The sequence below is a fragment of the Lissotriton vulgaris genome, chromosome 7 (assembly GCF_964263255.1).
Source record: "Lissotriton vulgaris chromosome 7, aLisVul1.2, whole genome shotgun sequence".
NCBI lineage: Eukaryota > Metazoa > Chordata > Amphibia > Caudata > Salamandridae > Lissotriton > Lissotriton vulgaris.
In genome coordinates, this window is record NC_141695.1 from 1,516,483,294 (window position 1) to 1,516,555,382 (window position 72,089).

A 72,089-nucleotide genomic window follows, 5' to 3' on the forward strand; every position below is an offset into this window, starting at 1 on the left:
TTTTTTGTTAGGGTTCCCCCTTGAAAGTTCCATGTTACAGATTAGGCAAGTCACCTTTGGCGCATTCACCTTTTTTTGGCCACTTGGGATGGAAAAAAAGTCCCATACAATGTGTGGCTTTGGCCTATATGGGGTATTGTCTCTGGAAGGAATGTCCTCCTCCCCTCCTCTTCCTCCTCCTCCTCTTCCTCTTCTTCATCTCCACCAGTGTGGTGTTATGGTGGTCCTCTTAGTGGTGGTGGTGGTGGCTGACATGCTGCTGCTGCTGCTGCTACTGAAGACATTTTTCTGTCCAAAAAGTACAGAGAGGTCTTTCAACAGGTCTTCTTCACTCAAAGTACAAAGTGAGAATGAGGAAAAAAGGTGGGGGCTTTCATCATTAGGAAAAAAAACTGTCCTGAACCAATGAAAAGTGTTAATTTCAGGTCACATGACCAGGGCTTTCATCATTTGGAAACCAAAACTGTCCTGCACCAATAACAAGTGTTATTTTTAGGACACATGACCCGACGCGCTTATGCTAAGCTCCCCCGGGCGCGCCCCGGGGCGCTCCCAGGGGCGCTCCCAGGGGCGCGTCCCGTAAGCGCGTCGGATGCTTACATTGCGCGATTGTATGCCCTCGAGTTCTTCCGGGTGCGTTTACGCTGTGCGTATCACACGGACGCGGCTACGCGATACGTCACGATGATGTTTTCGTTCGCAGAAAAACCGCTAACGGGACTCTCATTGGTACGCACCCTAGGGCGCGCCGCAAGACTGCGCTTTCCGGTGCGCTCACCGGGAAAAGCATCGGGAGCGCTCCAGGGCAAAAAAAAAAAAACATGAACAATATACATAAAAAAATAGTATTACATAAATATACATTATAACAGGATAACAGGATGTATAGGTGTTTCACTACATATGATGAGTGAATATATGTATGAGTGACTATATAGAACTGTTGGTGAATGATTGGATATTTCTTTGAAAATTTTTGTTTCTATTTTTGAATATGTGTTTCAAGGTTTACATTACACTGAAAGGAGGTCTGTCACTCTGTCACAAGGATGGTGTCATCAGTGATGTCATGAGTGATGTCACTGACCATGTCATGAGTGATGTAATATGTGACGTCATCAGCAGTGCATTGCAGGCCCGCAAGTTATAGTGAGTCCAACTAACTATAACGTGGGAATTTCAATGGTTTTATGTCAGTAAAATTTCCAGCTAACTATAACTGGTGTGAAACCTATGGTTTTTTCAGTGAATTTAATAGGATTTTTAAATGCTAATTCCTAACTATAACTGGTGTGAAACCTATGTTTTTTTCAGTGAATATATATATATATATGTTACCTACTGGCGGTCGCCAGTAGGTAGTTATAGTTAGGACCTAGTTTCCATAGGAAATCCTCAACATTCTATTTGGAATAAATTTGGCCCTGGTTGAAGAATCTTTGCGAATTTCTCAAAGAAGATGGCTCGGTCCGCTGCGCTCCTTCCCTGAAATTTTGGGGGGATTGGTCAAGTGGGGGCTGAGATAAAAGGGGGGTCCCAAAACGTGTTTTCTCCATGTTGTTTTCCATAGGACGTTTAGACTCGGCTACAGGTCGAACGGCTGAATGGATTTATAAGAAATTTGGCAAAACTGTAGAGTCCGGTTCGCAGATTACGCTTTTTTTGGAATGGTGTAAATCCGTTCAGTAGTTGCTGAGAAAATTAAAGTTAAAGTCAATTATATATCTATACGCGCGCATGGGTGCGCGCACCCAAGCGGCTGCGCGTGAGCGGAATTTTTTTGTGCTGCGTGACGTCTGTTATCGTTCAATTCGAAGGAAATCAGGAAGTGTTGACCGCCATTTTGTCACTGCGAGTAAATATATTGTTCATTTCAAAGGGTTGAAACATGAAAAGGGGAGAAGGTAGAGATTGTCTTGCTGCGTAGGTTTTCTCGGGGTGTGCAGTAAGGCTCTTAAACGCGAAAAGATATATATATTTTTTTTTTAAAGTTGCGGGGTGCGCGCACCCGGTCGCGCACACCTATTTACAAGAGTGTGAAAATGGAGATAAATCAGAAGTTTGAGTGCTTAGATATAAGGTGGCTCTGAAAAGAGCCTTTGTGTTAATTGAGTTTTTTCGCCATCTATAAGTAAGTACCGATGCAGAGCCTGATGTTGCAGAGGAAGATTCTGTTTCACTCATCCGTGAAATGAACACCTTCTCTCCTATAGACGTCTTGCATGTGGTAACGCAAGTTGTTGTGGTAAATAGAACCCATGCTATAATCTCTGAGGAAAGCAGAAACAGATTTATTTACATGTCTCCTTGCTTTTTCAATTTGTGCACAATGTTGATTGGACCAATTCCATTTCTGTCTTTGGCATATATTGGAATATACCAAGGCAGTTAGAGGAAAAAGTGTCATCAATTGTCGAAAGGTGTCTTTTAGAAGCATTTCCAGACCTACCCCAGTGATTGTGCCTAGATCGTTCCCACCACAGTGCACAATTATAAGGTCTGGTTCTGGGAGATGCATAAAAGTTTTCACCAATGGAATCAATTGATGACATTTCAATCCTCTTTGGCCAATCCACGTTATGTGTACATTTGCTAAACCAAGGTTGCAAATTCGTCTGCTTGCTGCATATTTTCCACTCCAGTGAATAGAACTGTGTCCTATAAGCCAGACCTTCATTTTCAAGGGATATGTAGTCGTCCTCCGATCGGTTCTGGAAGTGGAATGGTAGTTAGAAGCTGAAAGTCAGGATAAAAAAAAAGGATGAGGCTGGGTGTGGTTAAAAAAATAAAAATGATTGGTTGATTGTAATAACTGGAGATTGAAGACTACGTTGCATGTTAATGTTTTTGTTAAACGAAAAGTACTATTGGGTGTGAAAAAAATGACATGTAACAGAGCTGTGGATTGGCAGTTGTTTCTGGAGGGAAAACAGTCTTCTTAGTTTGCTGTAGAACGTTGAGACATTAACTTTTGACCTGTGCCTTCAGCCAGGTGCAGAATGAGGTGTTACCATGGAAACAGCCAGAGATGGCAGTTGGTGATGGGTTACTTTCACGTGAGATTGAAAATATTGTGAAGGACAACCAATTGAAATGTAAATTTGATTTTACAATTTTGCGTGACGAAATGTGATTGGCTGAAGAGAGTTATATGAGTGTGTATTGACTGGATATCTGTGCCATTGAATTTTGGTTGCAGTGATAGAAGCTTAATAGACAGTTCCGTCAAATGAATATCTGTTTTGTGTCTGTCACTGTTGTACATCGTACAAAGCATTGGTAAAGGTAAGTCTGTAACAGTTTGTTTTGTCATGTACCGTAAAATATAGTTTAGTCACAAACATTGATTGATTTTCCTCGTAGCCTGAAAGAAAACTAATTTTTGGCTGTCATAATGTGTTGTATTTCTAAAAGTAATTTTTTCATTTAAATGTTGAATACGCAGTATAAAATATTTTTAATATAGAGAGTAATTATTTTTGAGATTTTGAAGCGTTTATATATAATGAGAGAAGTTGTTCAGGAAGTGAAAAAATGATATTAGCAGAGAGACAGATAATGCAGAAAGAGAGAGAAATGGTAAATTACTAGTGATACCGTCGTCAAAAAATGCTAATGGTTAATGAATTCGTAAACTTTTTGTCAGTCGACAAAATTTCAGGCTGGTTGGTGGCCATGGCCTGCACTGGTGGGGGTGGGGCGAGAGGGAACGTAGAGGGCTAAAGTGGTAATGATTAAGGTATTCACAAAGTTTCTGTTAGACGACAAAATTATAGTGCGGTTTCTGGTCGCGGTTTGCACTGGTGGGGTGAGAAAGGGAGGTGGTCGAGTGAAATAAAATGAAAAGTTTTGACCATGAGGTTGTACACGGATTTGTGCAGTAAATGTGTTCGTACATTGAGGTAGCAAACTGAGTATAAAAATATCTCTCTCAGACCTGCTGTTTGACTGCATCTTCATGTCCCTTCTGTTTTCCGTCTCCGTTGCCCTGTGTTATGTTATTGTGTGTGTGTGTCTGTCTGTGTCTGCCTTCAGTCCGAGCTGAGGAAGTTTGCTGTGGAGGCACACACAGATAGTCCTATCAAAGTAATTGGAACGTTTTCAAAAAAATAATTATATAATTGCATTGCTATTTTTAAAGCGCTACTGAATGTTTTCTTTCACAATTACCGCTTGGTTGCTTTCACAGAGCAGAGGGTATGTCGTATTTCACTTGTTGGTGCCTCTGCATCTGTAGTCTGTTCTCTGGTGGCTGGCAGAGAACTGTTTGTTTTTGTGGAGATGAAAGCGTGATAAGGAGTGAAATACGACATAGCATCTGGCCTGTAGAAGCGTGGGAGCAGTGATTAACTCTGAGTCAAGCGGAACTGTGGCGGTGCTTGGTAACAGTAATAATTTTTTTTTTAACAGAGGTACATCTGTCTGTACGGTGCGTGACCTACTAAGAAAGAGTTCATGGGCTGTTATAGGCTTGCGGGTTGTAGTATCATAAGTGAGGTCGACAAAAGAAAACATTCAGTTAGTACAGCTGAGGTTACGTGGAACACATGAATAGTCTTTCAATATATAATCATTTCAGTTGAGATTATGGATTAAAAGAGAGAACGTGAATATTTGAAATGTTTATTCAGAAATGCACTGTTTTGAAGGCAAATCATTATGTAATATGAGTACAGACATTGCAAAAAACACAGTAATCGGTATTGTCAGTAGTACATGGAATACAAACGCTATAGTTGAAGAAAAATGAATATAGTTTCGCAAAATTAATTGTACACTCTTATAAGGAAGTATATTACATTTTAATAAATGGAAGAAGGTCTCTGGCCTTTCAGTTTAGGAACGATATATGAAAATGCTAGTGGTTATACATCATCACTTTATCAATCAGCTGTCTACATGCGAAGCACTATCAAGTTTGTGTTATGTTACTGTGTGAGGGGAAAAAAAGGCGCCAAAAGCGACAAAATGGCGAGAGGTACATGTATGTAATCTGTTGGATGGTGCGCAAATCACTTTCGAGAAGAACTACTGTATTGAGATATCTTTTGAAGGTTGCAGTATTGCATTTGAAATACAGCACAAGAAACAATGGAAATATTATTGAAAGAACATATTTTTCTCTTATGTATTTAAAAAAAATATTTTTATGGACAATTAAAGGAGCAAAGGCGTATGAGGCAGAAATAAGCAGTTGAGAGGCGAAATGGCGTTTACAGTTATAAAAAACTCGTTTTATATTTACACATTAATTAGGGCACATGTAGCATATATTAGCGAGTTTTGCATCGAGCAGGTTTGAAATAACATAAGATAAGATATGCAATAGAATTGTTGAGATTAGAGTTTAAAAAAAAATAAAGTTGAAAATCGAGTAGCTGAAGAAAAAAATTTAGTCCACATAAAAGACCAAAATTTAACGAGCACGAAATCATAATGTCCATTGTTAGTAAAGCCAATAGGTCTGTTCTTCATAAGAAAATATCCAAAAGAACGTGAAGAATATAGGGAGGCAAAAGGAAATGAGAACGTCAATGGCTTGCATAAGAGTTATCGAAGCATTGTGTAGGCAAAGTAGGTAGCTTCTGCTTCTAACAGGAAATCACTGTTAACATTTGAAAGTATGTCAGCTATCCAATGGAAAAGAGGAAAGCAGCATTCATGATCTGTTATTATCGGAGCCTGGTTTAGCATCAGAGGACAGCTCGGTGGGTTTTCGATGTAGCTCTCTGTTAGGAAAGAGTTATCCGTCCATTGTGTAGGCAAAGTAGGCAGCAAGTGCTTCTAACAGGAAATCACTGTTATCATCTGAAAACATGTCAGCCATCCAATTGAGAAGAGGAAAGCAGCATTCATGATCTGTTATTATCGGAGCCTCTTTTACCATCAGAGGACAGCTCGGTGGGTTTTCGATGTAGCTCTCTGTTAGGAAATCTTGCGCCACTGCGAATATATTCCAATGACCCAGAACTCCTTGTATCGCTGCAAAGGCCATAAACCCTCCGTTGTAACAAAGCTGTTCATGATCAATTAACGGATTCATGAGGGGATTGTAATTCGCTTCAGGAGGTACCAAGTTGCAGAGACATAAGTTCAGGGCCCACATGAAATCACAGCTCAGGCAATGAAATACAGGCTGCACACAGGTGAAATACGAATATCGAAATGATAATCGATATGAAGTATTCAAAGTCGAGAGTGCTAAGGTGCCGTAGTAGAGAAGCATTCTCTGTCGAAATAGTTCTAAGTAGTCCGGCTCGTTTGCCAAGATAGGAGGGACATCCATTTTGAATTTACCAAGATGGTAAAGGAAATGACGCAGCACTGCCGGTTCAATAGGAACTCCACAGAAATTGGTCGCCGGCTATGCAGTGAAGAGGAGCAGAATGACTTGATAAATTTTCTAGCAGACTAGTCACTTAAATATTGCTTAGTAGTTATCAAAAAAATAGCCTGTCTTGAAGTGGAGGATGCGTTAAAAAATAAGGGAGTCATTTGAGCAAATTGTAAAGGAAGGTCAATTTTTTTTACACGAATGCTGTTCTCTGTGAATATTAGCTAAGTGAAAGATATGTGTGTGAGCAGATGCTACGTTAAGTTTTAAATGTGACAATGGAGCTCTTGTTCATGTCTTCCGATTCAAGGTCGGTATTCGCTGCCAAATGCAAATATCAAGGATCACATGCGTGGGGTAGATAATCTACATTCTTAAAGGAAAGCAAATGGAGAGTTATTTTTACCGCGTTAGCTTTGTCGCTTGAAAAGTTACAGTGATTTTCATTATATGTTAAGAAAGTATCAATGATGAAGAATGAAAAAAATCCTTATAATAACAGGGACTGGTGTATTTTAGAAAAGGTGTGTAACATTACAGGAATTGTAATTAAATAAAAAATGTAATTGAAAGTGTATGGTTTAAAAATGAAATGTAAAGGTTTAAAGCAGGAGTTTTGAAAGCGGTTCTGGAGGGCCAGTTGCATGATAGATTTAAAAAAAATACTACCTGTTTTTCAATGGGATTATGTAAAAAATATGTGTCTTTATGTACTATTTAGTTTGTCTGCCTGTTGCCTATTCTTTGAGTTTTAGTAATGCTGTGTCTTATAACTTTACCAGGGGCAGTTCTAGGCTCATGGTGGCCTTGGGCAGGGAGGGTAGGTAGGGGGTTTGTAATAGGGGGTCCGGGTGGGGTGGAGTGCGGAGTTCAGTGAAGAGGGGGGGGGTCAGGGTGTTTGGTAGTGGATCAGAGTCAGAGGACGCCAAATTTCTGGTATGGGCTGGCACGCAAATATGTATCCATTAACAGAGGTTTATTATAATAAGGATATATATTAACATGGTGGCCCTTGGGGTTTGGTGGTTCTGTGCAAGTGTACTGCTTGCATGTGTATAATGCTGGCCCTGTATTTTTTGTCTATGGACTTGGGGCCTTATTTATGAAGGCCTTGCGCCACCGGTGCGTCACTTTTCCCATGCTAAAAGTTAAGCACTGGCAGCGCAAGGTCTTCATAAATAAGGCTTTTGTTTTTTTGTGACTTGGCCTTTTAGTTATGAAGGCCTACTGTTGCAGGTGCATGAATTTTAACATGGGGAAAAGTGACATATCTGTGGCGCAATGCTTTTATAAATGAGAAATTTTGTATTTGGTTTTAATGCAGAGGATTTTGGGGAACTTATTAGTTGTGCTTGTTCAATGCTATAATGACTGTATATTGTGTAGGAAATAAGTTTGTAATAAGTTAATAACATTTTATTATTTCCTTTTTTAGAGTATTTGGTGCCTGAAAGCAACAACCTGCCTTTTGAATTATATAATTTGAGAGAATATATTCTTTTTTTCAGGTGAGTTACTTTTTTTGCTTTGGCAATTTCTGTGGGTGGTAATGAAAATAATAAAGAATATTTTTTGAAATGTTTTGAACATGATTTTATCTTAAATTTTTCACATGTGGTTCTATCTGCTTATACTACATATGTATTTTGAGATGTTCTCCATTGACAGTTCAAATTATCTTTTAATGAGCTTGGTGCATGTGTTCTTTTGGAAGGAGTTGAGATTCACAAATCATTGGAGTATAATTCTTTCAGGTTTCTTTTAATTAATACTTGTGAAGTGCTCATTATTTTTGAAATCTTGTTGTATTATGTTTGGCAGTGTTTCACCTTTATTTACAGAGAGGTATTATGATATGGATCTAAATGTGATGCTCATGTTTCCTGCATATCTGTGATTATAATATGTATAGGCACTTTTTTACATATTAATGTAGAGCTTTATTATGAGGTGGTTCTTCATGGTTAGTATGACATTTTGCATATGCTAAGACATTTACATGGTGAGTATGCTGTTGTAACATAAATGGAACTGTCTCTGTGGGAAGTAGTAATATGGTAAGTGAATGATATGGTTTGTATAGTGTGATCCTTTTCTTCAGAGTGCATACATTTATATTGCACTTTGTAGTGATGAACTAAAAAAATGGGTCTCTAAAAATTATTGTACAGGTAATAAATATTTCAGATATCTAGAAAATCTAAAAATAAATTTTACAGTGAAATGTCTTTTAACAACAGTAATTATTTAATGGAAAAAAAGCTCAGTGTAAATGTTTAGAGTTATATTGCCAATTTCTTTTTCAAAACAAGAGGAATGTGGTATCTTACAATATATAGAGTTAATAAGTTAGAGATTATAAAAATATATGTAGTTTACAAATTAGTAAAGGTACTTTTCAGTTATACACTTATGGAAAAAGATATAATTTAGTCTCTATATGTTTTTAAAAGGATACAGAAGAATAAAAACAAACTAATTATGGAGAATTGTTCAGAAGATAATCAAATTCATTTTGACATCATTAACGAACTGATGGAGGAAATTTTAGACGCAGTGTTTCAAGAGGAAACAGATGAAAATAATGATTTCATGGACATATCTTTAGATTCAGCTTATTTAGAGATGGTAGAAGAAGATGAGGACAATGGACTTGAAGAAGTCCCTGATGAACTAATGTTGGAAGTTCTTCTAAATTATGAACTTATGAATAAATAAAAAAAAAATTGATAGCAAAGCATTCGTGACGACAGTTTTCTTGATATATTCGTCGATGATGTGCTTTATGAGAGTGATAAGATATGTTCTCATGAAGTGTAAAAGAGATTGTAGTAAAAAAGATTAAAACACCTATGATGACCGATAGTTCTTGAAAAAAGTGTACTGTTTGTATGCTTTAAAAAATTTTTTTAAAAATTGTCTATAATGTTAAAACAGATATGGAGTGTGATAAATTTACAACAAACATTCACTACAGGATTTTCTACTTTGTTCAGAGATTTTCTGTTATTATCTGTATTTCATTAGAAAATGAATCTGTGGTTTTAATTTGTACGGTATATGCTAGTAGTGAACTATAATATTTGTTATTTTTGTATTTTACAGATTGACAATTTCATCAAAATTTTAAATTAAGATGCCGACCAGAATTGAAAAAAAGAAACTCTACAAACGGACTTACAGTTTGAAGAAGAAAGGAATTGAAGTATTTTCTAAGAAAGAGAGGACGGATACAAAGAAGAGTGCTCCTGGTAAGCAAACTAAAAAGTTTTTGAAAGGAATTTTGGGAAGGAAAAATGTTAATATTGAAGTCCAGAAGGAGAAAACGATATCAGCATCTAAAAGGAGATATGGAATCAAAGATAAAAATGTTTCTGGAATTAGGAGAGATGAAAGAGTGTACAGTAAAACCCGGACTAATCAATTCAGCCAAATCAGGCAGCGTATGTTTTACAACAGAGTAGTTTCGAATTTATTACAAAAGGAGAAAGTTTCTAAAAGAAGATCTGCTTTTTTTAAGAAGAAACAATATATAGAGGGTATCGTTGAGCGCGCATTTGAGACAGAAAGAAAATTATTTATTTTAATACTTAATAGAATAAATATTTTAAATAAGGCGATTCGAGTTTTAAAAGGTAAAAGTAAATGGAAGAGACACATAAATAGGAGTAATTTTTGTAACGTGTTTTCTGGGAAGTGGATGCATACTTCAACTTCTGAGCCATTTTTCAATGAAGAGAGTTACTTTCAAAGTAACGATCTGTTGCATGCAGTTGAAACCAGTGGTCGAGCGTATGAGGTGAAGGATGGTTGTGTTATTGAGAAAGAGAAAATTTTGGTTAGAAATGCAGAAGATGTTATGGCTAGAGAAGCTTTAGAGGGACGTCCTAATGCTCCTGTTTACAGTTGGAATTGTAGTAGCATTTGTAGTGTACGACAGGATTCAATTGATTTCTTTCGCAATTTCTTACGTAAGTACACTAAAGAAAGTCTAAAAAAAAATTTAAATGTTGCAAGAATTAGATCAATGCAGAGTGCGAGAAAAAATAGGTCTGCAAGGCCATTCTCTGGCTTGTCTTTCTAAAAAAATATGCCAGAGTGTCTTTCATCACTTCCGGATGTTAGCAGTGCATCATACTAAAATGAGAAAATTAGTTAGAAAGTTGTATTATGCGAAAAGTCCAGCACTTAAACTTAAACAGTTAAATAGTGCTCTTTTGAATGGATGTGAATTAGATGTTAAGAAGATTTGTGCAGAAATTGAGGTAAGTTATTTTGGTCCAGAGGAAGATAATGCAGAAACTGATATAATTATTGAAGGAAATGTGTTAGAAAATGTTGGAAATGTTAATATTGAAAATTTTGAACAGGAAATAATAAAGTTTAAGGTAATTGTAAGTGAGAAACCAAATTTTTCTTGTGTCTGTTGTCGACGCATTCATTACAAAAGTCAAACTAGGTTAGTTGATTTATATTTAAAAAGTGAAGATGAAAGTAATGGTCAATGGAAAGATTTTGCAACTGATTTGTTGGTGGAAAACTATTTTGATTTGGGTTTTGAGCAACGTGTTTGTAAATATTGTTATAATAAATTAAATGAAAATAAAATGCCTGCTAGAGCTATTCATAATAATCTAGAGTTGGTAAATATTCCATCAGAATTGATGGATTTAAATACTTATGAGACTATTCTGATTCAATGTGTACATCCTTTTCAGGCTATTGTTCGTATGGAGCCTAAGACTGGTAAATTAAATCCTTCAGATTTACAAAGAGGATTAAAGGGTAGAGTTGTGTATTTGCCACTTGATTAAAAAAAATATGGAAACAATTGGTGTTGAAAATGTAGAAGAGGAACCTCTAGTTATTCTAGTTAATGGTGTACCTACAAGGAGTAAGAAAATCTGGCAAGATTTAGTGGATGTTAGGAAAGTGAAAAAGGCAATGTTGTATTTAGTGCAAAATAATAAGTATTACAAAGATGTATACGTAGAACAAGAAGATGTAAGTGAAGAAGAGGATAGTGATTTGTCTACTGGACAAATTGAAAAAGTTGATGTATCCAGATCTGAAGAAATTTATGAACATTACAGTGTTCATCCACTGCATTCCAAAGAAGCAATAGGGAATGCTATTGAATTATTTCAGATGAAAAAGGCGAAAGGAAATCCTATTAGTGTGTGGGAAGAAAGTTTGGAAGGTCGTTGTTTTCCACAGTTATTTCCTACAGGTGAAGGTACACGATATGATGATCAACCTATGCAGATTCCTGCATCTGAGTACCGGACAACAAGATTATATGCAGAAGATCCAAGGTTTCGCCAATGCATTCCATATTTGTTTCATCTTCTGTTTGAGAGTGACTTTTCTGGTCTGTCTTATGCAGTAAATCATATCTTAAAAAGTGGTGTACATCTGCAAAATATTTCAGCAAAGGAATTTATGGATAAAGTGCAACAGAAAGATAGTGTTTTGGATTCACATCTAATTAATTTAATGGCTTGTCAGCGGGGTACTAATGAGTATTGGTACCGTCGTCATGGAGATTTGAAGTGCATGCTTAAAAACTTAGGAGCACCAACATGGTTTTTAACTCTAAGCTGTGCAGAGTATGCTTGGGAAGATTTACTTGCATTTCTTCGGGAGGTGAATGCAAACATAGAAAACATAAACTACAAGACACCTGGAGAACTGTGTTCATTAGATCCAGTTAATGTTTGCAGATATTTTAATCATAGATTTGAAGCTATGATGTCTTTCATTACAAACAAGAAAAATCCGCCTCTTGGTGAAGTACTGGATTTCTTTTGGAGAAAAGAATATCAAGCATGAGGTGCTCCTCATATTCATATGCTGTTATGGATCAAGGATGCTCCTAAATTTGGAACAGACTCAGATGAGACTGTACTGTCTTTTATTGAACAGTATGCCACTTGTGACATACCTAATAGTACAACTGATAAGGACTTAAGAGGAAAAGTGTTACGTTTTCAAAGTCATTGTTGTGGAAAATATTGTCGGCGAAAATTCAAATCAAAGAGCAAATTCTACACCAAATGTCGCTTTGGATTTGCATGACCGGTACTTTCAAAAGGAAGAGTCAACAATTTGATGTCATGTTTGTGACATATTATCAGAAGGAGGTCACCTAAAAATACGTACAATTTAAGAAGAGGTGAAGAATCCAAATATATAAATGACTATAACCCAGTCATTTTGTCCATGTGGAATGCTAACATGGACCTACAATATGTTGCAGACAACTCTATTGCTGTGGCTCAATATGTAACGTCTTACATCACGAAATCTGCAAAGACGGAACTGAAGGAGATGTGGGAAGACATTTCTCATGAAAAGAGCCTAAGCAAGAAATTGTATTTGTACAGTTTGAAGATGCTGTCTCATCGAGAAATTGGAGCATATGAATGTTGTGACAGATTATCATCAGCAAGTCTTTATGCAAAATCAAGGACTATTCTCTGGGTGAGTTTGGGCCTAGCAGAAACACGAAACCGTGTTCTGATACCTGTGCAAGAAATTGAATATTTAGCCCAGAAAGAACCAAACAGTACAGACATTTTGAAAACAAATATGTTGGATGCATACTATCCAAATAGAAGTACTCTGCTTGAAAACATTTGTCTGTATGAAATACTTCAAAATTATACTTTTAAAAGGAATGTTACGGAGAACATTGATAAAGGTGTACATGCTGTAATTGGACATGAAGGATGTCTGGTAAAACAAAGAAAAGGACACTTGATAAATCATCGGAAACTGAGTTGCGAAACACCTGATAAAAGCGAATTTTACTATTTTGCTCTTTTGCAACTCTTTAAACCATGGCGTAGAGAAGAGGAACTACTTGGAGACTTTGATAGTTATGAAGATTCATTCGAAGCATCTAAAAGTGATATTGAATGTCCTGTTTTTAGTAATTATCTCCAAATGTTGAATGATGAAATAGAGCAAGAAGCGACAATTGCAGCGGAGATTGCTAGAGATAGTTCACAAGGTAGTCAAAGTTCGGCTTCATTAAGTCAAGATCCACTGGGACAACCAGTTATCCAAAATGAAGCAGCCATGGATGAGGTGGAAAGAGCAATGGAGCAAGGTCAAGAGGAGGTAAATGACTTAGAAGAATTAAAAAAGCAGTTTAATGTTGAGCAAAGACAGATATATGATGAAGTGACAGAGCACATTGAGCATGGCTTTCGTCATGAGAGAAGAGATTGCTCATGTATGTCATTTGAACCTATTCGATTATATGTAAGTGGAGAAGCTGGGACTGGTAAAAGTTTCCTAATTAAAGGAATTACTACATATTTACAGCAAACAACTCAGTCAACACTGTCGTGTGTTGTTACTGCTCCAACTGGATTGGCAGCACATAATATTAAAGGTGTTACTTTATATCGTTTACTGATGCTGCCAGTTGAACATGAAAATAAATTACAATATCAGAAGCTATCTGGAGAAGCTTGTTTTGAAGTTTCTAGAGTCCTTAAAAAAATTAAACTTCTTATTATTGATGAAGTAAGCATGGTATCCAATTTAGTGCTTGCTTTTGTGCATTTAAGAATGCAACAGATACTTAAGACAAAGTATGATGTGTTATTTGAAGGTAAACATGTCATAGTTTTTGGAGATCTACTGCAGCTAACTCCTGTGAAAGGACAACCTGTATTTGAAACTGTTACACATGAGGAGACCAGAAAGTGCCTGGGCAGTATTGGAAATGTAAATATATGGTCACATTTCAAATATACTGAACTGATTCAAAATATGCGACAGGCAAAGGATACTAAATATGGAAGTATTCTTCAAGATATTAGGATTGGAAAACTAACTGAAGATGCGAAACACACTCTACAAACCCGATTACTTTCCAAGCTGTTTCCAAATGAAGATAATGTACCTGAGAAAATATATAGTAAGGAGGTAGCAGATAAGTCAGTGATATGCTTGATGCCAACTCTGAAAGAATGTTCAGTTTTTAATGAGAAAATGTTGAATTTAGAAAATCAAGAATTTAAGAAACTGGAAGCTAAAGATAGAATAGAGCATGAAGGTAGTACTATTGTTTTGTCTGAAAAGTTGAAGTTAAAATTGGATTCTCTTCAAAAAACTATATCTAAAACTGCTGGTTTAGAGAAAAATCTGTACGTATGTTTAAATTGTCGGATAATTTTAAGGAGAAATTTACATGTAGAAAGAGGATTGGTAAATGGAGCAATGGGTAATGTTGTTGGTTTTGTCAATTATACAAATAGAGATGAGATTGAATTTTTGAGGTTAAAATTTGATGGAATTCAGGAAGTTCAACAAATTAGTCGATCTTCAACTCGATTTTTGCTTGTGAAAGACTTATATGTCCGTCGTAAGCAATTTCCAATTTGTTTGGCATATGCAGTGACTATACATAAATCTCAAGGTTTAAGTGTAGATTGTGCTTTGGTAAATATTGGAAGCACTGTATTCAAAGAGGGTATGGCGTATGTTGCTTTATCGCGAGTTAGAACTTTATGTGGACTTTATCTAATTGATTATGATGAGACAAAGATTAGTGCAGATTTAAATTGTGTGAAGGAGTATAATAGGTTAAGAAGAGAATATGCTACAAGTTTACCTCAATATCCTTTAATTGAAAGGCGTATAGTTGGTCAGAAAAGGAAATATGAGGACAAATGTGCTGAAGTAGTCGAGAAACGACGAAAAAAAGATGTAGCTGTTGTTGGTAGCCGTAGCAAAACTGTTAGTATTGAAGAGATTGTTGGATTTAAGTTTGAAAAGAGGTCTGGTGTCAACTGCTATGCAAATGTGGTAGTTAATGTTGTTTTCTTTCTGAAAAATGTTAAGGAACAGATTATAGAAAATCAGGAGCAAACATTTTGCTATTCTTTAAATTCTATATTTTAAATATGTAGTAGTGGTGATAGTGAAGTAGCAAGTGTTTCAGAACTAAGGAATGTTTTAGACATATGTGCAGGAGTAAATCAATTTTCTCAGAATATTCAGCAAGATTGTCAGGAATTTATCATGTATATGTTTACAGTTTTGGAAGATGAAGGTGTAGATATTGATAGTCTTTTTGGCCTTTCTTATAAATGGGAAAATAAGTGTGAAATTTGCTCATTTTTAAGTAGTACTGAGATACACAGTGAAAGATTTTTATATTTGACATTACCAGACTGCAAAGAAGTGCCTTTTAATAAACTAGTTAAAGATGCGCATCAAAACATGGTCTGTTCTCAATGCAAGTCTGAAATGTTATCAACTTTATTTATTCATAGATACGGACAATATGTCATTTTAATGTTTCAACGATGCAGAGCTGATGGAAGTAAATTGTCAACTTTAATAAAAAATGTTGTGGCTTCTCAAGTTTCTATTTCTAGAAGAACATTTGTAACTTAGCCATTATTTTTCATAAAGGGCCTTCTACATCATCAGGACATTATACAGCTTATTTGAAGTGTGCTAGTGGCTGGACGCTTTGCAATGATAGCCAATTGACTTTTAAAAAACGTTTGCCTTTTGCCTTAACTAACTCTTATTTGTTATTTTTGGAACCCAAATTTCAGTAGAATGACTTGCTGTAGGAAGATGTATACTGTAAAGATCTGAAACTTACTAGTTTACAAATATCATGTAAATGAGGGTGTACAAATCTATAAATGAAATTTGTGTTTGGCATAGTGATAACATCAGGTACAAATGTACTTAATGTTTGATGGTATAAAACATGTTACAAATTTTAATTGTAAAGGTTCAGAAAACAATAGATAAGACTAATATTAAATAATTTCGGAAAAAAACTACTTAACTCATAGTATTTGGCCACGTGGAAAAATATGGGAGAAGAAAAAGAGTACTTTTGAAAATTATTTTAAAACTTATATGGACGCAAGTTTTTGGGAGAGGTATTTAAAAGATAATGAGTTAGCTTATACAATTTGGCCACGAGGAAAGGTATGAGAGAAGATCTGTGTCTTTCAAATAGATTTTTTATAGGAGATACCTGCACGGGGCTTTGTTGAGATATCTTGAAAAATAAGTGGTATACTTTAATTAGTTTGTAACTGTGGAAGATGTAGTGTGCTTACTCAAGAAATTGCGAATTTGAGGAAAACATTTAAGACATGTTTTTTTCAGGTATTTATAATATGTATGCAGATTTTGTATGGGTTTTTTAAACACAATCATATGGATTGTGTTTTTTTTTTCCCCGCTGTTATATGATGATTAATATTGAAATCACTCTTGACAGTGAAAATCAATGTATTCTGAGGACAGCAAAAATAAACCATTTAATATGTTGTTTGACTTATTTTGTTATATTGCATTCAGAAATATGTATTATAACAGATTTTTTTTACTCTCCTCCACAGATATTATATTTATAAGGTAAGTTCAATTAATAATATCTGAGAGTTTTCTCTGCATCTCTCTTATTGTCTCCTATTGTTTTTTCTTTAATAAAATGTACTTTATAATCTTATTTTTAATTTTCTTCCACAGGTACTACGTTTTAAAAAGAAATTTACTTTCTTTTTTTCTTTTTTTTTAGGTAAGTGTATAAAATAAAGAAATTTTTACATCATTGTGTTATTTCTTTGATTATCCTCGTTAAAGCAATGTCATGTTTTATATTAAACACTTCCACATAGGATTGGGTGCATTGTTATAAGGCATGCTTTAAAAGTGATTTAATAAAATGAGCGACATTTCACTGAGTGAGTTTAGCAATACTGATATATGAAAACAATGGTGGAAAATGATATTAAATGTTACATGGTGTTCTTTGCAGGACTTTAAATCCTCTGTTGCAGTGCCAATTCTGCCTCAAGATTAGGGGGCTGGGGGGGCTTAGTGGTACTTGTATGGTCATGATAGAGCTACTCCTTTCTGAGCCATGGTTGAGGTGTGTTCATGATAGAGTGGTTCCGTCATGGTTCTGCTTAGTGAATAGAACGTGTCAAGGAAGCGCAATGTTAGTGTTGCGCAAGCACAGCGGCAAGTTCATCACAAATGTCGTCCGTCCTGAGGACAGCTGAGGCAATGCTCGTGATGGAGCGGCTCTGTGATGAGTATGGAAGGATTTGACAGCTGTTAAAAAAACCTGAGGGGTCTTTATAAAGAGAGTGTTGGTGTAATTTAAAGGGTACTTTAAAACAGATTGTGGCAGCTTTATGTTGACGTTGTGTCTCTTTGCGCTAGAATTTCGTCACTTTATTTTTTTATAATGACAGTGGAAATAATGTATCATATATACAACATTAATGAATCTAGGAGATATGTGACATTCTAAAGCCCTGTATCATAAAGAAGTGTTCCTCTGAAGTAATGCGTCTTGAAAGTGGCTGACTGTAATCCATGAGATTTTACTCAGTGACTTTCAGGCCCATGCTGTTTCAAAACTGTGCATGTGCTTGAAGCAGGCGTAGGTCTTGACGCCGCAATTTGAATATAGGGGTATATTATCAAGGGGGTTTATCTCTGTTTTTTGGCTTTAAAAGCCAAGAAAGCAGAGATAAAATGATCTCTCTATTACCTAGCTGCCCCTAACACCAGTTAGCGCCAGCTAGTAGGAGATAGTGACCATTTTGGGTCCCACTTTGCATGTCAGTTATATTTATCACTAATGAGATGCAAAGTGGGCGTGCCAAGATGTTAGCGACTGAAAATAGTCTCTAACATCGCTATCTCCTATTACTAGCTTTTGGAGATATTTGCGCTAAGCGGGAATATCTCTAAAAGCTAACACCTGCCCTGAGCAGTTCTTAGCCTTGTTATCCAATGGGAGGTGGATAACATGGCTAATAGCATTAGGTCGGTATTGCATGAATAATGCTGACTTTTCGGCGATATTCATGCTTTGCAACGATTTTTACCGCATTTGCGTTAAACCTTGTCAATACCAAGGTTTATTTGCGGTAAAAATCGCTGCAGCGCTGCGGTAAATTTTTAGTCTATAACCAAGCAATAGCGATATTTATCGCTATTGCTTGATAATATGCCCCAAAGTGCACTGGTGAGCCTTGCTGTAGCTGCATTACATTTGCCATACAACTCTAGTAATGTATTATTTTTTCTGCACAGATATGTTACGCATGTATGCTGTCTTTCTGCCATGGTGCGCCTCATTTTAAATGTGGCACACCATGGGTTACGGAGCAACAGCATACTGTGGTGTACATTAACTGGTGGATATCTGGGTATGAAGTAGTTAACATAAATGTGCCCTTTATGTTACAAATCTGCATTCAGTAGAGTTTTCGGCCTTTGCAGTGTTATGTTTTTTTTCTGTTATTCTATGTAGATATATAATGTTGCAAGATTTTTCTCACGAAAAAGAAGGCATGAGTATTGGATTTGTGAATGATTGCAAGATTCTACAAATAAAAAAGCAAGAACCATGGCATTGTTTAATATAGTATTATAAATACTTATCTTTAACAATGATGAGAAAGTGAAAAAAGGTTAACCTTTTTTTTAAAGTTAATCACAGGCTTCTTTACAGGAAGTTTTCTGTATGATTGTGGCGCGGGTGTTTGCCTTCTTTATATCTAACAGAATGCATTCTGTATGCTGTAGCAGGAGGACTACTACATACTTGAATATTCTACAGTGCATATTTTCATTGAGACCGTCACAGAAGTTCAAGGGATCCGAGACGCTGTTCTTGTGGATCTTGGCGACTGCCAAGCCGTTGTAGCAGTGGGAGTGAGGCATCTCCAAGGGGCGCAGCGTAGCTCCTTTTGATGTTTACAATTGCAGATAGCAGGGTAGAGATGTCCGTGGAATTTATTGATGCTTAGTCACAGTAGAGTGTGCGCGGCGCTCTTAGCACCTCATTACGACACACAGGGGAGCCGCGTTGCACAGTTGGAGATCAGAGACTTAGGAGATAAACCTTTATAATAGCAAGGGCTCTAAGCGATAAAAATCGCCCGTTCTCGGCGTTAAAAAATATCACCGCTATCGGTGGTAATTTTTTACGGTGTTAGTGCTTGAAGAAGAATGGTAGCATATATGTGAAAGAAAATCCTGTAACAGGCTCAGTATTTCACATTATCGCGTGAAAACAAAAGTTGTTTTCACACAGCAATATGTCCCTTGTAATTAAGGGACGGAGTGGATCTAGTTTTATTTACTACACTGTTATGTGAACGATGTCGAATGTTTGATAAGAGGAGGGTTTAAAAGTTTTCCGATAAACTTTTTCTCCAGGGAAGTGGGTGGAGTGTTCCGTGTAAATTGGAGAATAGAAACTACTAAGAACCAATTGGAAGTGTTGTTTTCAAGTCACATGACTTCACATGCGCGTCTCAGGTCCTGTACGCGATAGGTGGGTGCGCGCACCCGGTCGCGCACTAAAAGAAAGCGGCGATAAACCTTCCTTTATAATATGCTCTTGGAGCTCGTTTTGGTACAAAGAGTTAGTTCTGAAAAGAACATTTTTTTTTTTTTTGGGGAAACAAGTGTTATGTTGCTTTTGATTTCTTAAAGTTACAACGAAATTTTTTAGTATGTCATACCATCAAAATGAAATGAAGAAATTTATCTTTTCTCGGAGCATTTATGACTCTCAATTTTGAGTTTAATTAGAATAAGGCTCTGCTCTCCGTATATTAGAATTTCTCCACAGTCGTTGCATTTCATGTGCACCTTCGCAAGATATGGTCTCAAGTCCATCTCAGCACTCGATGGAGATACAGGTCGTCCTGCAGAAGATGTGCTGGCCACTTCTGATGGTAATAGCGTGGCCAGAGCTCTTGTCGATGCCTTTGCAAACTCTATAGGGTGCCTTTGTTTGACATGCCGCTTCATGGTATGTATGGAAAAGGAACATTTTTTCCTTGGATTTCCTCTTAAGAGCTCCGATTTGCATATCGTGCAGGTTACTTTTGGCGCATTTACTTTCTTTTGATCTTCAGGATAAGTGAAAAATTGCCAAATGAAAGATTCCTTTTTTCTTCTTAAATGTGGTCGCTCATTTCCTTCAGATTCGGAAGATGAATGGGGAACAGCAGCCATTTCAGCAAAGTCTTCTGGAAGATGTTCGACGTTGTTCTCTCTTGAGAGTAGAAAAGAAAGTGAGGGAAGTGGGTGGAGTGCTTCGTGTAAATTTCAGAATAGAAACTACTAAGAACCAATTGGATGTGTTGTTTTCAAGTCACATGACTTCACATGCGAGTCTCAGGTTCTGTACGCAATAGGTGGGTGCGCGCACCCGGTCGCGCACTAAAAGAAAGCGGCGATAAACTTTTCTTTATAATATGCTCTTGGAGCTCGTTTTAGTACAAAGAGTTAGTTCTGAAAATAACTTTTTTTTTTTTTTTTGGAAACAAGTGTTATGTTGCTTTTGATTTCTTAAACATGCAACGACATTTTTAAGTATGTTATACCATCAAAAAGAAATGAAGAAATTTATCTTTTCTTGGGGCATTTATGACTCTCAATTTTGAGTTTAATAAGAATGAGGCTCTGCTCTCCGTACAAAAGAATTTCTCCACACGCATTGCATTTCATGTGCACCTTTGCAAGATATGGTCTCAAGTCCATCTCAGCACTCAATAGAGATACAGGTCGTCCACCAGAAGATGTGCTGGCTACCTCTGATGGTAATAGCGTGGCCAGGGCTCTTGTCGATGCTTTTGCATAATGCTCAGGGTGCCTTTGTTTAACATGCCGCTGCATGGTATGTATGGAAAAGGAATATTTTCTATTTGGCGCTTCCCCTACCTCCGTTATCACCCGTCTTGGCTCTGCACATGGTCTCAGGATGCGAGGATTGCCCACACCCCCCACAGTCGTGCCTAAACTTGCATGACCCCTGGGGCCTCGTACACTTTCCTCTGTTAAAATTCCAGCAGATGCCCCTTTTGCCTGTATTGCCACTTGATCTCGAGTGATGCTCATTACTTGAACCTGCCCGAAAGGGCGCCCCAGATGAATGGCGGGAAAACTCTCCCCCGCTTCCCCCACCAATGGTGCCTTTAACATGCCTGTTTTCTCCATCTTTTGCCAAGAAATGGAGTCGTAACAATCCCACGTCAGAGATGTGTCGAACTCCTTGGCCTTCCTAAAAATATTATCATAACAAAACCACTGATTGCCCTCATATGACTGAGAGTACTCCATAATACGTGTCTGGTACACGGGTAACTCGGCCAACATTTCCGGCCTTCGTTCCCCCATAATTGAAGTGAAAATGCCAAATGCTCTGCCCCAATTACCTATGTTCTCATCGACCTTAAAAGCGGCCATCTTGGCGCGCCAAACACTTGGATGCAAAAACTCTTTTTGACCCTTCACATGCTCGATCTCAAAATGATCAGTTAGCAAAGAAAACATGTTCACATATTTCTCACCCCATATCCTCTCCTTGATTTCAATCGGGATATGCTGAGCCACTTTCTCCCTTCTCGAGGGTACAGACCCCTCCCCCGCAATCGGCAGTCGCTGCTTACCTGAACTAGAGGCTGTCACCGTAGTCGCTGCCGAACTCGTGCCCGATGCGGTTTCACCCACTGGAGCCTGCGGGGGAACAAAAGGACATGGTGCATTCGCGGCCTCTCTTGACTGCCTCAACTGCCTCATTACTGCCCTGGCGTCATCCGCGGTGGTGCCTTTGCTATCTTTTCCCAACCACGCTGCCAGCTGTGCAGCCAACTCGGGAGGCATATCCTCCCCATTCACAGGGGTGACTACAACCGGGATTGGTTGCCCCTCCTTCGGGACCGGGATCGGGGCTTCCGTCGGTGTATCGGGGAGCGCAGGCGGCGCCTCAGGAACAGGGGTCTCTCCCCCAGTTGCCCCCCTCTTGGACCTTCTACCTCTCCCGCTAGGGACTACTCCCGGCAATGCTGGTCCGACAACTCGCTTCGGGCCTCCTACACCATTCATTGCCGCCATCTGCTTCTTCATCTCAGCCATGTCTTTCACGAGCATGCGGAGCATCTGATCGGTACCGACCCGCTTTCCGACCTTCTTGCCCGGCATTCTCGAACGATGATCTCTGAAAGAAAAAAGACAAAATTACAACGCTCAAAATTGGCTCTTCGTTCCGTCTCGAGCTCACGTGCAGCGGGGAGGTGCAGCTTCAGAGCACAGGAACAAGAGGATGCTACTTTGGCTTGTCGCTCCTTTTATCCTTCTTCGGGCGGGCGTAAACCCGCCTCCGTCCGCCTCCGGGGGCGTGGCTGGCGGCTTCGGTGTCTAGGACAACCCACTCTAGGGCGGGAAAAGGCGCGCCCCGGCTACGCCGCTTCGGGCATACCAGCCGGAACTCGCCTCCCGCCCAAGATGGCTTCCCGGGGGGATCGGGGCACTCCACCATACGTTCGGGGGGACCGATTGGTCGCCCCTTTCCAGAAGATGTGCTGGCTACCTCTGATGGTAATAGCGTGGCCAGGGCTCTTGTCGATGCTTTTGCATAATGCTCAGGGTGCCTTTGTTTAACATGCCGCTGCATGGTATGTGTGGAAAAGGAATATTTTCTATTTGGATTTCCCCTTGAGAGCTCTGATTTGCATATCGTGCAGGTTACTTTTGGCGCATTCACTTTCTTTTGATCTTCAGGATAAGTGAAAAATTGCCAAATGAAAGATTCCTTTTTTCTTCTTAAAGGTGGTTGCTCATTTCCTTCAGATTCGGAAGATGAATGCGGAACGGCAGCCATTTCAGCAAAGTCTTCCTGAAGATGTTCGATGTTGTTGTCTCTTGAGAGTAGAAAAGATAATGAGGGGAGTGGGTGGAGTGCTGCGTGTAAATTCCAGAATAGAAACTACTAAGAACCAATTGGAAGTGTTCTTTTCAAGTCACATGACTTCACATGCGCTTCTCAGGACGTGTACCCGGTGACAGTATCTAGTTACGTACGTGATTTGGAAGTAGCGATCTTCAGCGAAGTTTGAAAACGTGAAAAGGAGTGAATTCAAACACATACGGATTTTACATATCTTTAGAGCTCGATTTAAGTATACAATTGTTAAACTATAAAACCTTTTATATTTTTAAAAAAAATATTAAGGTGTGTACATCCAGTCACGCACGAAAGATTAAAAAGAAATTCGGCACCATTTAATTAAAAGGTTTATATGAAAAAAGAAGCCTAGGTTCAGTCTCTTTAACGTACTATAAGTTCTTTCATTGGTCTATGAAGAAATTCATTAGGTTCAAATTGCAAAGCTTTCACGAAATATATAGGTGGGTGCGCGCACTCGGTCGCGCATGTAAGATTGGTATGGCGATATTTATTTTAGGTATATCCTTTATAGTTAGGAACTAGCATTCAAAAAACCTATGAAATTCACTGAAAAAACCATAGGTTTTACACATGTTATAGTTAGGAAGTAGCATTTGAAAAACCTATGAAATTCACTGAAAAACCATAGGTTTTACACACGTTATAGTTAGGAAGTAGCATTTAAAAAACCTATGAAATTCACTGAAAAAACCATAGGTTTGACACATGTTATAGTTAGCTGGACATTTCACTCATATAAAACCAATGAAATTCCCCCGTTATAGTTACTTCAACTAACTATAACTCGCGCGGCCGCAATGCACTGCTGATGATGTTACATATTACATCACTCATCACATGGTTAGTGACATTACTCTTGATATCACTGATAATATCTAGTATCTGACATATGCTGCCTACAACATATAGGAATAGTATGTCACTGATTCTTGTATGTATGGAATATGTAAAATCTTCTAATGTAGCATATTAACACTTAGACACTGAGACACTTTTGGTAATAATAAAGAAACAATAACCTATATAGATATAATGTATCAGTGATAAAGCTACTCATCAACACATTTAGCCACTAAAATAGAAACTGATAGACAGACACAGATAGGTATATATTTAAATATTACTCAGTAACACATGTACTCATTAAGATATATTTAATCAGTCAGTTATAGAATCTATTTGTCACCAAAAAAGCAACCGTTTATACACTTATATACTACAATTTTTCTTCAAACAACTTTCTGATCTACATATATAAAATATATGTAATTTTCAAAACTAACCCATTTAATACATGATGTCATGAGTGATGTGATTTGTGACATCATCAGCAGTGCATTGCGGGCGCACGAGTTATAGTTAGCTGAAGTAACTATAACGGGGGAATTTCATTGGTTTTATATGAGTGAAAATATCCAGCTAACTATAACATGTGTCAAACCTATGGTTTTTTCAGTGAATATATATATATATATTACCTACTGGCGGTCGCCAGTAGGTATATATAGTTAGGATTTTTTCTCTATGGAACTTTTGAAAATTCTATGTCTAATAACTTTGGCGTTTGTGGAAGGAATCGGCTGAAATTTTCAGGAAAGTGTCACATTTTGTTTCTGATCAGCCCCTGAAAATCTGGAGGGGTTTCGTCAAGGGGGGGCCGAGAAAAAAGGGGGGTCCCAAAACGCGTTTTTCCTATTCATTTTTCCATAGGGCGTTTGGCCTCACTTTTAGCTCGAACGGCTGAATGGATTTACACGAAACTTGGAAAAATTATAGGGACTGTTAGCCCAATGTGCCTTTGCTGGGTCTCAATATATGTGCTCCAGTGGATTTTGAGAAATTAACGTTTTAAAAAACAGATATATCTGTGACGGCGTCCCGGATAGCGCACCAGTTCGCGTACTTTTCGCGTAACGGAGCTTTGCAAAGCGAAGCTGATTGGCTCTCCAGTGTCTGTCAACATTCTAAACAGTCCGTAGCGGCCGCCATCTTGTCTCTCGGTAGGATCGAGAGACAAGAGGAGGCCAAAACGAAGGGGCAAATGACCATAAGGGGGCATAGTAGATCCGCCCTGACCCCCTAGGTTTGATGTGGAGACTTTTAAAGGGCCCCGCAGGGTTAAAAAAAAAATGTTTTTTTTTACATATGGTGCGCCCGGTACGCGCACCCGAAAGCGGTCCAGGGAGCGTACTATAAGGAAACAAGAATGAAAGACTTTTTAAATATTGTATGTTTATTGATTGTTCGTTTTGTTGGTTTTTTTTTGTTTATTTTTATTTACGTAGCAACATGTAGGTACCAATGCAGAGTGTAAAAATAAATAAACGCTGTCTCCTTTGTAGATATCTTGCAGGTTGTTTCAGAAGTTATTGTGGTATATGGAATTCATACCATAGTCTGTCTGGAAAGCCGAAACACTATGGAGGCAGGAGATGATAAAGAGATGTTAAGTACACATTGGAGATAATATAGTTGGAGAAAGGAAGTAACTATGAGGAAATTTACTACGTAACATAAACAAGTTGCACAGTATACTATAAGTCTGACTTTACATTATAATCAATTTGGTACTAGTTTATGAATTACATATAAAAAAGATTAAAGACTCGAAAGAAGTTCTTGGTCTTGTGATTCGTCCATGAATTTCAAGTCAATGCGTTCAATGATTTTCTCATTGTTCATCTCTAGGGCTATTTCAAAGGAAACGTTCTGTTATCCTTCCATTTTTGTGCTGAAATTTGCATAAAAAATAAATATATCAGTAGAGATAAGGAAAATAATTATGCATTTTCGTAAAAGTTTGTTGACGTCACGCAACGTAAGCGCCCTCGGAAGCGCCTACGTTCGCGCCACGTTTGCGCCCCGGAAGCGCCTACGTTCGCGCCGCATAAACGCACCCGGAATCGCTCCTGAGCGGGCAGCGTAAGCGCGTCGGGCCATGTGACCTTAAAATAACACTTTTCATTGGTTGCTAACAGTTTTTTTTTACAAAGAATGAAATCCCCACCCATTTCCTTCACTTCTTTCACTTTTGTGACTGAAAGACCTGCCTTTTTGCTCCAGGATATTTCTTGGTTTTTCAATGGCTGCCAGACAATCCAGCAGTGAGGATGACTCCAATGAATTCATCAATGAACAGCCTCCTCAACGAAAAGTTAAGGAGCATTTCATTTGGAAATTTTTTATAATCCCACCTGGACTAAAAAAGGTTAATGCTCCAAAAGTACAGTGCAGGATCTGCAAAGAAGAGCTGTCTCGAGGTAGACCTTTGAAAAAGTACTCTTTTGGGAACTTTACAATGATCCGGCATGTGGAGAGGAAGCACCCCCAGAATTTTGCCAGGGAAAGTGTCAGGGCTCTGGCATAAGAGGTTCCCAGAGATGGGGCCTCTACATTACCGGAGGAGCAACTTCTTCTGGGAGGGAGCAATCACAGGAGCAGGTGCCATACATTCAACCTGCATTTAACCATAGGGTCGTCAGATGCAGATACTGCAATCAACTCCTCACCTATGGGAAGCAAAGTGTCTAGCTCATGGTTCGAGCATTGGAGAACCATCGCTGCCCTTCCCACCCCTAATTTTTTTGTTTTTTTTTGCTCCTGTTGAGCAGTTTCCATTCCCTGTTTTTGTTCCTGATTTGAAAAAGAAGAAAACCAAAAGTTCTTTTCAGAACTACCTCCAATTCTCATCAAAGAGCTATATTTTTAAAAAAATGAAAAAGAGTAAGTGAAATAGAGTGCATTGATCATTGAAAGGAGAATGAGTAAGAAAGAACAGAAAGGTATGAGAGGCGAAAGTAACTCCTTGCGACATGATTCGTCATACATTAAATATAACACATCTGGAATGTCATAAGGAGTGCGCACAGAAAAGTGATGCATCGCACCAGCGGTGTAAAAAAATGCACCTCGTTGCGCTATATTTAAAAAGTGACACATCTAGGTAAATGGGTCACTTTTTAAAACCCTGCACCACATTATACCTGCGTCAGGTATAATGTATGCAAGGGGGGCCGAAAAGAAGAATACATTTTACAGCTTTTGATATTTGCTATTAAAAAACCATTGAAATTCACTGAAGAAACCATAGGTTATAGACCATATATAGTTAGGAATTAGCATTTACAAAACCTTAATTTACTCGCACAAAACCATTGGTCGGGAACTAACCTGGTCGGGCTAATACTCAGGGGGGATCTTCGAATCATTTTTAGCGAATGGGTTTCCAGGCTGAGGCAACGGTAGGTGTCAGTCGGGAGAACAATGGGGCAGCTTTGAGTTTCATGTCTATGAGGGTGCGAGAAGGAGGTGGTAAATCTTAAACATTGGCAACATTCCTAGTCCTCCAGATGGAGGGTACTTGGGTAAACCTCACCTCGGAATATTCCTTCAACTTTCCCTATTTAGTTAAACGTAGGAATTTATTCATTGGTGCACGTCATTCTTGGTTGTATTAATCGGGGTGCCAAGCGAAGTCATATTTTGTCATCCTGTAATAACCCGTCAAGTTTCTGCTTCAGGCTGCCCTCCCAAGCGCTGGGTTCAGAGAGAGACATAGTCATTGTTTGCTCGTTGTGTATAGGCACCATATTCAAACCCTTTTTCCCATCCCATCGGCCGTTAAGTCACCATTTTTCCGTACTTTAATCGTCGTTCCGAAGTGACCTGCAGAAAAGAGGGAAAAAGAAGGGGCGGGGGCAGCGTTTAAAATACATCAGCGCGCATAAACCCGAAAAGGCTTTTACTTACTACATACTCGGCCTATCTCCACGGGATGCAGTCCCTACCATCTCGGCGTTTAAGCCCAGGGGGGACCGGTAATGTGGGAGAGATAATTATCGGAGGCCTGTGGATAGCATAGGTCGCCCAAGTGTGGCATTACGGATCGAGTGCAGGGGAGGGTCAAAACAAAGGGCAGTCGGTGTAAAGTGGGGGCGAGCTCTTGCTCTCTTTTGAGGAAGAGAGATAACCTACAGTGGTACGGGGTCGTTTTCGTTCGTACTAGGGGGGCCAGGTGACATTCCTTCGGGGTGGCTTAGGGGCATTTAAAACAACTTCCCTGATACAGGTAGCATATAAAGTAGAGGCTAAATACCAGGATCTTTATCGATTGCTTTATGCTGTACAAAAATGAAAAACACATACAACAAACCTGGACCATTCATATTTGCAATGTTTCTGCGTACTATACTTTTTAACCCTTAACTAATCGAGCTGCTTCATTTCACCTGCTTTTTTTTTTTTTTATATCGGAAACAGTGGCCATTTATTCGAAACTTACCAATCTACGCGTTACAACTACGTTTGCTTTTTCAAAAACCTTTAATAAAAATGTTGGTGCACAAATACGGGCCTACAACCCCGTGGGCCGGCCACGGAGCAGGCTAGAACTGTAAATGGGGGGTATTTATTTGTGGAAAACATAACAGAGTCAGTGGTCGTTGATTTCATAGTAAAAAGTGCGACAAGTGCAACAAAATCATATTGATAATTCATTGTGAGCAAGTATCAAAAGTGTCGACAATTCGAACCTTCAATAAATACAGTAATCAATGATGCATTAGAACTTAATATCAATTCATTGTCCTAACGTGTAACAGTACCCGTCCCATGTCAATTCATTGTTCGAACGTATAATCAATACCCATCCCGGATCAATTCATTGTCCGAACATATAATCAGTCTTATCCGATATCAATTCATGTGCTAAAAACTGCATACATATCTCATGATATCAAGGCTGAGCAATCGGGGCACAACAAGGAGTTGAGAGTTTCATTTGTACCGGCGCCATTTTGGGTGAGGTCAGGAAGGTCCAAGTATAGTCAAAATGTCTCCACCAACTCGTGGTTGGACCGGGACCTCTTTCGGCAGTCCAAAAGTTTTCGTTGAAGGGTAGCAGAGGGGACTGGCGACATGAACCATCAGTCAAAGTGGGGTGGGAGGCACAATCTCTCCTACCGGGTCATACTGGTGTCCCACCGGAATTGATCAAGTTGGTAGTCTTGCAGGATTTTGGTCATTTCAAGACTGAGGCCGGCGCTGGCATGAGCGCGCCGATGTCCCGCGGCTACGTCGTGGTCATTCCGTGGGAGTCATGGCAGTCATTCCCCATCGGGGGTGTCTGCGGGGGTCGGGGGCCCCCGTGGCTCCTATAGAATCTTCAAAGTCGAGGAGAACGTTTCTGGACGCAGGACTCATTTTCTAGCTGAACTCAGAAGCGCCGTTGCACCGCAACAGTGGACGAGACCCCCGCTGGGTGAGCGGAGCATCATTGCCCCGCAATAGTGGACAAGACCTTTTGTTGGGTGAGTGGAGCGTTGGGGGTGCAGCTGAGGGGCCTCCACCTGGGGGGGTGGGAGAGGCTCGTTCGCGCCGCCTCTCCTTCCCAACGCACCCCACGCTGACACCTGGTGTTGATATCCGTGATGTCCGGACCAGGCGATAAGAGGGGGGGTCGGAGGCAGAGGCAAGACATCCCCCCGTGGCCTGCAGTGGGGAGTAGATGGGCATGACAGATTACAACGGGGGACAAAGGTCCGCATTACCCAACCTTCACTACTTGCAAAGACTAGACAGTATATTTCTATTCCACGTTATTTGCAAACAGAGAATACCTCGAAAGAACTATTCCTTGAACAATAAATGTCCAGCCAATCAATCAATCAGTGGGGAGAAAAACAGGCATGACGGATTACAACGGGGGACAAAAGTCCGCATTACCTATCCTTCGCTATCTGCAAAGGGAGACAGAATATTCCTATTCTTCTCTGTTTGTAGACAGGGAATATCTCAAAGAGCAATAATGGATAAAAAATGAGTAGGATTATAACACTTTAATAACTTATAAATATATACATCGCAACAAAAACAGTAAACACCGTAAAACATTTTTTATTAAAACAGAAGCAACAATGACAACTAACAGTAGTGATATCCTGGGCGGGTGATGGAACTGGGATTGTTAATGGAAAAACATCTACAGAGAAAGCTATTGGTGAATTATACTTCTCCGGAAATTTAAAACTCACATATGTTTCATTTGTGTAATCGTTTCATAAACTTGTACATTTAAAAACTAAATACGCTCCACTGTTTTAGAAAATCTTTACAGCTTGCTAGATCACCCTTTAAAGTTACAACTACGAAAACCTACTTACTTAAGCTGTTGAATTTGGCTTCAGATGTAAAGCATAAGTTCAAGCTAGCATATCATATGTCTAAAAGGTTAAACATAATTGATATGCAAATTTAAATACTACCCTTTCTTAATGGTGACACCTTATCTCTCCTATATCCCACAATTTCCATGAGCAAAGCAAAAGAAATTCTGAGGCCCTGAAGAAATAAGGATTACTGTGGGGTTCAACTCAATCTGGTGTTTGGGAGATTCCATGTTTTAGGGTGATATTCTGTGACAGGGTGCAGGCACCAGAAGAATTTTAGCCTAGTTCATCACATTGGAGAATGAGGGTCTGGGTAAATATCTAGTCTGGTGAAGAACCATCCCTTCTTTAAACCCCATGGTGACCAACTATAGTTTATTCTCTATTTCGTTCCCTTGCCATAACAAAATAAAAGTCTTGGGTTATTTATGGAAGGGAATACTTTTTGTTTCTTCCAATTTTTTAAAGAAAAGAGGAGGGGGGGCAGCGTTCAAAGCACATCAGCGTGCATAAATACGAAAATGTTTTTACCTACCACGTACTTGACATTTTACAGCTTTTCATATTTGCTATTAAAATTGAAATTCACTGAAAAAACCATAGGTTATAGACCATATATAGTTAGGAATTAGCATTTACAAAACCTTAATTTACTCGCACAAAACCATTGAAATTCGCATATATAGTTAGTTGCGCTAACTATATATCGCGTACCCGCAATCCACTGCTGATGATATCACATATTACAAGGGACAGACTGATTTGCATATAGCCAGGTTCTGAGCTGGGATGGGGCAGTGAGCTAAATAACGGTGATTGATCAAGCCCTGATCTTTGGACTGGGTAAGAGTGGTCTGCTTAATTCAGACACTCTGTTCATCACCACCCCCTTTTCTGAATCGTCACATATTACATCATTCATGACATGGTCAGTGACATCACTGATGACATCACTGATGACATCATCCAGTGACTGTATGTTTCTGTGAAGTTAAAATATGTCTTACATATTGAAGAATGAGTGGATATATAAGTGTCTGGATGAAGGATTTAGTAGGTGCATGACTGACTGTATGAGAGAGTGATTAAATGTGTCTCACTGAGAGCATGGGATAGTGACTAAACTGTCTTAATTTGTGCATCATTATATCTGCTGTTCTGTAAACTGCTGCATGTGTTGATCAGTAGCTATATGATTAACTATATGGGTTATTGATTGGTTACCCAAGTATTTGTATGGGAGAGTGAGTGTCTGTGTGGGTGGCTGGGAGGTGTGTGACTCTGTGCATAGATGTGTGAACAGTTGATTCACTAGATGTATGGGTTCAAAACTGCATGTGGAAACAGCTGTATGGGTGGTTGACTGTGTGCATGAGTGTATTGGTGAGTGAATGGATATCTCAGTGCTACATGTCAAAGTAAGTACATATGTAAAACACAGTACATGTGAGAGTTGACATATATAAATTACTGTGCATAAGCGCCAGTGAATGTGTGAGTGGCTGCATGGATCATTGAAAACTTGTATCAGTGATTGTATAAGAGAGCAAATATGTGTTAGAATATGTTTGAATAAGTAATTTGTGTATAACTGTATAGTTGAGGAAATGGAGGTGTGATTGATTCTTTGCATGACTGACTAAGTGTATGAGTAACTCCATGGATGAGTGACAGTCTGTGAGTATCTGTTTACACTGAGTGTATCTAAGGTTATATTAGAGTCTGAAGAGGTTGATCGTATTATCACATGAATGATGTCATCAGTGATGTTGTCAGTGAGGTCATTTGAGTTGTCATCAGAGATGTCATCAGTGATGCCACTGACCATGTCATGAATGATGTAATATGTGCAACTAACTATATGCGAATTTCAATGGTTTTGTGTGAGTAATGGTCCGAGCAGCACTCCCTAGCCCCAACCATTCTTCTACTCTTGAGACAGCATGGGGTCTGTCCCCCGTAGTTGGTCATGTCAAATGTGGTGGATGTACAGTGTGCAATTTGACTATTGAAGGTAAAACGTTTGTGTTTAACAATGTCACTTTCAAATGTAATACTCTTACAAACTGTAACACAAGCAATGTGATTTATCTTATTCAATGTCCCTGCAACAAAAACTATGTGGGTCAAACTTCCCAAAAAATCAAAACCCGTATCTGCCAGCACAAGAGCCGCATCAGGTGCAGGACACCAAATGCACCACTGGTGGAACATTTCATGGACGCAAAACATGATGAAGATGACATCTGCTGGACTGTCCTAAAGGCACTGAAACTACCTCAAAGAGGGGGCAGCATGTCCGGCCTACTAAATAAAGAGGAACTGAAGTGTATAATAATGTTGGACTCAATCCACAATGGATTAAATCGGACAGAGGACTGGACTTCGCTACTTTAAAAATCTTCTTTGTACATTAGGTCAGTCCTAAAGCTTATATAATTTTTAAGCGATTGATTTGAATTAACTAAGATGTGTACCTTTGCCTGGCATGTTAACCTTTTGGCATACACAATTTTCAAGTAACTAATGAAAATTGACGAAAGAAATTCTTTTGCTGCATGTTTGAAATGTTTAAATTACCAATACTATAATCAATAGGTTGTGGTGCCGACCCCAAATCCAAATCTAGAAGTGAACCTGGTGGCATGCATGTACCTCTGCCACCATTGCGCATAAGACAATGTTATATAATCCTATGTGTATAAGTGCGGGACACCACAGGCCCTCCTATTTCACGCTTATGAGCACTGCTTTCACCATGGTTTTAACAATTGTTACAGTCACAGGGATATGTGATATAATTATCGAGAGATCCAAAGGTACTGGATTGTTCCCCTATGCAGGAATCTGGGATTTAAGAAGTGTCTGGCCGCTTTTAGAGTCTTAAAAACTGATTTGTCGGACCATATTGTGTTCGCTATGGCCAAGTACTTGGGCGCCCTCTGGTCTATCAGAAGGAAATGTCTCAAAACACAGACTTGAGTGCGGACTTGCTTTTAGTATATAAGGATTTCTTTCTAGTAATGTTTTTATGAATTTTATAATTCGCTGTATAAATCATTAAATGAATTGTTTTTATATAATCGTCTTTTATGGTAAATTTTTACCGAAATAAAGATTTTTTGAAATTGATATAATTTCTTAAATCACGTCATCACCTCATACCCCAATCTCATATTCTAGGCAGGTCTTGTTTGGTCTTCGGGCCATTCCAATATGGCCGCCGCAAAAGGGGCTTGACTGGTCAGCCCCTCTTCAGTTTTGGCTAGCTTCTTTGGGCTTAGCGACCACTCCATCATGGCCGCCAAAACGGAACTAGTTTAGTCCACCCTCAGTTTTTCTACCACACCTCACCATTCATATTACTCGGATAATGAAGAATACTTGCACAGCGGACCCACGCTGCCAAGTAGAGGAAAGAGACCATCGTGTTTCGTCCTCCCACCCACCGCCGCTTCCATTGTGGAGCTAGGTAAGCACTTACCATGCGCGCCCTATACGCAAGTTCATTCCCGGAAGGGGCCGCTTCTAACTGTTGAAATTTCATTTGTAGCATCAAGGTTGCGGGACAACTGTTGATTCTTAGCTAAGAATCACTCCTTATCCCTCTTAACAAGGAATAACTGCGGCCCCACAACCATTGCCCAGGACCCTCCAAGGTAACCGGTCCATTTTCCGATATTTATATCACGGGCTCAGTCCGAAATAGTTCACCTTGTAAATTCCAATATCGTTTTCCTTAGGTATCCCGGGCATGGCAACAGCCCTCACACCAATCCCCATCTGACCAAACCACCCATTACGTGGCAGGTTAGTGATTTCCCATCACAACGGCCCTCACTTCACCCACTCCGGTTGAATTTTTTCCTCCCCCGTTCACCCGGCATGGTTGCTGACACTATGCGATCGTATAAATGGTTCACTGCTCTCACAAACAGCTTATGTGATGCAAGCCCGTTTTTATCAGACCTAAAATATAGAACTCGTGTAGCTATCTCATGTCATATGAAATTATAACAGCTGTCATCCATGAAAATGAATCACCGCATCCTCACCTAGTCACTGCGCCTGTCTGTAAGATGTATCAGTGAACCACCTTGGAAGCTGCAACGCCAGCGCGGAACAGATGCATCGTCATCCCGACTACAGCGAGCGGATTGTTGTATCTCCCGACCGCCGCTACAGAGCCCCTGGAACCTGGGTGAGAACGCCACGCAAGGCGCTCATTCAACTGTACTCAGCCAATTGATGCTGTTACGGGATACAATTTTCCCTTTTCAAGACTGTTCCCCCATTTATCTCCTCTTTACGAGGCACCCCGCATTGGGCAGCCGTTCCAGGCCGTTAAAGATATAGCCTCTTGACCCTCAATGTACCGCAACCTCGAGGCAAAACATTGAATCAAAGCGCTTCTTCAAATCCACCTCTGGGCTTGATTGTTCTATGTTATTCCAGGCATATATTAGGTCCTGATGATGATCCTTTTATCTTAGAGCATAGGATCGAAACGCTGTCGACACTGTTATGTAGACATACATTGTTATTTATTGTGATTTACTGTTGTATGTTCTACTAAAGGGAATACTGCCAATTTAAATCCTAAATCAGTACCACTCTTTTGCTCAACTCTTCCTTTGCCTGATGTAAAATACTCTTTCCTCTGCACCCCTTTTCACAAACTTTTCTCTATTCTGATGAGTACGGCACAGGCTTGTGCCTTACTTCAAACACTATTATGTTTGTTATGTTATTGAAAGATTCAAATTGACTTCTTGTCAAACATTCCTAAAATAAACTCTTTGCCCGACTGGGTATAAGAAGAACTGTACATGGTGTCCGATTGTGGTCCATATGTTATCCAACTTTCTAGAAATTGTTCTGAGCTTAGGACCTTTGTTCTTTTGAAAATGCCTGCAAGATGTATCAGTGAACCATCTTGGAAATATTTTACTAAATCACTGCGCCATTTTAACCTCACCCAAATGCTATTAAATGCATGTAAGATATATCAGTGAACCACCTTGGAAATATTTTACTAAATCACTGCACCGTTTTTTTACCTGACCCAACTGCTATTACATGCATGCAAGATTTTCCCACCTAGCCATAAGCCGGCACCCCGAGGCATGACATTAAGAGTCACGTTAAACTAGGACAAGACGGACAACTTGAAAATGAATCATCATATCTTCACCCAGGCACTGTGCCGTTTTTGTAAAATGTATCAGTGAACTTCCTCGGAAATAAGTCACCATATCACTGCGCGGTTTTTAATTTATTTCACCCAATATTGTAACAACATGTATGTAAGCTATTCCCACCTTGCCACGAGTTGGCACCCACTTGCATGAAATTTAGAGGTACAGTTGAATCTAAACACTGGTTGACCGTTGTAATTGGTCAGGAGAGGCTACTAAACTGGACTCTGACCTTGCTATTTGTTGTTGCTTATATCTTTCATTTTTAGGCAGATGCCTTATGTTGTTCTTTCATTTCTTCCACCTTTGCTTTCACAGGCGTTCGTATTGTAAACAGGCAGTTCCTTATAACAATCCTGATGATGATCCCGGTTCATTTGGAGCCTAGGGATCGAAACGTTGACGCTTAAAAAACAGTGTTGCATGAAATCCATTTTACATATTATTGTGTAGACACTGTATGTTGAGACTTGCTCTGATTGAATACTAATTTGCAAGCAACAATTGGCTCCAAAAAACTTTTTCTTGCCTGTTAAATCTTTTCTTTGACTTACTTCCTTTCCTTTATGTATGGTTTTTCAATTTCTCGGGATAGGTACATGATTGTGCCCTATCTGATAAGTTCCTATATGACCCTCCTTAGGTCAACCAAATTGTTGTTATTCCTAAATAAAACATTCCTTGCCCGGCTGGGTTTGGAAACTGAACTATAGTACTTATCGTGGTCTATAGCTTTATTCATTTGTTTATTGTAATTCCTGAGGACCCTTGTCTTCCTTAATAAGCTTATTACCCATGTTCCAAAGGCCCGTTGTTGGGTTCCCTTGTTTTTCTAAAAAGTATGTTCTGTAGGGGCAACTCAGGAATCTGGCCCTTCAGAGATCCGGCCTCTCTTTCTTTCTCTCGTTCTCTCTCTCCCTCTCTCTTTCCCTCTCTTTCTCTCTCCATCTATCTATCTATCTATCTATCTATCTATCTATCTATCTATCTCTCCCTCTCCGATAAACGACTGCATGGGTAATTTCGCTATGCAAGCGGCTCGCGAAGACGCAAAAGCCCCGCGAACACGCAAAAAACCCCGGGAACACGCAAAAAAAACCCCGAACACGCACAAAAAAAAAATCCGCAAATTTGCACAAATTCGCGAATTTTGAGGATCGCAAATTCGCAAATCCGCAAATTCGCGAATTCGCAAAATTCGCCCATGCTTACCAGTGATCTAATTCTGTTGATGTCTAAAATAAACAATTTTCTTTTCAATTCCAAAGCTTTCTCAACCACATTTATATAGCTTTCTTCTTCTTATAAAATACTGTTTTTTTCTTACATACCTTAATTTCTTTAATTAAATTTGTCACAAATCTATTATAAAACATTTGTTTCCTAATTTCCATAAATTGATTTTTCCTCCTTTTACTATACACAGTTTTGTCTGCACTTGATTTTCCATTATTCTTTTCTTTATTAGCATTTTTTTTTTCGTTGCAGATACACTAAAACATTTTTCTCTTTCTCAACACTACTCAGAGGGGCATATTATCAAGGGGGTTTTTCTCTGCTTTTTTGGCTTTAAAAGCCAAGAAAGCGGCATAAAATTATCTCCCTATTACCTAGCTGTCGCTAACACCAGTTAGCGACAGCTAGTAGGAGATAGCGACCATCTTGGGCCCCACTTTGCATGTCAGTGATATTTATCACTAATGACATGCAAAGTGGGCGTTCCAAGATGATAGCGACTGGACACAGTCGCTAACATCGCTATCTCCTATTACCAACTTTTGGAGATATTCGCGCTAAGCGCGAATATCTCCAAAAGCTAACACCTGCCCTGAGCAGTTCTTAGCCATGTTATACAATGGGAGGTGGATAACATGGCTAAGAGCATTAGCTCGGTAATGCATGAATATCGCTGACTTTTCAGCGATATTCATGCATTGCGGCCGATTTATATCGCATTTGCGATAAACCTTGGTAATACCAAGGTTTATTTGCGATAAAAATCGCCGCAGCTCAGCTGTAAATTTTTGTCTCTAACCAAGCATAGCAAAAATTATCGCTATTGCTTAATAATATGCCCCTTATCTTTAATATTTTCCTCAAAAAAGTGCTCCTGCTCTTACCAGGACTTTCATTCTGTTTGTTAAGACATCTCTCTTCATGTAAATCTTCTTGATGACTTCTCTTTAAATACAAACTTTTCTTTCGTTGCTTCCGCTTTTGGTACTTCGTTGGCATCATACAGTATTTTCAGTATCGATAAACACAACCTATACTAAAAAAATATATATACCATTACAAAAAAAAATCAAATATTCTATTATATTACTTACAAGAACAGAGGGGCATATTACCAACTAGTAGTGATATTTATCGCTAAATAGGCTTAGCGACGATTTTTTTATCGCTGCCTATCGCTGAATATGTTAGCGGAGAAAACATGCTATTAGCAAAGTTTTTCTCCATTGTGCTAAAATATCCGGCAATAGCGGCGAAATGCGTGAATATCGCTGAGAATACAGCGATAATCACGCATTAGCAACAAAATGCTCTTAGCTAAGTTATCCACCTCCCATTGGAGAACTGGTCTGGGCAGGTGTTAGTATTTGGAGATATTCACGCTTAGCGAGAATATTTCCAACGCTACGCCTGCCTTGCTAATAGGCGATAGCGACGTTAGCGACTGCTTTCAGTCACTAACTGGTTGGGTACACCCACTTTGCATGTCGTTAGCGATAAACATCGCTGACATGCAAAGCGGGCCCCAAACCGCTCGCTATCGCCTTAAAGCTGTCGCTAACATCAGTTAGCGACAGCTTGCTAATAGGGCGATAGAATTATCGCCGCTTAGTGCTAAATCGGCGATAATTGCCCATCGCCCCCCCTTGGTTAAATGCCCCAGCGGGAGGAGTATGGGGAAAAACCTTGGACTATAAAAATAAAAGGACTTACAACAAAAGAACAACGAGTATGAAACAAGGAAAATATAATAAAAAATTTGACACTGCAATATAACGGAATAAAGAAACAGCCGCGGCCCGTGGAGGGAGTTGCGATGGGGCAGGCAGGCGGGGCGAGGGAGGGGCAGGGTGAGGAGTGGTAAACAACGGTATCTGGATCATTGCAGGTGAGTAAACAATTAAATAATAAAACGAATTTTGGGACATAGTATCAACAAAAGGCACTAGATTATTGCTGCTTTTATCGGCAGGAAAATTCCGATAAAGCAACAATAATGAGCTTGATCATATGCCCTTGAGAATCCCCATACCAGCCCAGGTTAACACCAGAACTTGGGCTCCTATAGCAATATAGAAGAACCTATTATCAAGCCCATTTTCGCCGTTTTATCGGCAGTTTCCTGCCCATAAAACGCCGATAATTTTAACACCGGTCCTTAATTATATGCTCGTCAGTGCCATATTTTCAGCAAAGGGCGATACATTATCGCCGTTTTTACCGGCAGGAAACTGCCACTAAAGCGGCAATAATGGTCTTGATAATATATCCTTGTGAATTCCCATAGAAGCCCAGGTTAACACCATAACCTGGGCTTCTATGGGTATTCACAAGGATATATTATCGAGACCCATATCACCACTTTACCAGCAGTTTCCTGCCGATAAAAGCGGCGATAATGTATTGTCCTTTATTGATAATATGGCCCATAATCCCTTAATGTACAGAGACGCACAAAATGATATTAAACAAAAAAATATAACAGCATACATTATAGCAAAACACATTTACTACTATAAAACGTTTAACAACGGACGAATATAGGAGCATATTATCAATACAGGCGAAAACATTATTAACATTTTATCAGTAGTTTCCTGCCAATAAAGTGGCGATAATTGTATCACCGAGTCTTGATAATATACCCCATAATTCCTTAATGTACAAAGATACACCGCACACACGCACTCCCATAGAACTTTCCAACTCACTTTTCTGGTCGTGTGCTTACGGCGAGCTGAGCTCGTCATGAACAATGGTAAATCAGGGAATGCCGCTCAAGAGGAAAATCTCCCTAGCAGCCAAGGTGTTAACAACAATACCACCCACACAGTGAATATTCTTCTACAAAATGTCTCTAGTTCAGTGTTTGCAGCACAACCGTGAAATTGAACATTTTCCCTCGCATTTTACACATACATACACATTAATTCAAAGGAAAACACACAATTCTATTGGTTTAACATTCCAAAGCTTTCCAACTAACAAAACTTTCAACCCTTCCCCCATTCCACAATCTGCCAGTTACCATAGAAACACTTCAGGGAACACCTAACTCAGCACACAGGTGAAAAGTTCATCATAAATTGTTGCATAAATTGTTGCAAATTAAAACAGTAAGTATGCTTGACTGGAAAATAACCAGCTTATTTTATGTAACGTTCTTTTCTATCACTTTTTCTTACTCAATAAAAAAAAGGTTTTTAAAAAACAGTAATATGCAAACTAGTTTTCTGTAAAATGTTGTCAAACAACCAATCATTTATTTTCTTTTTTCAAAACTGCATGTTGTCCACCATTTTAGAAAAATATTACTTTTCAAACTACCGTTTTATTTACAGACGCCATCAGAGTGCATCCAGACCTCTCTTCAAAATGCTTACAGTGTGGATTGTGGGACACAGCTATATTTTCTGGAGCCAAAGGTACGCACAACAGAAAATAATTCACAAGGACATAGGTTTACCAAATGTGGACATTAAATGAATTGGACGGAGAGGATTAAAGTGGCACAAATTGATGCCATTGGTGAAATCCTTTATATATCTCCAACACCCTGACCTCAAAATTGTGCACTGTGGTGGCAATGACCTAGGCACGTTGACTGGGGTAGCTCTGGAAATGCTTATGAAGGTTACCTTTGCACAATTGATGACACTGTTCCCCAAAACTGCCTTTGTATATTCTAATATATGTCAAAGGTAGAAATGGAAGTGGTCCAACCACTATTGTCCACAGTTTGAAAAAGCGAGGAAACATGTGAATAAATATGTTTCTGCCTTTCTCCGAGACTACCGAATGGGGTCCATTTACAACAACAATCTGCGTTTCAATATGCATGGCATCTATAGGAAAGATGGTGTATATTTTACAGATGAGGGAAACAGAGTCTTCCTCATAAACTTAAAACTCTGCATCGGTACTTACTTGTAGGTACTAAAATCTCCCAATAAACACAACGGCTCTTTTTAGAGCCACACAACACATAAACAAATACACTTCATAAATATCCAAAATTATTTTTATTTTTCTTGCTTATGTAAGCTTACGTGACGACTTTCAACATTCCAGCTGTATGTCGTCCATACGTGCTTGGTACGCGTACAATAAATCTACCACCCCCTGAGCAACACTATAGGTTCAGAATGTTTCTACCCTACCCCCTTTCCATATTGCTCAACTTTGTTTTACTCTTTCCCTGTGACTCGGCTGTCGTGACAAATAGGATGGCTGCCAACACTTCCTGGTTTGGAGTATTGACAGCCAATCAGCATTCAGCTCCTGCTCGTAATTGTACAGATTTGGGTACACGTACAGCGTGATTTTTCTTTAAAAAAAAGAGCCTAAACATCCATATACGACCCCCTGAGCAACCGTAAAGGATTAGAATGTTTTTACCCTACCCCCTTTCCTTATTTCTCAACTTTGTTTTACTGTTTCCCTGTGACTCGGCTGTCGTGACAAATAAGATGGCTGCCAACACTTCCCAGTTTGGAGTATTGACAGCCAATCAGCATTCAGCTCCTGCTCGTACTTGTACGGATTTCAGTACACGTACGGCGCGATTTTTCTTTAAAAAAAAAAAAGAGCCTAAACATCCATATACGACCCCCTGAGCAACCGTAAAGGATCAGAATGTTTCTACCCTACCCCCTTCCCTTTTTTCTCAACTTTGTTTTACTGTTTTCTTGTGACTCAGTGCTACCGAGGCACAAGATGGCCGCCAACACTTCCTGGTTTCGAGTGTTGATATTATCAAACCCATTATCGCCACTTTAGTGGAACTTTCCTGCCTATAAAGTGGTGATAATTTTGTCGCCATGGTTTGATAAAATTGCCCAGAGTGCGTAGTGTACAGCAGCTCCTCTGTAAAATCTATAATTACCTTCGAGCAGTGACAACAGATACCTTACAACAGTCTGACAAACAGATCCACAACCTTATCACACCACTTTTGAGTCACTTTTAACATGGGTTAAGTGACGCAAGGAGCTTGTATATCTACATCTCACTTTTAAAGAAAAAATCTCAACTCCAGACTCTGCGAGACAGTTTTAATGTTCTTTTCTCTCTCTTTCTATCTCTCACTCTATGTGACATCATTTCTCTTTCTCTCTTAAACTTATAGACACTGCTGTCTACTTGCACATGTAGAAGAACAGCCCAACTGAAGTTGTGAATTCCACTGGCTGAAGTCTTTGGGCGCAGTGTTTATACAACGGTAAGCACAGAGGCCTAGATCTACAAAGCCTTCATAGCATTGCATTAGAAATAGGTCGACATATTTACAATCCCGTTCAGCCACTTTTGTGTCAGTAACGCAGTAGGCACTTCCATATGGACACCACTTGAACGCGGCATTATAGCAAGTGAAATGTACGAGGCACACCGCACACGTAAAACCAGAGTTACCTTGACTTGTAATGCTTCAGCTCATTTACTCACATGTACATAATTCTAAATTGGCATTTTCTTTTTTGTTTTCCAGATTACCAATCGGACATCTTATGAAGTCCATTTAACAATTTGCTTATAATATTGTTTGTTATTAAACTTATTTTTCTACTTGTTTGCAATATAGTTTTAATTAAGTTTAGTTTAGTTATTGTTTTAATAAAAGTTAATAAAAAAAAGTACATACTTCTTTTATTTTGTGGAAGGGGAGGGGTGTATGACGGCTCACAATAGAAATAATGTTGAAATAGTATACTAAGATATTCAAGACTGGGATTGAAAACGAACGATTTCTATTTCCTCTGAATAGACTACAACTTAGAAAACAAATCAAAATAATACGAAACAATGTGTACCACATTTACAAACCTCTTGCAACTTTTTCCCATGCAAACTTACCCCCCTACAAAGTTAAATGTTTGGGCCTCAATCACACCCCTCTAACCACGGAAACAATCACCCCACAAAGATTTCTATATTGTATGTGGAGCTGCGTTGCCCTCCGCCTGCTGCCCTGGAGTCCACGACGCCCAGACCAGGTTGCTTCACTGTTCTGGGAGGAAACAGTCATTACAACGCGGTCATAACCACGCGTGATTGTCACCACGAAGCCATTAGCAGGCATTTCGGGCCATATTATCAACAAAACAAGATAGATTATTGCCGCTTTATCGCCACTTTCCTGCTGATAAAAGCGGGGTTAATGGATTGCCTTTTGTTGATGTCGTGTTTTTTTGATAATATAGCCCGAAATTCATTTTATTAATGTAATTGTTCACTTGCCTACAATCATCTAGATTCCGTTGTTTATCAACCCTTACCCTGCCCCTCCCCCGCCCCCCTGCCTGCCCCATCACAAGTCCCTCCACTGGCCGCGCCTGAAAGACACGGTTGCGATCTAGTCATTTACCACAGAGTTGTGGGGAATCCTTAGTGAGGCGCGCGCTCACTAACAAGTACGCACTTCACCGAAGACGTTCCAGAGTTCAGACCCGTTTCAATTGCTCCTTAGACATTCCTGAAGAGAAAGTGGAAATATTTCTGTGAGAGTTAAAGAACGTTGTTTGACAAGTTAGTGAGTAAGTAAACTTACCTGACATTATAGACAATATTGAATGTACTCAGTCGATGTATTTTCTCTAACTTAAAACAAGAAACAATAAAATTCGCGTTAAGCAAGGTCTTAAGGGAAAAGAACACATTGAGTTAGGAATAGTAGGAAGACTTTTGAATTAAGAAGGAACATTAATGAAAAACACAAGATATTGAAGGATTGAGAGAATAGATAACAAGCAACTGCATAAAGAAAAGTTAGTAGAAGAACACGAGGAAATTAATAATATCAAAATTAGACAACAAACTGAGAGGGCTAGATTAATGAATGTTACATAATTATAGGTTATAAGAAGTGAGAAAAATAAAGAACCGTAAGCTACAAGGTTGCAGATAAATACTAGAGGAGAGGCTAGTTCGAAATTGGAATGGGTAGGTAATTAGTAGGGTTAGACTAAGTTATAGATGAGGAATAGAGATAGAGTAAACACATGAAGTATTCAAAAAGTAGTGTGATAATGATGTCTAAATATACACAGATACACAGTGGACAATGAATACTATCTGTTCCATTATAGTAAAACACATTTACTATTTTGGAAAGGGTAAGGTGAATAGACATATTCTACATTTTTTAGTAATGTATTTTACTAAAAGAGCCTGAGTCTTTTCCTATAGTCATAAGGAGTGACTGCTTTAAAAATTTAAGAAAAGCTAAGAACAGGATATCCTTATAAGTAATTATAGTTGTATAATTTTGAAAAGGACTAAAACTCTACTAATGGAATGTTATTAGATAATAGTATTTATACAGTATTTTTGGTGGGCCAAAATAGGTGAAAACGGTAGTTTTGTATTATATATTAAGAAAAGTGATAAAATTAACTGTTTATATTTTTATACAAGGAGCAAGAACATAAAGGAAAAATTATGGAAAGAGAACAGCCTCATACTCAGGAGATTTTTGGATAATACTTTGAGTATAATTGAAGAACTTATCGTATGTATTACAGACAATGAGAGTCAAGAAGGGGAAATTAGTGCTGCAGACATGAATTGTGATTTTGAAGACGAAAGCTTTGAAGGAGATTTTCTGGAAGTTTTAAATTATGTTGAAATTTTTGTAAAATTAAATCAGAAACTGCTGACGAGGAAATTGATCTGAAAGACATATCTGATGAAGTTGCATTGGAATGTCTGTTAAATTATAAGATGTTACAAGAATACATTTATTGTTCAAAAATAATAAAGGTTTGAGCACTATCTACTAATGTATTTATTGTACTAAAAGTAAAGCAGTTATAGATTCAGTTATATATTCTTTAAATGTTTGTATTGATTTAAAATATGCAAAGTGGGTTTGAGGGTATCGATTGCTTAAAATCCGTATGGAGTATACATGAAGTCTTGTATGCACCTGCAAACTTGTGTTTTATGCCTTCAATTGCCCAGTCTGTATCCTTAGACTTCCTGCAAACACTGTGACACTGCTGTTTTAGTATTGTAGTGAGCCAGTCAGCATTATGTTCTTTTTCATTGTACCGTGGTAAAACTGAAGCTGTAATAAATTTAGTGAGGAACTTTCTTTGCAGAAGTGTAATGATCCAGTCATTATTTAGATACATGGATTAAAAGAGGCCTTAGTGCGTAGGCTGTTTCAAACCTCTATAGACTGTGCATGCACTGTTCCATGCACCAGCAAACTTATGTTTTATACTTTCAATTCCTCAATGTGTATCCTAAAACTTCCAGCAAACATCCTCACACTACTGTTTCAATATTGTAGTGAGCCATTCAGCAGTATGTGTTTATCTGTATACTGAGGCTGTTATAAATTCAATCAGGTTCTTTCATTGCAGTCTTGTAATCATCCACTCACTATCTAAGTACTCATGCATTAAAAAAGGCCTTAGGACATAGACTGCTTCAAAACCATTATAGACGATGTATGCAGTCTTCTATTTTCCTGCAAATTTGTGTTTTATACATTCAATTTACTAGTTTGTATTGTTACACTTCCAGCAAACACTCTGTCACTGTTGTTTTAGTTTTGTAGTGACTCATTCATCCGTATGTAGTAATCCTATCACTGCATTAAAACACTAATGGGCACATATACAATAACTGGCATATCCCCAGGAATATGTCAGTTATTGTCCTCCGTGACACCACGACCACGACCATGGATACGCCATTTTTACAATGCGGTGTACCATGGGACAAAAATGGCACATATATGTGATGTATCTGTGCTGTAAAGGTGGTGCTGTAAAGGTGGTGCATTGTTTGAGTTATGTTGGAAGTTCAACGTATCTCCAGCAATGGTCTGGGGGCTCTATGCTCAGACTGCTGTATTAATCCTTACACCTGATCAAGGTAGTGCAGGGTTTTGACACAGCATGAGCACTAAAGTGACAAAGTGAAATCTTGTAGACTTTAGTCAGCCACTTTTAGGAGGTGTTCCTGGGTAGGAACGCCTCCCCATGTAGGAATGTGTCCTTCTGGTACAGGGATTTACAATGTGATGTACCTCCCAGATATGTCACATTCTAAATACCACATATTGTGGTGCATCTTTTGCACCACTGATTCATCAGAAAAGTGATGCAACGGTGGTGTAAAAGAGGCACAAGGGGGTATCTGCCTCTAACAAACACTTACAAATTCACCGAGGCATTTTCACTAGCAGTGCATTCCTTTTGAATTTACTTTTGTTATTATTTTACATTAAAAATATGAAATGTAACTTTAAAAATAAAATAAATATAAGTATTTATAATAAAGATTTAGGAAATTACTATAAAAAGAAAGAAATATAATAATTAGTATATTTAAAAATTATCATTTACAAAATCTTTGAAATTCACTGAAAAAACCATAGGTTTCACACACGTTATAGTTAGGAATTAGCATTTAAAAAACCTTATATATGTCATAAGTGATGTCATTTGAGATCTCATCAGTGATGTCATGAGTGATGTCACTGACCATGTCATGAGTGATGTAATATGTGACGTCATCAGCAGTGCATTGCAGGCGCGCGAGTTGAAGTTAGCTGAACTAACTATAACGAGGAAATTTCAGTGGTTTTGTATGAGAGAAATGTCCAGCTAACTATAACATGGGTGAAACCTATGGTTTTTTCAGTGACTTTCTAAAGTTTTTTAAATGCTAATTCCTAACTATAACGTGTGTGAAACCTACGTTTTTTTCAGTGAATATATAAATATATATAAATATATATATTACCTACTGGCTATCGCCAGTAGGTATATATAGTTAGGATTAATTCCCTATGGGATTTTTGAAAATTCTATTATGTCTAATAACTTTGGCGTTTGTGGACGGAATCGGCTGAAATTTTCAGGAAAATGGCACATTTTGTTTCTGAGCAGCCCCTGAAACTTTGGTGGGGTTTCGTCAAGGGGGGCCGAGAAAAAAGGGGGGTCCCAAAACGCGTTTTTCCCATTCATTTTTCCATAGGGCGGTTGGACTCACTTTTAGCTCGAACGGCTGAATGGATTTGCACGAAACTTGGCAAAATTGTAGGGACTGTTAGCCCGATGTGCCTTTGCTAGGTCTCAATATATGTGCTTCAGTGGATTTTGAGAAATTACCGTTTAAATCAAGATATATATCTGTAACAGCGCTCCGGGCAGCGATCCGGTCCGCTTACTTTTCGCGTTTCGGAACTTTGCGCGCAGAAAGCTGATTGGCTCTCCGGTGTCTGTCAACATTCTAAACAGTCCGGAGCGGCCGCCATCTTGTCTCTCGGAAGGATCGAGAGAGAAGAAGAGGTGAAAAACGAAGGGGGAATTTAATGAAAGGGGGCAAGGTATCCCCCTCTTGACCCCCTAGGAATGTTGTTGGGGTTATTAAAGGGTCCCGTGGGGAAAAGAAAAAAAAAAAGATTTTTCACGGTAGAAGCGCTTCACGGGCCGCGAACTGGGCCGCAAACTGGTAGCGAAACGGGAATTCGCCATTTTGTGCTTCGTTAATTAAATTACTAGGTATAAGGGGGTGCGGGAGACGTATCCTAATCCCCTATGTTTCCTGAGGGTGGCTGAGGAGGCTGATATATGTTGATACATCTCTTCCAGCGGCTGTGCGTGAGCTTTTTTTTTTTTTGCTGCGTGACAGTCCGGAGCGGCCGCCATCTTGTCTCTCGGTAGGATCGAGAGAGAAGAAGAGGTGAAAAACGAAGGGGGAATTTAATGAAAGGGGGCAAGGTATCACCCTCTTGACCCCCTAGGAATGTTGTTGGGGTTATTAAAGGGTCCCGTGGGGAAAAAAAAAAAAATGATTTTTCACGGTAGAAGCGCTTCACGGGCCGCGAACTGGGCCGCAAACTGGTAGCGAAACGGGAATTCGCCATTTTGTGCTTCGTTAATTAAATTACTAGGTATAAGGGGGTGCGGGAGACGTATCCTAATCCCCTATGTTTCCTGAGGGTGGCTGAGGAGGCTGATATATGTTGATACATCTCTTCCAGCGGCTGCGCCATCTTGCCTTTTTTCCAATGCCACAATTTTGTCGTGCACGGCAGCCATTTTAGATGCCAGGCTGGTCCCAGGCTATCACCTACCCCTGCGGATGTAGTTTATGGCCCCAGCTGTAGAGAATTCAGACATGCCAACCCTCCCGATTCAGGCGTGTGACTACTGATTTCAGTGCTAGTCTCCCACCTCCCGATTTCTGCAAGCAAAAACCCGGGGGCATATTACGAACAACTAGCGATAATTTTTGTCTCTAACTTGTTTAGAGACAAAAATTATCGCCGCACATCGGCGATTTTTATCGCAGATAAACCTTGCTATTATCGCAGAAAAGTCAGCGATATTCATGTATTATCGAGCAAATGCTCTTAGCCATGTTATCCACCTCCCATTGGATAACATGGCTAAGAACTGCTCAGGGCAGGTGTTAGATTTTGGAGATATTCGCGCTTAGCGCGAATATCTCCAAAAGTTGGTAATAGGAGAAAGCGATGTTAGGGACTGTTCCCAGTCGCTAACATCTTGGCACGCCACTTTGCATGTTATTAGTGATAAGTATCACTGACATGCAAAGCGGGGCCCAAGATGGTCGCTATCTCCTTTTAGCTGTCACTAACTGGTGTTAGCGACAGCTTGGTAATAGGGAGATAATTTTATCTCCGCTTTCATGGCTTTTAAAGCCAAAAAAGCGGAGATAAACCCCCTTGATAATATGCCCCACGATTCCTTGGGGGTTTCAGCTGACAGGGCTTGGTATTGTGTTACATGGTAATTTTTCCAGGAAACGTCAGAGGGTCGATGCAGGGGTTCTAGAAGAGGTGATAAACCATTTAAGCCTCATGAACAAGCGCATGGTCTTTTAAAGATTTGTGAAGTACTCGGGGCGGCGGTGTGTGTGTGCCCTCTTTCAGGAGCAGGCGGGGGGGCACTGCCAGCAACTTGCCAGGTCAGGTAGTGTTCAACACGTGCATCACCCTTTCTCTGCCTGCTATTGCGCTCCATGCTTCGGAAAGGTAAGAAAAAGAACGTGCATTTGAGTTTGAAATGTCCGATCCTGCAGCAGCACACTTCCAAAGCCCAAACATGACAATAACCCGATTCAAGGCCCTATTCACCCGTTTTAAAAAAAATAGATAACACTCCAACAAAGTAAGATTATAAAACTTTATTAACTTTTAACTATAATGAACGGAACAAAAACTAAAAACATTTAAACATTTTTCAACTCAAAAAGCAACAATGGTTAGAAGCTGTCTTTTGTGCGAATAGTCCCAAGGCAGCACAACGTGCAGAGTTCTGGACGGCACCCAGGTGATGTCGCCTGGGTGCCGCACTGGTTTTGGAATCCTACAATGCAGCACAGAAAAACAGCGTGGGGCGTCCCCGGTGGTGCGGGGGGAGGCCTCGTCAGTAGCGGTCTGTTGTGCGAATAGTCCCAAGGCAGCAGAACGCGTTGAGATGTTGATGGGACTGTGTCCAGTGTCCCATGGCTGACACAACATGTACGACAGGCACCCAGGTGATGTCCAGTAAACTGCCGCACTGGTTTTGGTATCCTACAATGCTGCTCCGAAAATTGGCGTGCGGCGCCCCGGGGGGGGGGGGGGGGACGTGGGGGAGGCGGCGTGAACGGGCCTCCCCAGGTGGCGGCCATCTAGCTGAGTTGCGCCCGCTCTTGCGGCTACAGCGTCTCACTCACCATGTTGTTGAGTTGCTCCCACTCTTGCAGTGCAGCGATAGGCGGCTGCCACATGGCTCTTAAAATGGCGGACGGCTCCTCGGTTTTGGGCCTGGTCCACTGAAATGGCCCTGGGACACCTTGGAACTCGGACGCTTGCCTGCTAGGGCTTGGGCTCCATTCTCGAAAAGCGTCCCCTCAGCCGTGAAGATTCTACAAAAGTCTTGGGGGCCCCCGACTCCCGCAGGCTTCCGGTGGGGAGCGGCTGCCATGATTGCTCGCGGAATGACCACGACGGAGCCACGAGATGGTGGTGCTCTCATGCTGACGCCAGCTTTAGTCTGAATGATCCAGAAACAAGGTGGGGCTTTCATCGTTTAGGAAAAAAAAAATTCTAAACCAATCAAAAGTGTTATTTTTAGGTCATATGACCAAGCCTTCCATCTTTAGGAAACCAAAAGTAAAATGAACCAATGAAAAGTTTTATAAACAAGTCACATGACCTGTTATGCGGCATAGGGCTACAAAAAGCATAGAAAATCCGTTGGCACGTGAGGCGGCGTCAGTAGCGGACCGATGTGCGAATAGGCCGAAGGCAGCACAACGCGCCGAGATTCGGATGGCACCGAGGTGGTGTCCAGCAAATTGCCGTACTGGTGTGGCCATCCTACAATGCTGCGCCGAAAGACGGCGTGTCCAGCTGAGTTTCTCCCGCTCTTGCGGTACAGTGACTCGAACGCGCCGAGATCCGGATGGCACCGAGGTGGTGTCCAGCAAATTGCCGCACTGGTGTGGCCATCCTACAATGCTGCGCCGAAAGACGGCGTGTCCAGCTGAGTTGCGGTCACTGTTGCGGTACAGTGACTCGAACGCGCCGAGATCCGGATGGCACCGAGGTGGTGTCCAGCAAATTTCCGCACTGGTGTGGCCATCCTACAATGCTGCGCCGAAAGACGGCGTGTCCAGCTGAGTTGCGGTCACTGTTGCGGTACAGTGACTCGAACGCGCCGAGATCCGGATGGCACCGAGGTGGTGTCCAGCAAATTGCCGCACTGGTGTGGCCATCCTACAATGCTGCGCCGAAAGATGGCGTGTCCAGCTGAGTTGCGGTCACTCTTGCGGTACAGTGAGTCGAACGCGCCGAGATCTGGATGGCCCCGATGTTGTGTCCAGCAAGTTGCCGCACTGGTGTGGCCATCCTACAATGCTGCGCCGAAAGTCGGCGTGGGGTGCCCCGTTGGCTTATGAGGTGATGTCAGTAGTGGACCGATGTGTGAATAGGTCGGAACCAGCACAAGGCGCCAAGATCCGAATGGCAAGTCCTGGATGTTGAGTGCCTCAGTTGAGAGTTCTGAGCAGTGCTTGTAAGACTGTCTGAAGCTTATTTGCACCTGCTGCAGCTTCACTATTGCCCTGGTGTGGCCAAAGGTGGCACATGACATAGGCGGCCGGCTCCCGAGGTCCGGCGTAACTTTTTTCATTTTCCTTTCTGCTTCTTTTCCTACAATCCGTTTCATCTGAAGACACAACCAGGTCCCTGAATGTGTGCAGGGGGACGCTATTGATTGAATGAAAATGGCGGCTTGACACAAAGCTGACTCAAGCGTTACTGTTGATGCTATACAGACAAAAATAGGTTTTCAGTTTGTACATTCTTCAGGTTTTTTTTTCCATCCAAGTGTGATTGAGAGTTTGTAGAAAAATGGCTTCAGATTTTCCACATACTACTCTTCAACATTCTTCCTAAATGTAACAATGTGAAACTCACTAGGAGAACGGCTGTTTCTGTTTCCTTTCAAAATGCTGCCAACAATATTTTCTGAATGGAAGACACCATCTTGTAGCATAAAGGGCCGAAAGGGGTTCTGGTCTGGCCGATGGTTGGTGGAGACATTTTGACTATATCTTGGACCTGCCCGGCCTCGCCCAAAATGGCGCCGGTATAAATGGGACTCGTAACTCCTTGCCCGCAAATGTATATCTAGAAAATGTTATTGTAAGTGGCCCTGTCGTATTTTAATTACAAAATGTACGTCCACCGATTCCGCAACTGTTAGACACCTTTGTTCTTGCAACCTAATGGCCCGCTCGTTACGTTCTTCTACAGTGTAAATGTCTCCTCATCATATACGATTTCAGTTTGCTCCGTGGCCGGCCCACGTGGTTATAGGCCCGTATTTGTATACTGACATTTTCACAATAAAGGTTTTTAAAACAAAACACGGTAGTAGTATTTACATTGGTAAAGTTTTTACTTTTAGTCACTGTTTTCGAATCAGTAAAGGCAAGTGAAATAAAGCAGTCCAATTACATGACGGATAAAAGGTATAATATGTAGGAACGTAGTAAAGATAAATGCTTAAGGGCAGTTGTGTTTTCATGTCTGCAATATAAAGTGATCGATAAGAATCTGATAATCAGGCGTATCGGCGACTAAGACAGCAGGCCGAATCTCTTTTACTCAACGGCTCCGTCATGGAAGGAAGAAATGCCCTTTTTCTCGAAAAAGGAATATATTTTACTTACAAGACAGTTGTAAATTTTCCGGGAAAGTACATTAGCCTGGAATATTATAACATATGTTTGAAAAAAAAATATTGTTCGAAAACAATAAAAAGCGTAATTTTTAGGTCATATGACCAAGCTTTTCATCATTAAATTAACAAAAGTAAAATGAACCAATGAAAAGTTTTATTAACAAGTCACATGACCTGCTATGCTTACGTTACGCGCTGCGCGCCGTGCCTCGGATCACTTCCGGGTGCGGTAACGCGGCGTGTCATATAACGCATTACGCGACAACGTAGGTCAAGAATATAGTCAAAATGTCTCAACCAACCAGCGTTCGGAACACAACCCCTTTCAGCAGTCCAAAAAGTTCTGTTAAATGACAACAGAGGGGACAGGCAACAAGAACCATCAGTCAAAGAGGGGAGGGCAAGTTCTTCTCTTCCGGGTCATGTTGGGGCGCTACCGGAACTGATCGAATTGGTAGTCTACAGTGTTTCTGGATGTTTCAGACTAAAGCTGGCGTCAGCATGAGACCACTACCATCTCGTAGCTCCGTCGTGGCCATTCCACGAGCAATCATGGCAGCCGCTCCCCACCAGAAGCCTGCGGGAGTCGGAGGCCCCCAAGACTTTTGTAGAATCTTCACGGCTGAGGGGACGCTTTTCGAGAATGGGACCCAAGCCCTATCAGGGAAGCGTCCGAGTTCAAAGGTGTCCCAGGGCCATTTTAGTGGACCAGGCCCAAAACCGAAGAGCCGGCCGCCATTTTGAGAGTCCTGTGGCAGCCGCCTATCGCTGCACCACAAGAGTGGGCGCATTTCAGCTGGATGGTGGGCAAGACGCTGTAGCCGCAAGAGTGGGCTCAACTCAGCTGGATGGGACAAGGTTCAGAATTGAAGAGTCATCAAAAGGCAAAAAGTTCCGCCGGACCCCGGGAGCCGGCCGCCTATGTCGGGGGCGATCTCAGGCTACACCAGTGCTATAAGACTTGGGGAGGGTGTCGGAGCCAAGCGTCTTCTCCGAGTCCATGGCCATCACACCGCCCCTCAGGGGCCACCGTCAAGCTGTTTAGGAAGGTAACATATCACATTGTTTTCTAATGCAGTCAGGTCCATAAACGACACTCACTTACTTTGAGAATAGTGAAGCTGCAGTAGGTGGAAATAAGCTTCAGACAGTGTTACAAGCGCTGCTCAGAACTCTTAACTATGGCACCCAACATCCAGAACTTATGCCATTTGAGAATGGCAGTGACATCGAAGCAACTCAGGGACCAAAACCATTAACGTACTTTCACGTATGAAAATCTTACTTGGGGAGGGGGCAGGAGCGAAGCGGCCCCTCCCAGTCAGCGCCACCACACCGTATGTTGAAAATTTGAAGCCATCGTTCTACAAAGTCAACCAAACTTGGATTGAAAAATCTAGAAAAATGTACAAACTGAAAACCAGTTTTGGTCTGCATAGCATCAGTAGCAACGCTTGAGTCAGCTTTGTGTCAAGCCGCCATTTTGATTCAACAAAGCACAGGCATTGAAAAAGGCTCAAACTCAGAACTCTGAACTATGGCACCCAACATCCAGGAGCTTGCTATCCGGATCTTGGAGCCTTGTGCTGCTTTCGACCTATTCACACATCGGTCCACTACTGACATCATCTTATAAACCAACGTTATGTAAATAGTTTTTTAATAAAATGTTTTACCCTGTTTCTTTGCTGGTGTGTTGTCTATATTTTTAATATTTGCATAGGGTTTGTCGTTATTTTGTGCGGGATGGGTGATGGAGCCGAGTTGTCTTGCAGCCCTCATGGTGTGGAGCTCAGTTCATCTCACTATTTTCGTATTTCTCATGAAGGGTTGTTCCTAATATTTCTATTTTAGCGAGGTCAAAAAGAGATCCAATTAGTGGCCTACTGATTTTGCTCGATTACTTTTATTTTTTTACACGATTTTTCACTATCTGCAAAGACTAAACAGAGTATTGCGACTTTGTGCTTGTTTGTAAATAGAGAATGATCCAAAGAGAACCAATTCTAAAACAGTAAATGCTTGGACAACAATCAATCAAATGGAGAGACAAGCAGGCACGTCGGATTACAACGGGGGTAAAGGCCTGCGTTAACTACCCTTCAGTATCTGCAAAGAGAGAGTACTACTAAGACAAAAGAGGGGAGGGGGTGGTGCAGCGTTCAAAGCACATCAGCGTGCATAAATACGAAAATGTTTTTATCTATCACGTACTTGACATTTTAAAGCTTTTCATATTTGCTATTAAAAAACCAATGAAATTCACAGAAAAAACCATAGGTTATAGTGGATATATAGTTAGGAATTTGCATTTACAAAACCTTGAAAATTCAATGAAAAAACCATTGGTTTTAGGCCATATATAGTTAGGGATTTGCATTTACAAAACCTTATTTTACTCGCATAAAACCATTGAAATTCCATATATAGTTATAAGCGCTAACTATATATCGCGCACCCGAAATCCACTGCTGATGATGTCACATATTACATCATTCATGACATGGTTAGTGACATCACTGATGACATCACTGATGACATCTCAAATGACATCACTGATGACATCACTGAAAACATCTCATTTGACATGACTGATAACATCACTGATGATATCATTCATGTGATAATACGATGAACCTCTTCAGACTCTAATATAACCTTAGATACAATCAGTGTAAACAGACACTCACAGACTGTCACTCATCCATGGAGTTACTCACACACCTAGTCAGTCATGCAAAGAATCAATCACACCTCAATTTCCTCAAATATACAGTTATACAAACTTTACTTATTCAAACATATACTAACACATATTTACTCTCTTATACAATCCCTGATACAAGTTCACAATGATCCATACAGCCACTCACACATTCACTGGCTCTTATGCACAGTTATTTATATATGTCAACTCTCACATGTACTGTGTTTTACATATGTACTTACTTTGACATGTAGCACTGAGATATCCATTCACTCACCAATACACTCATGCACACAGTCAACCGCCCATACAGCTGTTTCCACATGCACTTTTGAAACCATACATCTAGTGAATCAACTGCTCACACATCTATGCACAGAGTCACACACCTCCCAGCCACCCACACACACACTCAGTATCCCATACAAATACTTGGGCAACCAATCAATAACCCATATAGTTACTCATATAGCTACTTATCAACACATGCAACAGTTTACAGAACAACAGACATAATGATGCACAAATTAAGACAGTTTAGTCACTAACCCATGCACTCAGTGAGACACATTTAATCACTCACTCATACAGTCAGTCATGCACCTACTAAATCCTTCATCCAGACACTTATATATCCACTCATTCTTCAATATGTAAGAGATATTTTAACTTTACAGAAACATACAGTCACTGGATGATGTTATCAGTGATGTCATCAGTGATGTCATTTGAGATGTCATCAGTGATGTCATCAGTGATGTCACTAACCATGTCATGAATGATGTAATATGTGACATCATCAGCAGTGGATTGCGGGTGCGCGATATATAGTTAGCGCTTATAACTATATATGGAATTTCAATGGTTTTATGCGAGTAAAATAAGGTTTTGTAAATGCAAATCCCTAACTATATATGGCCTAAAACCAATGGTTTTTTCATTGAATTTTCAAGGTTTTGTAAATGCAAATTCCTAACTATATATCCACTATAACCTATGGTTTTTTCTGTGAATATATATATATATATATAACCTACTGGCGGTCGCCAGTAGGTATATATAGTTAGGATTTTTTCTCTATGGAACTTTTGAAAGTTCTATGTCTAATAACTTTGGCGTTTGTGGACGGAATTGGCTGAAATTTTCAGGAAAATGGCACATTTTGTTTCTGAGCAGCCCCTGAAAATTTGGGGGCCGAGAAAAAAGGGGGTCTCAAAACGCGTTTTTCCCATTCATTTTTCCTTAGGGCCTTTGGCCTCACTTTTAGCTCGAACGGCTGAATGGATTTGCGCGAAACTTGGCAAAATTGTAGGGACTGTTAGCCCGATGTGACTTTGCTGGGTCTCAATATATGTGCTCCAATGGATTTCGAGAAATTAACGTTTTAAAAAACAGATATATCTGTGACAGCGTCCTGGGTAGCGCTCCAGATCGCGTACTTTTCGCGTAACGGAGCTTTGCAAAGCGAAGCTGATTGGCCCTCCGGTGTCTGTCAACATTCTAAACAGTCCGGTGCGGCCGCCATTTTGTCTCTCGGTAGGATCGAGAGACAAGAGGAGGAGAAAAACGAAGGGGGAATTTAATGAAAGGGGGCAAGGTAGACCCCTCTTGACCCCCTAGGAATGATGTTGGGGTTATTAAAGGGTCCCGTGGGGCAAATAAAAAAAATTTAATTTTTCGCGGTAGAAGCGCTTCCCGGTTCGCGAACCGGGTCGCAAACTGGTAGCGAAACGGGAATTCGCCATTTTGTGTTTCGATTTAATTAAATTACTAAATTACTAGATGGAGGAAAAACTATGTGAGTATTGGGTATATGTTTTCTGAGGGTGGTTGAGGAGGCTCATATATGTTGATACTTGTCTTTTATATGACATTGCTTTAACCAGGATAGACAAAGAAATGACACAGTGATGTAAAAGTTTCTGAAAGAAATGCCAAGAACGTCCCATGTGAAAGTGAATTTTATCTGGCAATATTTTTCTTTTCCTTCTCATGAAAAGAAAGTTAATGCCAGGTTCGTTACCTGCTTCATCTGCAAAAAAATAAACTCTTGAGAGGGACCGAAAAAAAATATAGCTATGGTATTCATACCATGCATCGGCACATGGAGAGGTGGCACCCTCCTAAATATTCTAAAGCACAACTTCGAGATTTGGTGGATAACCCCCGACCAGCAAAAACATCCACCAATGACTTAGCAATAAGTGAGTCAGAGGCAAGGGAAACGGTCCCAAATCTGCAAAAGAACTTTGGGCAGGTGAGATGACTTGTGTAGCATGTGGAAAATTAATTTCATGCGGAGAGATGAGTATTACTTTAATAAATAGATCATATGAAAATCATCAATGTCCAAAACGTCCTAGAAAGTAATTTTTGTCATTTTTGAGGAAGAGAGATAACCTACAGTGGTACGGGGTCGTTTTCGTTCGTACTAGGGGGGCCAGGTGACATTCCTTCGGGGTGGCTTAGGGGCATTTAAAACAACTTCCCTGACACAGGTAGCATATAAAGTAGAGGCTAAATACCAGGATCTTTATCGATTGCTTTATGCTGTACAAAAATGAAAAACACATACAACAAACCTGGACCATTCATATTTTCAATGTTTCTGCGTACTATACTTTTTAACCCTTAACTGAGCTGCTTCATTTCACCTGCTTTTTAAAAAAAAAAAAAAAAAATCGGAAACAGTGGCCATTTCTTCGAAACTTACCAATGTACGCGTTACAACTACGTTTGCTTTTTCAAAAACCTTTAACAAAAATGTTGGTGCCCTAATTCGGGCCTACAACCCCGTGGGCCGGCCACGGAGCAGGCTGGAACTGTAAATGGGGGGGTATTTATTTGTGGAAAACATAACAGAGTCAGTGGTCGTTGATTTCATAGTAAAAAGTGCGACAAGTGCAACAAAATCATATTGATAATTCATTGTGAGCAAGTACCATTAGTGTCGACAATTCCAACCTTCAATAATAAATACAGTAATCAATGATGCATTAGAACTTAATATCAATTCATTGTTCGAACGTGTAATCAGTCTTATCCCATATCAATTGTGGTAAAAACTGCATACATATCTCATGATATCAAGGCTGAGCAATCGGGGCACAACAAGGAGTTGAGAGTTTCATTTGTACCGACGCCATTTTGGGTGAGGTCAGGAAGGTCAAAGTATAGTCAAAATGTCTCCACCAACTCGTGGTTGGACCGGGACCTCTTTCAGCAGTCCAAAAGTTTTCGTTGAAGGGTAGCAGAGGGGACTGGTGACATGAACCATCAGTGAAAGTGGGGTGGGAGGAAACAATCTCTCCTACCGGGTCATACTGGTGTCCCACCGGAACTGATCAATTTGGTAGTCTTGCAGGATTTTGATGATTTCAAGACTGAGGCCGGCGCCGGCATGAGCGCGCCGACGTCCCTCGGCTACGTCGTGGTCGTTCCGTGGGTGATCATGGCAGTCATTTCTCATTGGGGGTCGGGGGCCGCCGTGGCTCTTATAGAATCTTCAAAGTTGAGGAGAACGTTTCTGGACGCAGGACTCATTTTCAGGCTGAACTGAAAAGCGTCGTTGTACCGCAAAAGTAACCGAGACCCCCGGTGGGTGAGCGGAGCATCATTGCCTCGCAATAGTGGACGAGACCTTTTGTCGGGTGAGTGCAGCGCCGCTGCATCGCAAGAGTGGAGGAACCCTTTTGTTGGGTGAGTGGAGCGTTGGAGGTGCAGCTGAGGGGCCCCCACCTGTGGGGGTGGGAGATGCTCGTTTGCGCCACCTCTCCCTCCCAGCGTACCCCATGCCGACACCTGGCATTGATATCCGTGATGTCCGGACCAGGCAATAAGAGGGGGGGGGTCGGAGGCAGAGGCAAGACATCCCCCCCCGTGGCCTGCAGGGCGCCGCTTCAGGCCCGAACGGGGAGCTCATATCAAGCACACGTGGAAAGCGGTTCAGCGAGCCCGTCTAGAAGAACAACCTCCGGCCTGGCAGACTGAAACTTCATGGACTCACGCCAGGAATTCAAGGCAGCCAAGTGTAGGAAAACCTTTACAGTATTCAGCAGACGCGTCGTGCGGTAGGCCAGTGTCCCCGTCAACAACCAGTCCAGGATACAGGGTGCTGGCTGCCATTTTGTCAGCCCGGCGGGGCCACAGCACTCTCCGGTATTGATCCAGCCGCCAGTAGGGTTCAGGGAGAGCCAGCCCGGGACCACCAACGGCACCAATGATGCAGGGAGGCGGGCCACCAAAGCAGTGGAGGTAGTCAGCGCCTCCGGCCCATGGGCAGAGACCACCGAGTGCTAGACATCCCCCCCCCAGTGTTGTTACAGCCATAATTGAAGAAAGAAGAAGATCCCGTCGGCCTCGGCTCCTCTCCTGGTGCACCTTACGTAACGACCCTTTTGTTGGGTGAGTGGAGCGTTGGGGGTGCAGCTGAGGGGCCCCCACCTGGGGGTTGGGAGAGGCTCGTTCGCGCCGCCTCTCCCTCCCAGCGCACCCCACGCCGACACCTGGCGTTGATATCCGTGATGTCCGGACCAGGCGATAAGAGGGGGGGGTCGGAGGCAGAGGCAAGACATCCCCCCCGTGGCCTGCAGGGCGCCAGAAGAGAAAGGGAGGACCAGCACATTCCGGGCCGACCATCCCACGACTTCTCCGGCTGATGGCGGCTAGTCGGGCCCCGCCCTGCACGTGTCGAGGCCTCATCTTCCGGATGGGCGTAACCGTGGACCTGTTGCACTTCGGGAGTTTCCGGAATGGGGGTAGGTATCTGCTGATTTGTATCTATTTCATGTTACCGTTATTGGGCGTGGCGGGCGGTGGGACAGACATGCTTGGAGCAGTGGGGGGGTGGCGGAGGTTAGCTACCTCGTGGCTGCCGTAACGTCAAGATTGGCTTCTCTCACCACTTCCATGTTTCTTATTTCTAGCGAAGTCAAAAACTCATCAGTGGCCTACTGCTTTTGTTCGATTTCTTTCCCTTCTTTTTCAAGTGTATTTCATTGTAAAGTTTCTGTTTAACAGGATACAGTTTTTACTTCGTATTTTACATATGTCTTCTTTATTAGGGGTACTCTCCGGTTGAGCCAGATGATGTACCTCTAATAAATGGTCCTGGTGGAACTAGTTTCTCAATCAGTGGGGAGTAGATGGGCATGACAGATTACAACGGGGGACAAAGGTCCGCATTACCCACCCTTCACTACTTGCAAAGACTAGACAGAATATTTCTATTCCACGTTATTTGCAAACAGAGAATACCTCGTTAGAACTATTCCTTGAACAATAAATGTCCAGCCAATCAATCAATCAGTGGGGAGAAAAACAGGCATGACGGATTACAACAGGGGAGAAAAGTCTGCATTACCTATCCTTCACTATCTGCAAAGGGAGACAGAATATTCCTATTCTTCTCTGTTTGTAGACAGGGAATATCTCAAAGAGCAATAATCAATAAAAAATTAACAACTTTAAGGTAAATACTCACAATATGACTAATCAACGAAGTTAAAATGTAACGGATATAGGTACTTGAGAGGTTTTCGGTGGCAGATAATCTACAATATCCACTTGTACATATGAGTCTGATACAGGGCGGATCTCTGTATAACTATGGATAATTAGATATTAGGATGGCATACAAAGCTCCCAACCTTCTTACTTTTTCTCTTAAAGGGTTTCAAATTGGGTACAAATATTAGGCTGTGCTCTAGAGGTTGACGGTGTTGCTTTCTCATGAAGCAGAAGGAGCCGCTCTCAATCTCCTTAACTCTTCCCTTGCAAAGTTGACCAGATTCTTAGTCTACAACTGCTTCAGCATACTTGCAGTTCCACACAAGTCCTTTTTATTGGGGTCTCCTCTTGAAAGCAGTCTTGCATATGCGGCAAGTAACTTTTCTTGCATTCACCTTTTTAAAGACTTGTGAAAATTAATTTCAAAATATTAAATAAATACGGTGTTACTATGCATTGTGTCAAATGCTTTATTAAAAATATGCAGAAAATGTTCCCTTTATTTGTGGTTAAGGTCTTTACAAGAGAATTTGAAAGGAGAAAGTAGGAGATGAATAACACATGTAGGACGTTATATCTTAAACTGCAAAAATTGATAAAGAGGGTGGACCAAAGTCTGCATGATGAATGCCAGTGGAAGCGTTTCAGGCACACTGCGAAGATTTTAAAAAATATAAATATTGTCAAGTTTTACTTTAACTTGTGATGTTTGATCTTATTTAGTCACTTCAATCTAATTTTAAACACTAATTTTCTTTTTGTTTTGCAGATTAACTACAATACTTATTTTGAACTCCATATTATATGTTGTTTATTATATTGTTTTGTTACTTATAGTTCTAGTTATTTATTGTAGTGTTATCTTTTAGTTATAGTTCCGGTTATTGTTTTAATAAAAGTTAATTAAAAAAGTACATACGTCTGTTTTTTTGTGGGGGTAGCAGTCATCAATAGAAATTATATTTATAATTTGAAGTATAATGCTGAAGCTCACTCAATAGCAACATATTGTGGTGAAACTTTAACCTATGTGCTGACGTAAGTGTTCCATAAACTACTACTATGGTAACAAGCAAAATACTGTTTGGGGGTAGGGTATAATACGCAGGAATGCTATAAAAATAAATGGGCAAGGGCTGTTTTGTTTTCCACTGTTGCAACATAAAGTGATCGATAAAAATCCGATAATCAGGCCTATCAGCGACTAAGACAGCAGGCTGAGTCTCTTTTGCTCAACGACTCCCTCATGGGATGAAGAAACGCCCTTTTTCATGAAATAGGAATATTTTACTTGCAGGACAGTTGTTAATTTCCCGTGAAAATACATTAGCCTGGAACATTGTTAGTGATAAACTGTAAATGCATCTGGGTCCTTTGCTTAAAAAAGAAAATATAAAATATATTTGTGAATTAGAATAATAATGTATGTTACAGCTATAGATATTTGCTATTAAAAAACCATTGAAATTCACTGAAAAAACCATAGGTTTTAGGCCATATATAGTTAGGGATTAGCATTTACAAAACCTTAATTTACTCGCACAAAACCATTTTCGCATATATAGTTAGATGCAATAACTATATATCGCGCACCCGCAATCCACTGCTGATGATGTCACATATTACATCATTCATGACATGGTCAGTGACATCACTGATGACATCACTGATGACAACTCAAATGACATCACTGATGACAACTCAAATGACATCACTGACAACATCACTGATGACATCAATCATGTGATAATACGATCAACCTCTTCAGACTCTAATATAACCTTAGATACACTCAGAGTAAACAAACACTCACAGACTGTCACTCATCCATGGAGTTACTCACACACCTAGTCAGTCATGCACTGAATCAATCACACCTCCATTTCCTCAACTATACAGTTATACACACCTTACTTATTCAAACATATACTAACACATATTTACTCTCTTATACAATTCCTGATACAAGTTTTCAATGATCCATTCAGCCACTCACACATTCACTGGCTCTTATACACAGTAATGTATATATGTGAACTCTCACATGTACTGTGTTTTACATATGTACTTACTTTGACAAGTAGCACTGAGACATCCATTCACTCACCAATACACTCGTACACAGTCAACCACCCATACAGCTGTTTCCACATGCAGTTTTGAACCCATAGATCTAGTGAATCAACTGTTCACACATGTATGCACAGAGTCACACACCTCCCAGCCACCCCCACACACACACTCACTCTCCCATACAAATACTTGGGCAACCAATCAATAACCCATATAGTTACTCATATAGCTACTGATCAACACATACAGCAGTTCATAGAACAACAGATATAATGATGCACAAATTAAGACAGTTTAGTCACTAACCCATGCACTCAGTGAGACACATTTAATCACTCTCTCATACAGTCAGTCATGCACCTACTAAATCCTTCATCCAGACACTTATACATCCACTCATTCTTCAATATGTAAGACATATTTTAACTTTACAGAAACATACAGTCACTGGATGATGTCATCAGTGATGTCATCAGTGATGTCACTGACCATGTCATGAATGATGTAATATGTGACATCATCAGCAGTGGATTGCGGGTGCGCGATATATAGTTATTGCCTCTAACTATATATGCGAATTTCAATGGTTTTGTGCGAGTAAATTAAGGTTTTGTAAATGCTAATCCCTAACTATATATGGCCTAAAACCTATGGGTTTTTCAGTGCATATATATATATATATATATATATAATATATATATATATATATATATATATATATATATATATATATATATATATATATATATATATATATATATATATATCACCTACTGGCGGTCGCCAGTAGGTAGTTATAGTTAGGATTTTTTTCAATGTTAAATCTCAAAATTCTATTTGGAATAACTTTGGGGCCGGTTGACGAATCTGCCTGAAAATTTCTTCAAAATGGCCTCGCGGCGTTCCGGTCCTTCCCTGAAAGTCTGGGGGGGATTCGTCAAGCGGGGGCCGAGATAAAAGGGGGGTCCCAAAACGCGTTTTCCCCATGTTAATTTCCATAGGGCGGTCGATTTCACTTTTAGCCCGAACGGCTGAATGGATTTCCACCAAACTTGGCAAAATTGTAGGGACTGGTAGCCCGATGTGCCTTTGCTATGTCTCAAGATATGTGCTCCAGTGGATTTTGAGTAATTAAGGTTCAAAAAAATATATATATCTATAGCAGCGCTCCGGTACGCGCACCGGTACGCGCACCGGGCGCGCCACGCGACTTGCGCGCAGAAAGCTGATTGGCTCTGGGGTGTCTGTAAACATTCTAAACAGTCCGGAGCGGCCGCCATCTTGTGTCTCGGTAGGATCGAGACACAAGAGGTGGCCAAAACAAAGGGGGAAATGACCATAAGGGGGCAGAGTAGACCCCCCCTTGACCCCCTAGGTTTGATGTGGGGGCCATAAAAGGGCCCCAAGGGGGAAATTATTTTTTTTTTTTTTTGATTTTCGCGGGGGGAGCGCCCGGTACGCGCACCGGGGAGCGTACCATGGGGAAAAAGAATGACAGTTTTAAAAGTAGCTGTTTAGAAAAAAAAATGTTTAGTTGTTTTTTTATACATACACATACATATATATAAATGCATATGCACATATATATATGCATATATGTCTATATGTGTGCGTGTAGAGAGAGGTAGAGAGGTAGAGGTGTAGAGGTAGAGAGGTAGAGAGGTAGCGGTAGAGAGGTAGAGATTAGTAGAGAGAGAAGAGAGAGGTAGAGAGGTAGAGAGTAGAGAGTGAGTAATAGAGAGTAGAGCGTGAGTAGTAGAGAGTAGTAGAGAGCAGTAGAGAGAGTAGCAGAGTGAGTAGTAGAGAGTAGTAGAGTGAATAGTAGAGTGAGTAGTAGAGAGTAGTAGAGAGTGAGTAGTAGAGAGTAGTAGAGAGTAAGTAGTAGAGTGAGTAGTAGAGAGCAGTAGAGAGTGAGTAGTAGAGAGTAGGAGAGAGTAAGTAGTAGAGAGTAGTGGAGAATATTCCAAAGTTTGGCACAGCACCACTTTCACAATGAGTCCAATCAAATCATATCACTTAGAGTAGTTATTGAAGCGCTGAATCTTGGTGTATATTCAAATGCTTTTATTTTCCTTAAGTTTATATTCCACAGCCAGCCGAAACGTTTCGTTCTGTACAACAGAACTTCTTCAGGGCGTTCTTATTTCCTTCAAGTTATGTCGGTATCCCGTTGTCATATAACTAGATATTTCTTCCAAATGTTAGACGAGACATATGTATATTCTTATTAAAAGTGACTAGGTATCAATTTTACCCACACAATTCGGGCAGACTTGAGTAATTTATAGCATCCTCAAAGTCAGTCTTTCAAAAATTCCAAAGTATAGGACATGATAATCCAAATCCAAATGTTTCTCAAGAAAAGTCATTTACAATCGTTCGGAATATCGGTGTTTGGGCAGATATGATCCAGGGACCCCCAGTATGCAAGGGGAATTAGTCCCCCCTCTGCAAAGGCGCCAGTGGCCTGCATTGCAGAGAGGTGTAACAAGGGTGTGGCCTCATTACACTTCTCTGCAATGCAGCTCCCTCGCGCATACTGGAGGCTCCTGGTGGACTAGTTGACCCCAGGGTCCCCCAGTATGCAAGGGGAATTAGTTCCCCCTCTACAAACGCGGCAGTGGGCTGCTTTGCAGAGAGGTGTAACAAGGGGCATAGTCTCATTACACCTCTGCAATGCAGCCCCAGGCGCATACTGGAGGTTCCAGGTGGGCTAATTGGCCCCCAGGGGCCCCCAGTATGCAAGGGGAATTAGTTTCCCCTCTTCAAACATGCACGGGGGCTGCGTTGCAGAGAGGTGTAAAAAGGGTTGTGGCTTCATTACACCTCTCTGCAATGCAGTCCCCTGGCGCATACTGGAGATTCCTGGTGGGCTTTCAGGTCTTATATAGTTAGGAATTAGCATTAAAAAAACCTTTGAAATTCACTGAAAAAACCACAGGTTTCACACCAGTTATAGTTAGGAATTAGCATTTAAAAAACCTTTGAAATTCACTGAAAAAACCATAGGTTTCACACCAGTTATAGTTAGGAATTAGCATTTAAAAAACCTATTAAATTCACTGACAAAACCAGTTATAGTTAGCTGGAAATTTTACTGACATAAAACCATTGAAATTCCCACGTTATAGTTAGTTGGACTCACTATAACTTGCGCGCCTGCAATGCACTGCTGATGACGTCACATATTACATCACTCATGACATGGTCAGTGACATCACTCATGACATCACTGATGACACCATCCAGTGAATGTCTGTCTTTCTGAAAAATAAATTTGTTTTATATATGTATTTGTAAAGGTCGATGGAAGAATACATGTTTAAATAGGTGTGTAAATGGATTTTTTTTTAAAAAAAATTGGTTGCTTAACTGGCTTATTACGTGTATCTTAGTGAATACATATATTAGCGAGTATTGTTTAAATATTTAAATGTTTGTATCAGTGTTTCTCTTTGTGTATAAGTGGCTACAGGGGTTGGTGACTGACTCACTGTTTGTATGTGTTTTGAAGACAGCATATGTGCAGGACTGTATGGGTGGACGAGTGTGTATATGTGTGTGTTAGTGAGTGAAAGACTGTCTCACTAGTGTCTTCATTAGTAACGACATATGTTTTAATCTAGTATATGTGAGTATTGATGTATATAAGTGAGTATAGTATATATTGTGAGAGATTGTAGGAGTTCCTGTTTAAATGAGTATGTGTTTCTATAAGTGATTGTTTAAGAGAGTAAGTATGTGTAAGTTTCCTTAGAAGTAAGGTGGAAGTGTGTGTATAAATGTATATGCAAATAAATGGATGTTCAATAGTTTATGTGCATGTGTGAGTATGTGTGTGAGTAACTTTTGGATGACTGCTGATGTGTAACAGTATGTATAGGTGTATCACTACATATGATGAGTGAGTATATATATGAGTGACTATATAGAACTGTTGGTGAATGAGTGGATGAGTATATAGATGGTGGAATTACTGAACTGGTTGTTGTTACTGGTTTGGGTATCTCCATTTTTTTGAAAATGTTTGTTTCTATTTTTGAATATGTGTTTCAAGCGTTACATTACACTGAAATTAGGTCTGTCACTCTGTCACAAGGATGGTGTCATCATTGATGTCATGAGTGATGTCACTGACCATGTCATGAGTGATGTAATATGTGACGTCATCAGCAGTGCAATGCAGGCGCGCAAGTTATAGTGAGTCCAACTAACTATAACGTGGGAATTTCAATGGTTTTATGTCAGTAAAATTTCCAGCTAACTATAACTGGTTTTGTCAGTGAATTTAATAGGTTTTTTAAATGCTAATTCCTTACTATAACTGGTGTGAAACCTATGGTTTTTTCAGTGAATATATATATATATTACCTACTGGCGGTCGCCAGTAGGTAGTTATAGTTAGGATTTTTTTCATTGTTAATTCTCAAACTTCTATTTGGAATAACTTTGGCACCGGTTGACGAATCTGCCTGAAAATTTCCTGAACATGGCCTCGTTGAGCTCCGGTCCTTCCCTGAAAGTTTGGGGGGGATACGTCAAGTGGGGGCCGAGATAAAAGGGGGGTCCCAAAAAGCATTTTCCCCATGTTAATTTCCATAGGGCGGTCGATTTCACTTTTAGCCCGAACGGCTGAATGGATTTACACCAAACTTGGCAAAATTGTAGGGACTGGTAGCCCGATGTGCCTTTGCTATGTCTCAAGATATGTGCTCCAGTGGATTTTGAGTAATTTAGGTTCAAAAAAATATATATATCTATAGCCGCGCCCCGGTACGCGCACCGGGAAGCGCTCCGGGCGCGTCACGCGACTTGCGCACGGAAAGCTGATTGGCTGTCGGTTGTCTGTAAACATTCTAAACAGTCCGGAGCGGCTGCCATCTTGTGTCTCGGTAGGATCGAGACATGAGAGGTGGCCAAAACAAAGGGGTAAAAGACTATAAGGGGGCAGAGTAGACACCCCCTGTCCCCCTAGGTTTGATGTGGGGGCCATTAAAGGGCCCGCGGGGTCTCAAATTTTTTTTTTTCTTCGATTTTCCCGGGGGAAGCGCCCAGTACGCGCACCGGGGAGTGGACCGGGGAGCGTACTATGGGAAAAATATCACTTTAAATTTTTTTATGTTTAATAATTGTTTTTTTTGTTGTTTTTTTAATTTTATTGATTTTTTTAATTTTTTTATTTAAAATTATTAACTAAAAATGTATTCCTCTGATTCTTTTTCATAATTTATTAAAACTTGTAACATAATATTGTCCGGTATTTCCTCATAATTATAAGTACATGATTCCATTTGTTCCAAACATTCTATGAACTGTTTATCCAAAGAGTCATCCATGAAATCTACTTCATCTTTTTGCTCTTCTGGTTTTTCCACCTTTACTTTGATAGAAGTAACATTTGCTTGATTTTCACCTTCCATTTTCTTTCTGAAAATTGCATACAAAATAACTATATTAGTAGAGTTAGGGTACTGTATACCAGAGAAGCCTAAGTCAATCCATAACTATTACAGAGAAGTCTATCTCAATCTATAACTATTACAGAGGGATAGTATATAACTAAAAGAATATTTTTTCTTAAATTAACTTAAAGTGTACAACATACTTCCAAAATAACAACTTACCTTGGAGAAATCAGTTGAAGTTGTCAGTGTTATTTGTTTTCAAATGTACTTCTGGAAGCAGTAGTCAAAATGGCTGTGTTTCCCTCTCTTCTTTTATATATATTCTTGTACTTAACCAATCAAACGTCAGGAAATAATCGAAGACAATGAAAGAAACTTTTTAATTGGTTGTAAATTCTCACACTTCATATGTGTTTTTGTCATGTAATTTACCTCAGGATATTTAGACAGGCCTGTAGCCTAAATGTCTCAATGGAATTCCACCAAATTTGGGCAAATGGTAGGGACTGCTATGTAGTAGGACGTATTCTATATTTGATGAAAGTGTCTCCAGTGGTTTTTCTGAAAATTACTTTCCCACCTTTTTTTTGGAGCGCTTACCGGTGCGCGCTCCGATACGCGCACCGGCAGCGTAACCGAAGTCCTCCATTTTGTGTTTCGCTACAATCGAGACACAAGATGGAGGGCAAACAATGTTCGGTATGGCTAGAAGGGGGCACGGTAGAGACTTCTTGACCCTCTAGGTTTTCTGAGGGGGGCTTAGGAGGCTCATAAACGTAAAAAAAAAAAAAAAATCTTTAATTTTCTACGGGGGAAGCGCCTGGTACGTGCACCGGTAAGCGTACCGGAAAGCGTACTTTGGTGAAAAATAGTGAAAAAAGTTAGAAAAAGATAAACGTTTTGAATGATCAGAGGTAGGGTAGCTCTGAAAAGAGCTTTTGGGTTCTGTGGCTGATTTAGGTACCTACAAGTAGGTTCCAATGCACAGTCTTAAATTCAGGAGGAATATTCTATTTCCTTCATCTGAGAAGTGCACACCATCTCCTCTGTAGATGTCTTGCATGTTGTAAAGCAAGTTATTATTGTATATTGAACCCATTCCATAGTCTCTCATGTAAGCAGAAACAGATTTATTCACATGTTTCCGTGCTTTCTCAAATTGTGGAAAAAATTGGTTGGACCAGTTCCATTTCTGTCTTTGGCATATATTTGAATATACCAAGGCAGTTTGTGGAAAATGTATCATCAATTGATGAAAGGTGTCCTTTAAGAGCATTTCCAGACCAACCCCAGTCATAGTGCCCAATTCATTTCCACCACAGTGCACTATTAAAAGGTCTGGGCTTGGCTGATGCAAAAAGGTTTTCACCAATGGTATCAATTGATGACATTTTAATCCTCTCTGGCCAATCCACTTGATTTCCACATTTGATAAATCAAGGTTGTGATAATTTCTGCTTGTTGCATACCTTTGAGCCCAGTGGATGTAGCTATGTCCTATAATCCATACAGAATACATGATGTGAGAAGGTTCTGGTGCAGTCAGATGAAGTGTAGGAATGAAATGGCAGTTGGAACAGTAGGAGTTTACAAAAAAATAATTGTGGAGTTTCACTGCTCTTGAATCACAAGCAATGATTGGTGGATTCAGATAGTTGAAAACTGAAAGTTAGGGTGCATGGTTGTGTTGTGTTAAAGAAGCAATTTGAATGGTTAAAACAAAAGTCACTAAAAGCTAAAATACCCTGGATAGGCTGGTGTATTGAGAGGTCAAACATCCTTGCTGAGTTAATTTGCAACATTGTACAATAAACTTTTGAACCTGAGAGTTCAGTTAGGAGGGAGTTGCTATGGTAACAGATAGAAAAATCTGAGAGGGGGAAGGGTGTTGGTTTGAAAATAGTGAGGGAAGACTTTTGATTGGTTTAATTAAGGCATATGTGTACAAAGTTAGAGATTTTCTATGCCAGTCTTGGTTTCAGTGTATTGAGTGCACACTGTTTGCTCTGCTAAAGAGAAATTGGTGTGTGTGACTGACACTGTTTTCAATCTCCCAAAGCATTTGTAAAGGTAAGTAATGATTTATTTAATTTAGATAGAGACTTGTTTGCTCTATGGAGAATATTTAGAAGCAGATAGTTATGTTTTAGAAGTCAAATTGTATGCTAGTATATAAGTCCTGTGTTGTGTTTCTTATATGTTATTCAGAAAACGATTTTGGGTGAAAATGAATGGTATTTGCATTTGGCCCTTTTTTATGATTGCCTTGTGCAGCTGATGCATCACTTTAAACATGGGTAATAAGTGACACACTGGTGGCGCAAGGCCTTCATAAATAAGGCTCTGACTTTGTTTGCTGTTGATTTGTTTTGGGATTTTTGATAATGCTTGATATCAACATTTGAAAGATAGAGGATTTGTCTTTGGGGAAACAGTGACGTTTCAAAAGTGATATTCTGTGCTTGTACATAGGTTGTGCGCAGTGTTTTTTAAATGTTATTAAAAAAACGATTTTGGGTGCAAATGAATGGTATTTTCCTTTGATCCTTATTTATGATTGCCTTATGCAACTGGTGCATCACTTTATACATGGGAAATAAGTGACACTCTTGTGGCGCAAGACCTTCATAAATAAAGCCCTGACTTCGTTTGCTGATATTGAGTGGTTGTACATAGGTTCTGCGCAGTGTTTCTTACATGTTATTCAAAAAACGATTTTTGGGTGCAATTGATTGGTATTTGCATTTGGCCCTTTTTTATGATTGCCTTGTGCAGCTGATGCATCACTTTAAACATGGGTAATAAGTGATGCACTGGTGGCGCAAGGCCTTTATAAATAAAGCCCTGAGTTACTATTGTATAAACTTAAATATGTTGCAATTTATTGTTTATATTGTTTGCTTTTTGACATTACTTTGTTGTTTGCTAATAGTGGTCTTTCGTGTGTTTTTTTTAACAGAACAACAGATTCAAATCAACTTCTGAAAAGCAAGCAAAAATGCCTTCAAGGCAAAGAATTATCAAAAATACCATACGGAAAAGGAGAACATCAACAACAGAGTTTATTGAATCCTCTACAACAACTACTTCAAAAAACACCAGAAAAGCTTCTGGTAAGCCAATTAAGTCTTTTCTTCGCAACATATGTCGTAGAAAAAAAAATGATATTGCAAATGTGAATATTCAGAAAAAGTCAACAAATCTAAAAAGGAAGGAGAGGCCCACAAAAAATGTCTCGATTGGAGCAGGAGAGAAGAGAATGGATAGTAATAGAAGGGTAAATCTTTTTTCGGGACATTCGTAGGCGAATGTTTCGCAATAGGGTAGTTTTAAATTTGCTAAAAAATGATAAGAAAAGTAAACTGAGAGCTGCTTTTTACAAGAAAAAGAAAAGTGTAGAAAAGATTGTTGATCAGGCTTTTGAAATTAAGAAAAAATTATTTATTTTAATAATCAATATAATTAGGATACTTAATAAGGCAATTGATGTTTTCAAATCGAACAGTAGATGGAAAAGAAATATTAATCGGACTAATTTTTGTGAAGTATTTTCTGGTGAATGGATGCATAGTTCAAGTTCTGAGCCTTTTTTCAATGAGGAGAGTTACTTTCAGGAAAATGATTTGGTGCATGCAGTAGACACCAGTGGTCGAGCATATGAGGTGATAGATGGTTGTGTGATGGAAAAAGAGAAACTTGTATCTAGAGATGCAGAAGAGGTGTTAGCTGATGAAGTTTTAGGGAGACGTACTAAGGGTCCAGTGTACACATGGAAATGCAGTAGTATTTGTAGTGTGCGACAGGAATCAATCGATTTGCTTCGATATTTCTTACGTACATATAGTAAGAAAAGTCTCAAACAAAAAATGAAGATCTTGCAAGAGTTAGATCCTTGCAGAGTGAGAGAAAGCACAGGTTTGCATGGGCATTCACTAGCTTGTCTTTCTAGAAAGGTTTGTCGGAGTGTTTTTCATCATTTTAGGATGTTAGTAGTGCATCATAATAAGGTGAGGAAATTAGTGAGAAAGTTGTATTATGCATAAAGTCCAGCACTTAAGCTTAAACAGTTAAACAGTGCTCTTTTGCATGAATCTGAAGTGGATGTGAAGACTATTTGTGAAGAAATTGAGTTTTGTTATTTTGGGAACAAAGAGGACAGTGTAGAAATAGATATAGTAATGGATGGTAATGCAGAAGATAATGGACAGATTTCAAGTATAGAAAAGTCTGATGAGGAAATTATCATGTTTAAGGTGAAATCAAGTGAAAGGCCTAATTTAACTTGTGTGTGTTTCCGACGGACTCATTATAAGTTTCAGACTAGGTTAGTTGATTTATATACAAAAAGGGAATTGGAAAATAATAGTGAATGGAAGGATTTTGTAAGTTATTTGTTGGTGGAGAATTCTTTTGATTTGAGTTTGGATCAGCGTATTTGTAATTATTGTTTAAATAAATTAAATGAAAATA